The sequence below is a fragment of the Hyperolius riggenbachi genome, chromosome 9 (assembly GCF_040937935.1).
Source record: "Hyperolius riggenbachi isolate aHypRig1 chromosome 9, aHypRig1.pri, whole genome shotgun sequence".
In the NCBI taxonomy this organism is placed as follows: domain Eukaryota; kingdom Metazoa; phylum Chordata; class Amphibia; order Anura; family Hyperoliidae; genus Hyperolius; species Hyperolius riggenbachi.
The window spans coordinates 105611544-105677074 of NC_090654.1; the positions used below are offsets into that span (position 1 = coordinate 105611544).

Sequence of the window (65531 nt, forward strand, 5' to 3'; positions counted from 1 at the left end):
ATGCGTCAGCAAGCGTTGCTGAAGCTGATCTGCCTTGGGGATAAGCAGCACACAGGGGAGGAAATTTGGAGGGGAATAAAGGAACAGACGGATTTGTGGCTGGCACCGCTGGACCTGAAACCGGGCATGAAGCTAGACACCTGGCACGAACTGGCAATGTACGCAATAGAGGTGCTGGCTTGCCCGGCAGCCAGCGTTATGTCGGAACGCTGTTTCAGTGCTGCCGGAGGCATCGTCACAGATCGGTGTATCCGCCTCTCCACAGAAAATGCAGACCGTCTGACTCAAATTAAAATGAATCAATCCTGGATTGGAAACGACTACGCAACACTCCAGGACCCCAACCAAGTAACATGACCAATGAACATCTGGGATGGTTTAGCGTTTCCGGTCCCTGTTTATTGAACCTCTCATCTGTATTACATTTATGACTGCATGGCGGCAAAAAGCATTGCTGCTATATCCGCACGCTTTTTGTCCTCATGCAAGGCCTGGGTTGTTGTGTCTCAAAAAGCATGGCCTTCTTCTCTTCCTGCGCCTGCTCCTGTTCCATCACGTGTGCTGCTGCTGCTGGGTTAGCGTTGCCGCCCGGTCCCTGTTTATTGAACCTCTTATCTTTATTACATTTATGACTGCATGCATGGCGGTAAAAAGCATGCTATCCGCACGCTTTTTGTCCTCATGCAAGGCCTGGGTTGTTGTGTCTCACAAAGCGTGGCCTTCTCCTCCTGCGCCTCCTCCTGTTCCATCACGTGTGCTGCTGCTGCTGGGTTAGCGTTGCCGGTCCCTGTTTATGGAACCTCTTATCTTTATTACATTTATGACTGCATGGCGGTACAAAGGATGCTATCCGCACGCTTTTTGTCCTCATGCAAGGCCTGGGTTGTTGTGTCTCACAAAGCGTGGCCTTCTCCTCCTGCGCCTCCTCCTGTTCCATCACGTGTGCTGCTGCTGCTGCTGCTGGGTTAGCGTTTCCGGTCCCTGTTTATGGAACCTCTTATCTTTATTACATTTATGACTGCATGGCGGTACAAAGCATGCTATCCGCACGCTTCTTGTCCTCATGCAAGGCCTGGGTTGTTGTGTCTCACAAAGCGTGGCCTTCTCCTCCTGCGCCTCCTCCTGTTCCATCACGTCTGCTGCTGCTGGGTTAGCGTTGCCGCGTGGTCCCTGTTTATTGAACCACTTATCTTTATTACATTTATGACTGCATGGCGGTACAAAGCATGCTATCCGCACGCTTCTTGTCCTCATGCAAGGCCTGGGTTTTTGTGTCTCACAAAGCGTGGCCTTCTCCTCCTGCGCCTCCTCCTGTTCCATCACGTCTGCTGCTGCTGGGTTAGCGTTGCCGCGTGGTCCCTGTTTATTGAACCACTTATCTTTATTACATTTATGACTGCATGGCGGTACAAAGCATGCTATCCGCACGCTTCTTGTCCTCATGCAAGGCCTGGGTTTTTGTGTCTCACAAAGCGTGGCCTTCTCCTCCTGCGCCTCCTCCTGTTCCATCACGTCTGCTGCTGCTGGGTTAGCGTTGCCGCGTGGTCCCTGTTTATTGAACCACTTATCTTTATTACATTTATGACTGCATGGCGGTACAAAGCATGCTATCCGCACGCTTCTTGTCCTCATGCAAGGCCTGGGTTGTTGTGTCTCAAAGCGTGGCCTTCTCCTCCTGCGCCACCCTCCTCCTGTTCCATCACGTGTGCTGCTGCTGGGTTAGCGTTACCGGTCCCTTTTACTGGAACCTCTTATATGTATTACATTTATGACTGCATGCCGACAAAAAGCATGTTACCTGTGCAAAGAAAACAGACATTTCCCGCATTTAAAAGACAGTTTTCCCTTTGAAACTTTAAAATCGATTTTCTCAAAAACTATAAGCTCTTTTTGCTAAAAAAAAATTTCCTCTTGTACCCACTCCCAGGGTGCACATACCCTGTAAATTTGGGGTATGTAGCATGTAAGGAGGCTTTACAAAGCACAAAAGTTCGGGTCCCCATTGACTACCATTATGTTCGGAGTTCGGGTCGAACACCCGAACATCGCGGCCATGTTCGGCCTGTTCGGCCCGAACCCGAACATCTAGATGTTCGCCCAACACTACCCCTATACCACATCATGGGGCTAAACTTTGACCCTCTACATCACAGTCAGCAGACACATGGCAGCCAATCAGACTGCACTCCCTCCTGGACCCACGCCCCCCCCCCCCCTATAAAAACAGTGCAGCATCGGGCCAGTGTGTGTGTGTGTGTGTGTGTGTGTGTGTGTGTGTGTGGTGTGTGTGTGTGTGTGTGTGTTGCAGCTGCCCCTTGCAATTGCTAATTAATACTGTGCCAGCCAGGGCCACCACATTTACTGTATACTTCATTGACATTGGACCTGTGTGTGTTACAGACAGTGAAAGTTGCACATTGTACTGTATTGTGTAATACCATCCCACCACCAGTCCATGCATACCTGTACCTGTGTGTGACCGCAGTAATTGTATTATATATCACCACTAGCAGCAGTCACTGCATTTATTCATTTTCTCTGTACCTGCGTGTGTGTGAAAGCCGCACATTGAATTGTATAAGACCATACCACCACCAGTCAACATATTTATTTATTTATTGTATTTATAAAGCGCCAACTTATTACGCAGCGCTGACATTGTATTATATACCACAAGCAGCAGAAGTCACTACATTTATTAATTTTCTCTGTACCTGCGTGTGTGGAAAGCTGCACATTGTATTGTGTAAGACCATACCACCACCAGTCCACGCTGCATACCTGTACCTGTCTGTGTGCGACCACAGTAATTGTATTATATACCACCAGCAGCAGCAGTCACTGCATTTATTCATTTTCTCTGTACCTGCATGTGTGTGAAAGCCACACATTGAATTGTGTAAGACCATACCACCACCAGTCCACGCTGCATACCTGTACCTGTGTGTGACCGCAGTAATTGTATTATATATACCACCAGCAGCAGCAGTCACTGCATTTATTTATTTTCTCTGTACCTGCGTGTGTGTGAAAGCCGCACATTGAATTGTGTAAAACCATACCACCACCAGTCCACGCTGCATACCTGTACCTGTGTGTGACCACACTAATTGTATTATTATATATACCAGCAGTCAGTGCATCCATTTTCACTGCACCTGCGTGACTGCACATTGTTGTACCAGCAGTCACTGCACTGCATACCGTTTACTGCACCTGTGTGACAGCTGCACATTGTTATAACAGCAGTCACTGCATACCTTCTACTGCACCTGTCTGTTTGTGTAAGTGCACATTGTTCTACCAGTGATACCATTGTTATACACGTCCATGCATACCTGTTAACTGCCCCTGTGAACGCACTAATTGTATTATTATATATACCAGCAGTCAGTGCATCCATTTTCACTGCACCTGCATAACTGCACATTGTTGTACCAGCAGTCACTGCACTGCATACCGTTTACTGCACCTGTGTGACAGTTGCACATTGTTATAACAGCAGTCACTGCATACCTTTTACTGCACCTGTGTGACTGCACATTGTATTAGTCAAGTCAGTGCATACCTTTCACTTCATCCCCCCAATATAATCAACGCAACAGGCAGAGGCAGAGCCAGAGGCAGGCCACCCGGCAGGTCTGTTCGAGGTTGTGGTGATGTGATGTCGTGCGGCCCTAGACCAAAGCACAGTGCTCAGAAGAAGGCAACTCCCAAGATTGTCAGGATGTACTTGACTATTTAACACAGAACACCTCGTCTTTCGCAGCCACCAGCACTACTACTACAAGCACCACATCTGCTCCATTTGACAGTTCGCAGGACTTATTTGGTGGGGAATTAATAACGAATGCACAGCCATTATTGCTACAACAACATGAAGGCGCTAAGCAAGTTACACCTCCTCATATGTCTGATTTAGGCAGCACTAGGGATGTAAGGTGTGAGGAAGAAGATGAAGTACCTGCTGTTCTTGCAGTTTATGAGGTATCTGATACAAACAAAGCTGTGGAGGATGATGATACTGCCATGGATGCCACGTGGGATCCTAACAGACATGATGATGCCAGGGGGACAGTTCAGAGGGGAAGTCAGAGAGGAGTAGGAGGAGACGAGTTGCTGAAAAAAGCAGGGGGAGCTCATCATCAGAAACAGCTGCTGGTGGTGGCAGTGTCCGATGGCATGTATCGCCACCTGCTATGGACAGCCAGCCAGCATGCCTTTCACCGTCAGCTGCTGATGCCACCACCAAAGTGCCATCGTTACAGGGCTCAGCGGTGTGGAATTTTTTTTGTGTGTCTGCCTCATTACAGATGGCCTTGCTGTCATCTGTCTGCCAACAAAAATTGAGTCGTGGAAAGACCAAGACCCACGTAGAGACAACTGCCTTACGAAGCCACGTGATGAAGAAGCACAAACAGCAATGGGATGACCACCTGAGGAAAAGCAGCACACATTCGCAAAGCCACCCTCCGCCTCCTCTTACTCCTTCAGGTGCAGCATCTTCAGCCACTTTCTCCTTTGCACCTTCACAGCCACCCTCTTCCACTCTGCCTCTCACCTTGAGCGCTTCATGTTCCTCTGCCCACAGCAGCAGCCAGGTGTCCGTGAAGGAAATTTTTGAAAGGAAGAAGCCGATGTCTGCCAGTCACCCTCTTGCCCGGCGTCTGACAGCTGGCTTGGCGGAACTGTTACTCGCCAGCTGTTACCATACCAGCTGGTGGACTCTGAGGCCTTCCGAAAATTTGTGGCAATTGGGACACCACAGTGGAAGATACCAGACCGCAATTATTTTTCTAAAAAGGCGATACCCAAACTGTACCGTGATATGGAAAGGCAAGTGGTGTCATCTCTGGCACACAGCGTTGGGTCAAGGGTCCATCTGACCATGGATGCCTGGTCTGCTAAGCACGGTCAGGGCAGGTACATTACCTATACGGCCCATTGGTTCAACCTGGTGACCGCTGGCGGCAAGCAGGGAGTACGAGGCTGTAAACGCCATCTTTGACATGTCTTGCCTCAAAGCCGAGAGTCACACTGGAGCAGCTCTCCTGGCTGCTCTGAACAAACAGGTGGATCAGTGGCTGACCCCGCACCAACTGGAGATCGGCAACGTGGTGTGTGACAACGGCAGCAATCTCATTTCGTCTTTGAGTTTGGGAAAGTTGACACACGTACCCTGCATGGCACATGTGCTGAATCTAGTCATTCAAAGATTTGTCTCTAAATACCCAGGCTTACAGGGGGTCCTGAAACAGTCCAGGAAGGTGTGTGGGCATTTCAGGCATTCCTACATGGCCATGGAGCGCTTGGCCGATATCCAGCAGAGAAACAACTTGCCGGTGTAGCCCGACCCACTGGAATTCAACACTCCTTTTGTTCGACTGCCTATTACAACAGGAGAAAGCCGTCAATGACATATGTACAACTACGCTTAAAGGTCAAGCTCTGGGGAGCTGGGGATTTTCTGGCCGAAGAACAGGACACTGATGCGTAATACCTGCAGGCTTATGCGGCCGTTTGAGGAGGTGACAAACCTGGTGAGTCGCACTGAAGGCGCCATCAGCGATTTGATCCCATATGCTTTCTTCCTGGAGCGTGCCGTGCGTGCAGTGGTGGATCAAGCTGCACGCACGGCAGGAAGAGGAAGAGTTGTGGGGACCACAAGATGTGTCACCAACACCTGCGGCAGCACAGAGGAGGGGGGAGGAGGAGGAGGAGGAAAAGTCATCTGGGGAAGAGGAGTCAGATGAGGAAGGTGTTTGTTTTTTGAGGGGGAAGAACAATCGCAGAAGGCGTCGCAGGGGGCTTGTGCTGCTCACCTTTCCCGTGGTATTGTTTGTGGCTGGGGGGAGGAGGAGACCTTACCTGACATCACTGAGGAAGAGCAAGAGGAGATGGCTACTACGTCAGCATCCAACTTTGTGCAGATGGCATCTTTCATGCTGTCCAGCCTGTTGAGAGACCGCCGTATAAAAAACTAAAGGGGACTGACCTGTACTGGGTGGCAACGCTACTAGACCCTCGGTATAAGCACAAAGTGGAAGAGATGTTACCAACTAAACACAAGTCTGAAAGGATGCAGTACTTAAAACACTATTTGGCAAATTTGGTGATGTCACAGCACAACGGAATAAAGGTGCCACTGCCAGTAATCTTCCTCCTCCTCCCATGTCCATGCAGGCAAGAACAGGACGCTCTAGCAATCTCATGGTGATGTCGGACATGCGGACATTCTTTAGTCCAAAGCCTTGCCTTAGCTCTTCCGGATCCACTCTCCACCAACGCCTGGACTGGCAGGTAGCCGACTACCTGGCCTTAACTGCGGATGCAGACACTGTGAGCAGCGATGAACCCCTGGACTACTGGGTGCGCAGGCTTGACCTGTGGCCAGAGCTGTCCCAATTTGCCATCCAACTTCTGTCTCGCCCTCCCTCAAGCGTCCTGTCAGAGACGACCTTCAGTGCAGCTGGAGGCATTGTCAGTGAGAAGAGAAGTCGCCTAGGTCACCTTTATCAAAATGAATGAGGCATGGATCTCGGAGGGCTACTCTCCGCCCGAAGACTAAATCAGTCTCCCCACACAGCATCTCTGCCTGCCTGCCGCTTGACTACCTTCTCCGCCACCACCAATAGGGTCCAGGACTCCAGGTAGATTCCTGAATTTTTAAGGCTGTTGCTAGCAGTGGCCGCTTACAAAAAGTATAATAATGTTTCTGGTGCGTGTACATGCCTAATTTTTCTGGCTGCACTGTGGCTGTGGCTACAACACAAAAACAAAGGGCATGTACATGTGTCAAATGTCCTTCGTGATCGTTACCTTGCCGCGGTGAAGGGGCTTGCGTATCACAATGAAGCAATGACCGTCTATATGAGTGTGAGCGTCTGTTGATAAGGTCTTTGCTTCATTGTGGACAGACCAAATTCAATCAGCTGGACAGTCACTGTTGTTCTGTCATTGGGCTACCTCAGCCCGACCATATGGGATTGAAAACCCCCCCTGCACTCTCGCCATCGTGTGTACCAGTCCAGCACGGCCATCACTACACAAACAGCTGTTTGCGGTGTTTTACACAATGAGTTTGGTCTGTCAGTGTGAAGCAGTACGCTAATTACACTATCTGATTGATGTATACACTTGCAAGATGTTTTCAAGCACTTTAGGCTTCCAATTTAGCAATGCAATGTGATTTCTGCCCTTAACACCCTGCTGTGCGTCAAATCCGGATTTTTCCCTGGGACTTTGGGCATGTATCCCACTCCACCATGCCCACATCCAGGTGTTAGACCCAATGAAACAGCTTACCCACCACTTTTGTGGCCAGAACCAGTGTTTGTAGTTTTGAAAGTTCGCCTGCCCATTGAAGTCTATTGCGGTTCCCAGAGATCACAGGTTCGCGAACCCTTTGTGGAACTTCGCGAACCCGGTTCGCAAACCGAAAATATGAGGTTCGCTCCATCCCTAATCTGCACTGCAGGAGTGGCAGATAACTATAGAGACATAGCTAGGCAGGCATGTGCACAGGGGGGTGCTCTGGGTGCCCAGGCACCCCCTTTTTAAAATCTTCAAAAAAGGCCCCTCTCGCCGCGCAAAATAAGCCCTGCCCCCGACTGCACTAAGCCCTGGCCCACCCGCAGGAAGCTCCTCCCCCGCCCGGGACACTTTCAAGTGAAGAGGCCCAGACAGGAATCCTAGTGTGGCATACTGACCTCTCCCTCCACCTAGGACCCATACTGACCTCTACCTCCCCCAGCATCCATAGTGACCTCTCTCTCCACCTAGTACCCAGTGACCACTGCCTCCCCTAGCACTCACAGTGACCTCTCCCTCTACCTAGGACCCATACTGACCTCTCCCTACCCAGTACCCACAGTGACATCTCCCTTCACCTAGCACCCACAGTGACCTCTCCCTCCACCTAGCACCCACAGTGACCTCTCCCTCCACCTGAGACCCACAGTGACCTCTCCCTCCCCCAGCACCCACAGTGACCTCTCCCTCCACCTAGCACCCACCATGACCTCTCCCTCCCCCAAGCACCCACAGTGACCTCTCTCTTACTCAGCACCCACAGTGACTTCTCCCTCCCCCAGCACCCACAGTGACCTCTCCCTCCACCTAGCACCCACAGTGATCTCTCCCTCCACCTAGGACCCACAGTGACCTCTCCCTCCACCTGGGACTCACAGTGACCTCTCCCTCCCCCAGCACCCACAGTGACCTCTCCCTCCACCTAGCACCCACCGTGACCTCTCCCTCGACGGAGCACCCACAGTGACCTCTCTCTTACCCAGCACCCACAGTGACCTCTCCCTCCCCCAGCACCCACAGTGACCCTCCCTCCCCCAGCACCCACAGTGACCTCTCCCTCCCCAGCTCTAGCAGTGACCCTGCCTACCCCAGCACCCACACTGACCTATCCCTCCCCCAGCACCCACAGTGATTTTTCCCTCCCCCAGTGGCTACCCTCCTGTCCCCTGCAGCACCCACAGGGACCTCCCATCCCAAAAGCAGCACCTACAGTGACCTCTTCCATTGCCAGCGCCCACAGTGGCTTCTCCCAACACCCAGCATCCACTCCTTCCTCCAGTAACCACACTGACTTCTCCCAGCACCCACAGTGGCCTACCCTTCCCCCAGCACCCACACTGACCTCTACCTCCCTTAGCAGTAACTATGCCATTCATAGCAGCACCCATAGTGACCTCCCACCCCCTGCACCCGCAATGACCTCTACCTCCCGAGACCCACAGTGATCTCCCCCAAAGGACCCACAGTGACCTCCCTTTCCTCCAGCACCCATACTGACCTCTACTTTCCACAGCACCCACAGTTACTTTCCCCCCACAGTGACCTACCCTTCCCCCATCAACCACACTGACCTCTACCTCCCATAGCAGCAACTATGCCATTCATAGCAGTACCCACAGTGATCTCCCACCCCCTGCACCCACAGCAATCCCACCAATATTCAGCACCCACATTACACTCAACCAGTAACCCCCACTATAGCAAGCACCCAGTACTTGCACCTAGCAGGACCCAATACTCACATCCGGCCTCAATATGGCACTTAGTACTTGCATCAAACAGCCACATAACACCTAATACCTACAACCCTTCATCCTATAGCTGGCACCCAGTTCTCACACCTACATGGCACAGTACTTGCACCCAGCTCTGACATGTCACTCACTACTCACACCTGCACACAGCCTCCACATGGCACCCACTCACATAACCAGTACTAGCACCCGAAGTACCTGCACTCAGAACCCACGTGACACAAAACACCCACCCAGAGCTAGCACCCAGTGCAGGCATGGCACCAAGTAATTGCACCTATGTGATACCCAGTACCTGCACCCAACACCCACATGTTTCACCTGCAGTAGTTCCAGTTGCACTAAGTCTCCACTTGGTGCCCAGCACCCACAGCAAGCACTCACATATGACATCCAGTACGTGTGTACCCAGAACTCAAAAGGGACTGAGTACCTGCAATCAACACCTACATGATGGTTGATACACACCCATACAGCCAGAATCCACATGACACCCTGTGCCAGCACCCAGAACCCACATGGCACCCAACATCTGCCTTTAGCACCCACATGACAACAAATACCCCACTAGCCAGCACCCATCACCCATATGTCGCCATGTACTCACTCCCAGTACCCACTTGGCACTCAGGATTTGCACCTAAGACCCACATACCCCCATAATCAACAACCACATGGCACAGTACTCACGTGTCACCAAGTTCCAAAGCCATTATATGCACCTAGTACCTGTCCATGGCACCCAAATAGCACCCAGTACCCATCCTTGGTCCGAACCCATATGAGACACAGTACTCTCCCATGGCACACATCCAGACCACACATGGCACTCCCTACTCACACATGTCCAACACTCACATGGCTCCCTGTACCAATTAGCACTAACATGGCACCCACTATTGTTTATCACCATCTGCTACTCATTCAGCACCCAATACTGCATAGCACCCATTGCAAATAAACACCCAATACAAACTGGACCTTGGTACCCAAAGCAGCTTGACACAGACTTTACTTTGACATCTCGGCACCCACTGCAACTTACCACAAAGTGAACCTTTGCGTCTTACCATTACTGCATCTGGGCACCCACTGCACCTTGGCACCTACTGCAGTTTTGCATCTACTAATGCTTAGCAACCACTGCGTATTGTAACCACTTCTTTGCCTGAAAAGAGGTTTGGGTACTGATCAAGAGGGACAGAGGTCTCAGTAATGAAAGGTGAGTCTGTGCCTCCACAGTGGGCTCCACTGTGCCCACTCTAACCCACTAACAGTGGGCACCTATCACTGCTGATTTGAGGGTGGTAGCACCAAAAGAGTTGGAAGGAGACACAAAGTCTGCCTGATACTGCTATAAAGGTGTGTGTGTGTGTGTGTGTGTGTGTGTGTGGGGGGGGGGGGGGGGTTAAGACTGCCTTGTGCTTTATGGAGAGGGGGTATTACATGCACAATTTAGCACGATTTACGATTTCAAATCTGAGCACCACACCCTTGAGGATCCTCTGCATGGCCCTGCCCCTTCCTGCAGGACCCACACTAACCTCTACTTTTCCCATCAGTCACCCCTTCCCCTCATAGCTGGCACCCAGATCTCACACTCACATGACACCAAGTATCTGCACTAAGGCCTAAAATTGCACCCAGTACTCACACCTGCACACAGCTTCCACATGGCACCCACTATCTGTACCAAGTATCCACTTAACCCGTACCCGCACCCAAAGTACCCGCATTCAAACCCCATGTGATGCCCAAAGCCCACCTATAGTCAGCACCCAGTACAGGCATGGCGCCAAGTATTCGCACCCATGTCACACTCGGTACCTGCACCCAGCACCCACATGACATCCAGTACATGCGCCCAGATCTTACATGGCACTAAGTTCTTGCAATCAACACCCGCATGACACTCGATACCCAACCATAGCCAGAACCCACATGACACTCAGTACTTACACCCAAAACCCACATGGCACCCATCATCTGCATTCAGCAGCGTGACAATCAATACCCCCCTAGCCAGAAACGAGGCGGGGGGGGGGGGGGGGGGCATGCAGGGGAAGGCATTGCCAGGCCCCTTATTTAAATTTGAGCACCCCCCCACTTAAGGACCCTCTGCACGGCCCTGTAGCTAGGGTTTTTAGTGCCTGGGGACAAAGTCATTTTTCATGCTCCATTGATGACCTCCTCCACTACACTGCCTCACGGTCCCATCTAAAAAAAAGGTGACAAAATTGTGGCATTTGATTTAGAGAATCAGGAAGGGGCAGATTTTCTCCACTGCTCCCTTCTGCTCTCTACTCTGGAGAGGAGGGCTGGAAGGAGGCAGAGAATAAGTGGTGAGTGGAGAGCAGGACGGAACAGGGAGAAGATCTGCCCCTTACTGATTCTTTCACAGGTATTGCATGAACTGGTAGGCTTCAGGAGGTGGTGTAGTCTGTAACAGGGAAGCAGATATGTGTGTTGGAAAGGCAAATCAGTGCCTCAAGATGCTGTGCCTGGGTACATGTCTTGCCTTTCCCCTTCCCCAGGGATCAATCTAGTGTATGTATGAGCCTTTAGTCTTGCTTTGGTGGGGAACTTTCTACAAAATTACTAAAAAATAGAAAATTACTGAAGATTGTATGATTTTATAGGATATCTATCCCTCCAAAAACTAATCTTTTGACTAAAAATAGTATATAGCAATCCACGCCTGATGGATGGGCAGCAGCTGTAGTGGACCAGGTACTCCTCAAACACCCAAAAAATGATTCTAGTAAAGATATGTCCACAGCGCTAAAAGTTAAAGACCTTTATTAAATACAATGAGTACAATAGTATTCTGATTCTAGGCTCAGTACAAAGCACCTTCCCCTCTATGACACACTCATTCAAGACATACAGCAATCACTCTGCCTCACTGCAGTGAGATCGTCCTAAAAAATGTGTTCAAAACAGGGGATCCCAGTAAAGAATAAAAAAATAGTCCTTTTAAAAAAGGGGGAGATATGTTGAATAGATAACAATTTTTGCCTGTAAGTGCTTAGCTCATGTGTCCATATATCTGTGCAACAGTTGATATATTAAGTCCAGAAATCTTCATTATAATCCAATCCCTCAAAGGAATCTCCACATCCTGATATTTCCACAGCAGAAATGTGACACTAGCCAGTATTTATAATGTCCAGTATCTCTAAATAGACAAAACTTTAAACGGCATACATTACCACCTCGCCGTCCGTGTATGCAGCGGTCCGAGTATACAGCCTCTGACTCTCCCAATAAGCAGCGTTCTGGGTATGTAACGGAACTCCGCACTTGCCTCTATCCGTCCACTCTGGCCAGACTCAGTGGAAACGGAGAGGTCATGCAGGCGCTAGTGTATCCAATCCGGGTCTTCTCACAGAAGTTTTGTACATCCGGTACATTGGTGGATGCGCTCCACAGCGGTGGATTAGTTTGCAGTGACGTCACTGTACGTGCAAGCGTGAGATGCTGACGTTTCAAGGGGTACGCCCCTCTTCTTCAGAGCTACCCAACAGCCTCCATCCAAATATAATTGGAAGATGATGATGAGGAATATATTGTGCCAATATGGGATTGGAGAGCATGAGGAAACTTAAGAAATACAGTGCTGCCTTGTTTCCAGGATAAAGGGGCGGAACTGGGAGGAGTTGGAGGCGCTCATAAGCGGTGGATGGAGGCTGTTGGGTAGCTCTGAAGAAGAGGGGAGTACCCCTTGAAACGTCAGCATCTCACGCTTGCACGTACAGTGACGTCACTGCAAACTAATCCACCGCTGTGGAGCGCATCCACCAATGTACCGGATGTACAAAACTTCTGTGAGAAGACCCGGATTGGATACACTAGCGCCTGCACGACCTCTCCGTTTCCACTAAGTCTGGCCAGAGTGGACGGATAGAGGCAAGTACGGGGTTCCGTTACATACCTAGAACGCTGCTTATTGGGAGAGTCAGAGGCTGTATACTCGGACCGCTGCATACACGGACGGCGAGGTGGTAATGTATGCCGTTTAAAGTTTTGTCTATTTAGAGATACTGGACATTATAAATACTGGCTAGTGTCACATATCTGCTGTGGAAATATCAACTCTAAAAAAAGAAAGGTTGACTGTATAGGAATCCTAAAGGATGAGGGTGGGAACTCAATGGTGGATGACCAAGGTAAGGCAGAGTTATTAAATGCTTTCTTTGCTTCTGTCTTCACAAAGGAAACAGCACTGTTGCAAATTACAGAGGCAGAAGAGTCCCAATCTTCTAACAGTAATATTAAATACTTAACGCAGGAAGAAGTAAAGGCAAGACTAAATAAATTAAAAATAGACAAGGCACCTGGCCCGGATGGCATGCATCCTCGGGTCCTAAGAGAATTAAGTTCAGTTATAGCTAAGCCCCTTTATCTTATCTTTTGTGACTCTCTTGCAACTAGCAGAGTCCCAGTGGATTGGCGTACAGCCCACGTTTTCCCGTTATTTAAGAAGGGCAACAAATCTGATCCAGGAAATTATAGACCTGTAAGCTTAACATCAGTTGTATGCAAACTATTTGAGGGGTTACTAAGAGATACTATACATGACTTCATAGTAGAAAATAATCTTATTTCTCAGCATCAACATGGGTTTACTAAAGACAGGTCCTGTTTGACTAACATGCTCAGCTTTTATGAGGTAGTGAATGCTAATATGGATATTGGGAATGCTGTAGATGTGATATACTTGGACTTTGCAAAGGCCTTCGACACTGTTCCCCACAGAAGTCTGGTGCAAAAGTTGAGGATGCAAGGACTGGGGAAGAGTTTGTGTGCATGGATAGGGAACTGGCTAATGGACAGAAAACAAAGAGTTGTGGTCAATGGATCGTACTCAAAATGGGAGACTGTTAGCAGTGGGGTCCCACAGGGGTCTGTACTGGGTCCAGTGCTCTTCAATTTATTTATTAATGACCTAGTAGATGCAGTAGTGAGCAATGTTGCTATTTTTGCAGATGATACAAAATTGTGCAGAATCATCAACTCTCAGGAAGATAGTGTCATATTGCAACAGGATCTGGATAGGATGGCTATATGGGTACATACATGGCAGATGAAATTCAATGTTGACAAATGTAAAGTCATGCATTTTGGTCGTACCAATGGTCTAGCACCATACAAAATAAATGGGATACAGTTGGGAACATCAAACTTGGAGAAGGACTTAGGAGTACTCATCGACAACAAGTTAAATAATCATACTCAATGCCAAGCCGCTGCAGCTAAAGCGAACACAATTTTGGGATGCATTAAAAGGGAAATAAAAACTGAAGATGCTAGCATAATATTGCCCCTGTTTAACTCTCTAGTAAGGCCACATCTGGAATATGGAATTCAGTTCTGGGCACCACATTACAAAAAAGATATTGCAGTTTTAGAGCAGGTACAGAGACGAGCTACAAAATTGATACGTGGGATGGAAGGTCTCGCTTACCAAGAAAGGTTAGATAAACTGGGTTTATTTAGTCTAGAGAAAAGACGCCTTAGAGGAGATCTAATTAACATGTATAAATACATCAGAGGGCAATATAATACCTTGGCGGATGAGCTTTTTGTCCCTAGGCCTTCTCAAAGGACTAGAGGACATGAGATGCGCATGGAGGAAAAACGTTTAGCCATTTATTTAGGAAAGGGTTCTTTACAGTAAGAGTGATTAAGATGTGGAATGCATTGCCACAGGAAGTCGTTATGGCAAACTCTATACCTGCATTTAAAGGGGGCTTAGATGCTTTCCTTGCGTTGAAAGACATCCATGGCTACAATTACTAGGTTATGCCTAATGATGTTGATCCAGGGATTTTATCTGATTGCCATCTGGAGTCAGGAAGGAATTTTTCCCTTTTGGGGCTAATTGGACCATGCCTTGTGGGGTTTTTTTCGCCTTCCTCTTGGATCAATCAGGGGTATATGGGGGACGGGCTGGAGATGTACTTTGTACTGGTTGAACTCGATGGACGTATGTCTTTTTTCAACCAAAATAACTATGTAACTATGGATTGGATTATAATGAAGATTTCTGGACTTAATATATCAACTGTTGCACAGATATATGGACACATGAGCTAAGCACTTACAGGCAAAAGATTCATTTGTTATCTATTCAACATATCTCCCCCTTTTTTAAAAGGACTATTTTTTTATTCTTTACTGGGATCCCCTAATCTTTTGACTATTCTTGGGGAATAAATGTACATAGTCTCCTATGACCATAGATGAGTGTGTGGGTATAAATGTAGATTAGTATTAAATCTATATCATTACCCCAGGAGATTAATAAAGTTTAGATGAATCCCAATCAATAGAATATTGATATTGTAGCTATATGGAAGAAGGCTTTTTTCATGGCCCATCTGCCATCTATTGACTAACTCCATCCTATATGATTGGATCCAGCCACAAAGACACAGTTATATATACTTCATAATGGTTTGTCTAACCTTTGCAAAATTAGAAGGTGTTCAAGGTCATTATTACTGCTTTATCACCTTCAAATTGTGTGGCTATGGCATGGCGCAGTTTTAAATGACAAATTATTAGCAAGATTAAATGATCTCTTAGGGGCATCAAATAACATTATAACTCTGACTCAATGTGTTTGAATAGCAACAGTGGTGATATAAAATGAGAACACAGCCACAAAAGTGCCACTGTTCTTTCTTCAGATACAGTCATATATAAATGCAAAAGATTCCAGGCGTAGTTCTCTTAACACCAAGGTGATCTTGAGTAGAGATGGGTGTGCAGAAACAAATTAAATAATCTCTAAGTGTACCACGCTTATCATTTAAAGTACACTTTGTGGGCTGGTATAGCTCAGGGTGCGATCCCCACGCGTCCAGGACTTCGCATTCTGGCTATCCCAGCCTGCATGGGGGACAAGGGGTTGAAGAGGCTCGGGAGGGGAGACCCCACATAATTCCTACACTCTGAACATATAAGCGCTTTATATAAAATCGAAGCACGCAGGTAAACGCCGGAAGGGGGAAAAAAATCACTCACAAAATCGCAAAATGCTGGCCTCAGCGATTGCAATTTTAGATGTGAACAAAGCCTTAGTGACAAGACTATATACTCTGTGCAGCGCTGCGGAATATATCAAAAATAAAATGTTTTACCTGCTTCGATTTTATATAAAGCACTTTTTTAAGTGCTTTTTGCAGAGCGGTTCTGTTTGTTCACTTCTTGACATCAGTCAGTAAATGTCCCTCAGAGGAACTCACAATCTAATCCCTACCATAGTTCTATGTCTATGTATGTATTGTGTGGTGTATGTATTGTATTTGTAGTCTAGGGCCAATTTAGGGGGAAGCCAATTAACTTATCTGTATGTTTTTGGGATTTGGGCGGAAACCTGAGTGCCCGGAAGAAACCCACACAGACACAGGGAGAACATACAAACTCCTTGCAGATGTTGACCTGGCTGGAATTCGAACCAGGGACCCAGCGCTGCAAGGCAAGACTGCTATATGTGATGAAATCACAAGCCAGTATTTTGATTCCAAAGTTCAATATCACACGTTATTGTATCCCAAAAATTTGTTCAAAAAAGGTAAAAAAAATATTTGTATTTGTCAGTAAAAATTCTTAATAATACAAATGTAGAAGGTCATTCTATTTCGACAGACAGTAGACAGTATGTGCTTTGTTTGATGAAACAGTACATTTCAGGCAACAACACTAGTCTGTTTCGGGTTGTTAACCCTTCATCAGGCCTTTACAAAGCGAAAAAGTATATCTACAAATATATACACATTAAAATCAGTTAGTTGTATACTGTATGTAACAACATAATAGAGGAAGAGAACCACCACTGTCAAAATAAGTACCAATCGACCAGAGGAATTCGTGAATCAAGAATAGATGAAAAAACAGAAATAGGCAGCAGATGTACCAACCCCACGTTAGCATGCCACCTACAGGTCAGTATAAAAGAGAGAGCAACAGTGAGAAAGAAAAGTCCCATGAAACAAATAAGAAATAGAAATAGAAAAAATACACATATCAGAAATCCATAAAAATATCACAGTGACCTTTACAAGACAACATACATAATCTAGAAGACTATAAATATATATTGGGGCATCTGTTCCGACCAGACACAACCCGGCACCTGTTGGTAATAGCAAAAAAGGGAACATAGTTATAATAGCCAAAAAGGCAAGACTGCTAACCACTAGGCCACCGTGCTGTTCCCACTGTCCTCCTTGATCTTAACATACCCTGTTTCTAGCACATACGGGGGCTTTGCTATTAATTGCTAAAGTTGGCGGCCATTACTATTGTTCTCCAATAGGAACATAGACAGCAACAATGCCTATCACAAATCAAAATACAATAAATAAACAATAGAGTGTTGTAAAATAATGTTCATTTATCTTTTATGTTTTGTTTATAAAATTTAATATTTAAATTTCTAGCCACATTACAGATAATAAAAAGATTAATTAAATGAATACATGGAACTTAAAGTTCATTCTACACACCCAATACAAGTTTCTCATGACCAAGGTGTGTACTGTCTGTTACCATTTTTCACAAAGCTGAATGTCCATTTTTATGGCTTTCAAGTGGGAATAAACCAACTGAGATTACAAGGAATTAGTCCCATGTGTAAGTCCCTTCTTAATGCTGTTGTTTGTACCATGCATAAACACACTGTATATAAATATGCATCTATATTAAAATTACCAGTTATCACTGAAAGGGCGCTACATGTTACATGTTACAGAAACATTACTTTATCTATTCCATTTCAATGCTACTTTCAACCCCGAATATGGATGAGAAATCTCCAGTAAGCAAAACATGCTCAACTATCTTAAACATTTAGGATTGGTATTAGACAGGATTTTCAAGGTTGTCCCATACATCCAGTGATTGGAGTTGTCACTTCAGCAATTCATTCATTGTATGGCCAATAGTGATCTGGGGGTCTTATGTGGATATAAGCACATTTATTTTGGTATTTTTATTTTACACATTTTAATTGTTATTTCTAAAATTCCAATATCATTTTATAACACATACATATCTACATTTCAAGCTATAAATGTATTAAATATCATTAAATCATTATTTTAACTTTTACTTGCAAAGGACTAAAGGGCCATTATGGCCAAAAAATGTAAAATACAGTAGGATGCGAAAGTTTGGGCAGCGTTGTTAATCGTCATGATTTTCCTGTATAAATCGTTGGTTGTTACAATTAAAAATGTCAGTTAAATATATCATATAGGAGACACACACAGTGATATTTGAGAAGTGAAATGAAGTTTACTGCATTTACAGAAAGTGCGCAATAAGTGCTTAAACAAAAGGAGGCAGGTGCATAATTTTGGGCACCACAAAAAAGAAATGAAATCAATATTTAGTAGATCCTCCTTTTGCAGAAATTACAGCCTCTAAATGCTTCCTGTAGGTTCCAATGAGGGTCTGGATTCTGGTTGAAGGTATTTTGGACCATTCCTCTTTACAAAACATCTCTAGTTCACTGAGCTTACCAATTCAATTTGAGTTCCAATAATTAGTCCTAAAGGTTTTGGAATCAATAAAATGACAACAGTGCCCAAATGTATGCACCTGCCTAATTTAGTTTAAACAACTATTGCACACTTTCTGTAAATCCAATAAACTTCATTTTTTACCATAGCAACCAACGATTTATACAGAAAAATGATGACGAGTAACAATCTTGCCCAAACCTTTACATTCCACTGTATATAAATATAAGCTGTACATTTGTCCCAGAGTAAAATGCACTATAAATTAATTTTTACAATGCTGTTGTTACTTACAGGAGATAGTAAATTGTTTACAGACCTGACAGATTTTAGATTAGCTCATCACTTTATGGGGGATTCTTAGGATTTATTTATATTAAAAAACACTTACTGAATGACAGTTGCCTATGTATGTGTTACATATATTTTAAATGTTACAATTTGTTCATGAGAGTTGATCATTAAATGTTTAAGCAGAAATCCTTCAGACTTGGGGGAAAAAAAAGAAAATGAAACATTAACTCAGCAAAACTGCTCAGGATAATAACTAAATGAGAGACATCTGGGGCCATATGCAATTCACTTTTTCACCGAGTTTTCTCCTAGGTGATATTTTATAACTTGTTAATAAAGTGCCTTTTAAATTACCAGCAAGCAAAAAAATAAGTTGGATAGTACTTTTTCATCTACTTTGTTGTACTTTTTGCTTTGCAAAGTGCTAAATGGAAAATGAAAAATGATCTCCTTGGAGAAAACTCAGGTGAAAAAGTGAATTGCATATGGCCCTGAAATAGTCCACAAGCCCTTCTAGAAAAACAAAAAGACACAGAGAACCCAGAAGCCTAGAGATGGCACGAATCTCCGATTTTCGTTTCGCGAATCGCGAACCTCCGCAAAAGTTCGATTCTCGCAAACTTTCGCGAACCGCAATAGACTTCAATGGGGAGGCGAACTTTGAAAACTAGAAACATTTATGATGGCCACAAAAGTGATGGAAAAGATGTTTCATGGGGTCTAACACCTGGAGGGGGGCATGGCGGAATGGGATACACACCAAAAGTCCCAGGGAAAAATCCGGATTAGACGCACAGCAGGGTTATAAGGGCAGAAATCACATTACATGCTAAATTGGAGGCCTAAAGTGCTTTAAAACATCTTGCATGTGTATACATCTATCAGGGAGTGTAATTAGTGTACTGCTTCACGCTGACAGACTAAACTCACTGTGTAACGCACTGCAAACAGCTGTTTGTGTAGTGACGGCCGTGCTGGACTACTGCACACCATGGTGAGATTGCTCTTCCTCACTCAGTGATATCAGGTAATGTCTGACTGCCTTATCAACTTTCGATGGTTCTTTCTCTACCATTGTTAAAGCTTACATCTATTTTTTAAATTACTTTTTTTTTTTTACAGTACCTTCATTGAGAATGTTATGGAGGGAAAGTCTGCCATTCATTCAACTGTGTGACTGATAAAGTTTCGATATTACTTTCTCAAAACCATGGTGACCACAGGTAATGGCAAGGGAATCAGGGTTCGATTCCGGTCCGGAGTGGGAGTCTAAGAAACGGCTACCACCACCATCACACATCCAAGCAAGGCAGCTGGCACGCTGTGGGCAAAGCAACAGGAACAGCTACCACCACACATCCAAGGAAGGCAGCAGGCACGGCACGCAAGTCTCGCCTCAAGGAGGTAGTGATGAGAAATAACAATACAGGAGGACTCTTTCGAGGTCCTGCTGTATATGAGACGAATCAACTTTACCCTCTTGAGGACTGCAGTGTTAAACCCCCCGAAAGACCAGGCCATTTTATGTAAAATGGGCCACTGCAGCTTTAAGGCCAAGCTGCAGGGCCGCACAACACAGCACACAAGTGATTCAGCCTATGACAGTCGATCACCTATGATCCCCTGGAGGGGACAGCCGTGTCACACGACTGTCCCCTGTACAGCGCTGCTGCAGATCGCAGCACTGTACTATGTAATTAGACGGCGGGTGCGCCGTCTAACAGTCTTCTGAGTGGCGATCGCCATTAGGCGGTCCTGGGGCTGCCGCCACGGCCGTGCCCATCAGCGTAACGGGGTCGTCAAGCAGTTAAATCCTTTAATGACAATCTGTTAAGGAGGACAAGTCTGCCATCCATTCAAGTGAAAGGTATACACTGACTGCCAGGTATAATACAATGTGCAGTCACAGATACAGCGATAGGTATGCAGTGACTGCAAACAGCTGTTTGTGTAGTGATGGCCATGCTGGACTGGTGCGCACCATGGCGAGAGTGCAAGTGATGGCAGCTTTCCAGCCCATATTGTCAGGCTGAGGTAGCTCAATGACAGAACAAAAGTGACTGTCCAGCTGATCGAATTTGGTCTGTCCACAATGAAGCAACGACCTTATTATTTTGGGTGTGCCACCCGTACCTGCCCCCCCCCCCCCCCCGAGACACCAATATAGCCGGCGGTCATTGCTTCATTGTGATACGCACGGCGGCAAGGTAACGATCACGAAGGGGAGTTGCCATATGTACATGCCTTTTGTTTTGTTGATGCACCCACCAGAAAAATTATTATAGCGGCCTTAAAAATTCAGGAATCCGCCTGGAGTCTTGGACCCTGTTGGTGGTGGCGGAGAAGGCACACGAGCGGCCTGCAGGCAGAGATGCTGTGTGGGGAGCGACTTAGTCTTGGGGTAGGCAGTCACACGTGTGCAGGCAGAGATGCTGTGTGTGGGGACTGACTTAGTCTTCGGGCAGGCAGTAGCCCTCCGGGATCTATGCCTCATTCATTTTGATAAAGGTGAGGTAGTGAACACTTTTGTGACCTAGGCGACTTCTGTTCTTGGTGACAATGCCTCCAGCTGCGCTAAAGGTCCTTTCTGACAGGACGCTTGAGGCAGGGCAAGACAGAAGTTGGATTGCAAATTGTGACAGCTCTGGCCACAGGTCAAGCCTGCGCACCCAGTAGTCCAGGGGTTCATCGCTGCTCACAGTGTATACATCCACACTTAATGCCAGGTAGTCGACTACCTGCCTCCCGAGGCGTTGGTGGAGGGTGGATCCGGAACTGCTAAGGCTAAAGAAGGTTGAACTAAAGAATGTCCAACATCACCATGAGATCGCTAGAGCGTCCTGTCCTTGCCTGCGTGGACATGGGAGGAGGATTACTGGCAGTGGTGCCTTTATTCCATTGGGCTGTGACATCACCCTTAAATGCACTGTAAAGCATACTTGCCATCTTGTTCTGCATGTGCTGCATCCTTTCTGCCTTCAGGTGAGTTGGTAACATGTCCGCCACTTTGTGCCTATACCGAGGGTCTAGTAGCGTGGCCACCTAGTAATTGTCATTTCCTTGAGTTTTTTTATACAGGGATCCCTCCACAGGCAGGACAGCATGAAAGATGCCATCTGCACAAATTTGGACCCAGATGTACTATCCATCTCCTCTTGCTCTTCCGCAGTGATGTCAGGTAAGTTCCCCTCCTCCCCCCAGCCACAAACAATACCACGTGAAAGGTGAGCAGCACAAGCCCCCTGCGATGCATGCTGCGGTTGTTCTTCTGCCGCCTCCTCCTCAAACAAAAACAAAAAACACCTTCCTCATCACCTCACTCCTCTACCACACATGACTCTTCCTCCTCCTCCCCCCTCTGTGCTGCCGCAGGTGTTGAGGAAACATCTGGTTCTGATGAGAATTGATCCCACAACTCTTCCTCCTGTAACTGTTCTTGTTCATGCTCCTCCACAGCTTGATCCACCACTCTACGCACGGCACGCTCCAGGAAGAAAGCATACAGGATCAAGTCGCTGATGGCGCCTTCACTCCGACTCACCATGTTTGTCACCTCCTCAAACGGCCGCATGAGCCTGCAGGCATTTGACATGAGTGTCCAATTCTTCGGCCAGAACATCCCCATCTCCCCATAGTGTGTCCTTCTACTGTAGTTGTAGAGATACTGGGTGACGTCTTTCTCCTGTTGTAGCAGGCGGTCGAACATCAGGAGTGTTGAATTCCAGCGAGTCAGGCTATCGCAAATCAAGCGCCTCACCGGCAAGTTGTTTCTCCGCTGAATATCGGCCAAGCGTGCCATGGCCGTGTAAGACCGCCAGAGTCCATATTATGGGATACTATGAAATGTGTAATAAGGGGAATTTTAATCAAGATAAAATCAAGGAAGGTAAAAGAAAAACAAAAATATCTGAATAATTTGTTGTCAAAATTGAATGAGCTATAGGAAAAGCACAAAAATAATATATCAGCTGCAGATTTTAGAGAATTAATAAAAGTAAGGAATGAATTAAATTCAATGTTGAATGAAAATTGCAAAAAAGAATATGATAGGCTTAGAAACCGTTTTTCTTTTGGGGTAAATAGATCTGGTAAAATTCTGGCAGGCTTGTTGAAAAAGGAAACAGCAAGTAATTTCATCGAAAGTATTAAAAATAAAGCAGGCATTGTCTGTCTTCAGCACCCAATCGATCGGGGAGAGCTTTACAGAATATTATTATACTCTTTATAACTTGCCACATAAGGTATCAGAAGAGTATTCAAAAAAGTTACTGACAACAGCTAAATTACCTAGCATACCAGAAGAGCTGCAAATAGAGCTAGAAGCCCCGATTTCGGAAAAAGAATTTAGGGAAGAGGTATTAAGTTCTGACAAGGGCAAAAGCCCAGGGACAGATGGATATGTAATGGAATTCTATCAGGAATTCAGGGAGGAACTAGCCAATCATTTTTGCAAAATGGTTAACGCATCTAATGTACAACAGATGTTCACTGAGAACACTAACAAGGCTGTAATTACGGTAATACCAAAAGAAAGGAAATCGCTCCAAGAATGCTCTAATTATAGACCAATATCAATAATTAATTCAGATGTAAAAATATACTCTAAAATATTGGCCACTAGGCTAGAAAAATTAGCGGATATAGTGTTGGGTAAACAACAGTCGGGGTTTCGCAGGAATAAACATATTCATGATAATATTTATACTGCAATTAATTTTATCTTTAACTGTAGGAAACAAAAGCAAGAAGCTGTAGTAATTGCAGTAGACGCTGAAAAAGCCTTTGATAGGCTAGCTAGGGATTTTTTATTTCAAGCCCTTGATGGTTATGGAATTGGGGAACATTTTATAGATAGGATAAAAAAACTATATTCTAACCAGACAGCTTGTGTAAAAATAAATGGTCATATGATGAAAGGTTTTCCAGTGAAGAATGGAGTAAGACAATGCTGTCCTCTTTCCCCTATATTATATAAATTTTGTATTGAATTACTGTTAAAGAGTATACAGGATAATAAGGATATTGAGGGTCGGTAACTCCTTGAAAACAACACTTAAGATATTTGATACTTTTAGTAAATGTTCAAACGTTAAGATTAATATAAATAAAACCTCAATTCTGGACATTGGATGTTCTGAGGAAACAATTAAACGGTATCAGATTGCTGTGCTTTCCTGTGGGCTAAGAAATCAATAAAATATCTGGGCATCGAGATCGGCAAGGAGTGTGGAGAACTCTTTGATCACAACTTTAAGGAGCTTAGAGCACAATGCAAAAAATTATTACAAGACTGGGATCGTCCCTATCTTAATATAGTTGGAAGGGTGGAGATCGTCAGATGATGGTCTTGCCCCGAATTATTCCAAAGTATTCAAAGTAGGCAGTATCAAGTTATGCAATATAAATTAGTTTTAAGATGGTATTTTTATCCTGCTAAAATCAAGAGGAGCCCTCAGTGTATATCCAGAACTTGTTGGAAATGCCAGAAGGAGGAAGGCACTTACATCCACATGTGGTGGAAGTGTAAAGTGATGGAGACCTTTTGGAAAAAGATTGATTTCTTCTATATAAAAGAAGTTAATAGCAATTACAGGATAGATCCTTTCGCTGCATTGCTTGGGACTTCTAACGGTAGTAAAAAAAAAGTGACTATAAGTTAATTAAATATGGCATATTGGCAGCAAAAATGGTGATAGTAAAAAACTGGAAAAAACCTAACCTACCATCAATTTCAGAATGGATATGGGAGGTGTACAATTGTTTGGAAATTGAAGAGAGCATGCATAATGGAGAGAGGGAGATACAGCAAATTAAGGAAAGATGGGCTACTATTATTGATAAAAGAAGGGGGGAGGAAGGATGATACCTGAGGTTCCTTCACAATGTGGCGGACTAATGGCGCTTAGATGCGGGAGCGGAGCTCGTTGATAATAAATATAAGGTAGAAATCAATAAATTGTTTTTGCTGCAATTATGTTAAATGCGGCGTTAGTTGCGTTAACGGGCTTCGGAGTAAAGGAATAGGCGTTAAGGATTTTGTTACAACGAAAGAACGACGGGGTTAGATAAAGAGCCATTTATAGCTACACGAGAGGTGGAGGAACTTTAGAAAGGCTGCTATGGGAATATGGATGGATGGGTGTGAGAATGAGCGTCTGAATGAGTTAGGGTAGGATAGTTATTATTATATCTTGTTAAGGCCAATTTTGTTAAGTATTAAAGAGCTTTCTTATATACTTTTTCTTCTTCTGACTATGATGCAAATATTTCCCAACATGAGGGTATCTATGAAGCCAGCTTGATCTAAGTTGGGTAGAAAATAGGAGCTGAGTCAGAAAAAAAGCGAAAAAGAAAAAAAAAGACCACCTGAAATGCCAACACAACTTCCTGGCCTGCTTTGGGATGTCCTGTAAGCCTGGGTACTTACACACAAATCTTTGGATTACGAGCTTGACCACATGTGCCATGCAGGGTACATGTATCAACTTTCCCAAATTTAAAGCCAAAATGAGATTGCTGCCATTGTCACACATCACGTTGCTGATCTCCAGTTGGGGTCTCCAGCGGGGTCAGCCACTGATCCACCTGTTTGTTCAGAGCAGCCAGGAGAGCTGCTCCAGTGTGACTCTCCGCTTTGAGGCAAGACATGTCTAAGATGGCGTGACACCATCGTACCTGGCATGCAGCATAGGCCCTGTGGAGCTGGGGCTGTGTAGCTGGAGAGGAGATCACTGCACCAGTAGAGTTGCGCTGCCACTCAGCCAAGGAGGAGGAGGAGGAGGACAACGACGAAAGCAAAGAGGATGTAGCAGGAGGAGCAGAGGAGGTGGCAGCAGGCCTGCCCGCAAGCCGTGGAGGTGTCACAACTAAATCCGCTGCACAGCCACGTAATCCCTGCTTGCCAGGTTGACCCAATGGGCTGTGTAAGTAATGTACCTGCCCTGACCGTGCTTGGCAGACCAGGCATCCGTGGTCAGATGGACCCTTGACCCAACGCTGTGTGCCAGAGATGACACCACTTGCCTTTGTACTTCACGGTACAGTTTGGATATCGCCTTTTTTGAGAAATAATTGCGGCCTGGTATCTTCCACTGCAGTGTCCCAATGGCAACAAATTTTCGGAAGGCCTCAGAGTCCACCAGCTGGGATGGTAACAGCTGGCGGGATAACAGTTTTGCCAAGCCAGCTGTCAGATGCTGAGCAATGGGGGTGACTGGCAGAAATTGTCTTCTTCCGCTCAAAGATTTCCCTCACAAACACCTGGCTGCTGCTGTGGGCAGAGGAGCAGGAGCCGCTCAAGGCGAGAGGCAGAGTGGAGGAGGTTGGCTGTGATTGTGAAGGTGCAAGAGAGAAAGCTGCTGAAGATGATGCACCTGAAGGAGGAAGAGGAGAAGGAGGATGGCTTTGGTTTTATGTGCTGCTTTTTCTCAGGTGTTCTTCCCATTGCAGTGTGTGTCTTCTCTGCATCTGCCTTCGTAAGGCAGTTGTCCATACATGGGTGTTGGCCTTTCCATGCACAGGTAGGTATGCAGTGATTGGTATTATAAATGTGTGCAGCTGTCACACACACAGGTACCGTGAAAAGGTGCAGTGACTGGTGGTATATAATGACACTGTGTGCACTCACGTAGGTAGGTGCACTACACACAGGTAGGTATGCAGTGATTGGTATTACAAATGTGCAGCTGTCACACACACACAGGTACCGTGAACAGGTGCAGTGACTGGTGGTACTGTATATAATAACACTGCGTACGCTCACGTAGGTAAGTAGGTGCACTGCACACAGGTAGGTATGCAGTGATTGGTATTACAAATGTGCAGCTGTCACACACACAGGTAGTCACTGAATGTGCTGGGCCTGGCAGTGGCACTGTAGGAATTACCAAGGCTTTATATGCAACACAAGTGTCTGTGGGAAACACACACACACAAAAAAAAAATAGATCACAAGAACAACATTAGCTCTCAAAAGAGCTGTTGAGGATGAGGAGTGCTTTTTAAAAATAAGATCAGCCTGATTGGCTACCCTGGGTCTGCTGACTGTGATGTAGAGGGTCAAAATTGACCCTAATGATGTAGTATAGGGGGTGAATCGAACTTGCATATAGTTCGCGGTTCACCGCAAACGTGAACCAGCGAAGTTCGCGCGAAACGGTTCACCGGTGAATCAGCTCGGGCCATCTCTACAGGAGCCCTGTATAGTGTAGTAGTTGATGATACCAAGTATAAGAATAAAGAAGAGGCTCGATTGCAATTTCAGCAACCACATTATAAGGCACATCCTTTCTCAGGACCTTTGATCTTCTACGAGTCAGCTGGATAGCGTACTGGTAAAGCTCTTGCCTTTAATGTGGGATATACTGGAAGGGATTAGTGCCCCAAACATTTAAAAACCCTACAAAAAGTAAACAAGATGGATTACCTCAGTGAATGCAACTTGTGAGTGTTAAACATGTTTTTTTTTAATTAAACACCTAAACACTTAACAATAACACAAACACACATATATAAAGTTTGCCACTTACAAGGCAGCCTGTGCCAGCATCTCCCGCTCCCTACTGTGTCCACATGCGGTGTCTCCGCCTTTCATTGCAGCCTCTGTTATGGCAGTGAATACTGGCAACATAGGCTGTAACAGAAGCCCCACGCCAAAGAGGGAGAGAGCTGCTCTGTATATTTCCTCCTATATTTCCTGTAGACAGAGGTAAGAGGAGGATTCAAGGGAGCAAGGGACAGGGGGTGGAGATGGAGAAGGGTAGTACAGATACTGCCTCCCCACTGAAACTTGTGCCGTTTGTGCCTTTCTTTGAGACTTGACCAGCCAGCTTTTGTCATCTCCTGTTTTGTATGGCCAAAGTCAGGAAACATGGCTGAATGTGATTTTTTTCACACACTGGCCGAAGTACCCCAGCCACTTTGCATATTGACTGGCCAGAATCCAAAGTGGCCAGACTTAGTGTTCTGGATATAACATATGCTGTATATGATCCAATATTTTAGCCTATTACATTGTTACTGGGTGTGTTTATAGATAAGGGCAATTGGTACTGTCCATTTTTTTTATGCCTGCCAGCAGTATAGATGCTCACCTGCAGGGTCACAGTGGATAAAACAACATGAGCGAATTACATGGCGAGTATCAACAATGCAAATCTGCGTCAGGAGCTGCCTCGATATAAGCAGCACATCACGTGCCCCACCAGAAATCACAACACCCTAGATCATTGCTACACAGTTCTAAAGAACGTGTACAAAGCTGTTCAGGGAGCTGCCCTGGGGAACTCTGACCATAACCTTATCCACCTGATCCCCACCTACAGAAGGCTCCTTGAGTCCTCGAAGCCCATCACCAGGACTGTTAGGAAATGGACAGAGGGGCAAAGCTTGAGTTACAGGCATGTTTCGACTGCACTGATTGGACGACCCTGGAGGCACCCTCCCTGGAGGAGTGGACAGAGAACGTCACTTCCTATATCAGCTTCTGCGAAGAGTCATGCGTCCCAACCAAGACCTTAAAGGTCTTCCCAAACAATAAGCCTTGGTTCAACAGCAAGCTGCGCCGGCTGCGAAAACTAGAGGAGGAGGCACACAAGTACGGCTCCCCTGAGGATTTCAGGGCAGCTAGGAACTCCCTAAACCAAGAACTGAGAGCTGCAAAAAGGGCCTACTCTGACAAGCTGGGTCTTAGTCTCCAGTCCAACAACCCACGGGAGGTATGGAAAGGCTTTAGAGCGGTGACGAACTTCAAAGCCCCCACACATCATGCGACCCCAAGCACCGAACTGGCTGCAGAGCTCAACGAGTTCTACTTCAGATTTGAGCACCAATCTGTGCAGCTAGGGGTCCCTGCACCCATGCCAAGGGGAGCTCCTCCCCTCCCATCCCCACCGCCGGATCACGACCCCTCTGTGCCAGTTGTGGTCCAGGAAGTGGACGTACTGAGACTCCTCCACAGAATCAACCCCAGGAAAGCCGCCGGTCCAGATGGTGTGTCATCAACCTGCCTGAGAACCTGTGCAGATCAACTTGCTCCTGCCCTGACCCCCATCTTCAACAGGTCCCTAGTGGAAGGCAAAGTACCCTCCTGCCTCAAAAGATCTCTGATTATCCCAGTTCCCAAAAAGCCAGGGAACACAGAACTTAATAACTTCAGGCCTGTAGCCCTTACCCCTGTCATCGCAAAGATCCTCAAACGTGTTGTTCTGGCCCTCCTGAAGTGCTCCATTGACGCCCTCCTCGACCCACACTAGTTTGCATACAGAGCCAACAGGTCCATGGAGGATGCCATAAACACACAGAGCACCTTGACAAACCAGACTCCTATGCTAGGATCCTGTTCTTGGATTTTAGCTCTGCGTTCAACACCATCTGCCCTGTCATCCTGCTCAACAACCTTAGGCAGCTTGGAGTCAATCCCACCCTGTGTGCATGGGTCAACAACTTTCTCTCCAACAGAACGCAGCGGGTTAAGCTCGGAAACTGCTCCTCCCACGAAAAAAAACACCAACGTAGGGGCTCCGCAAGGGTGTGTGCTGTCCCTGCTACTTTTTTCTCTGTACACCAACAACTGCACCTCATCTGCAGACTCCGTCAAAGTCATCAAATTCGCAGACGACACCACTATTATCGGCCTCATCGACAACAGAGGTGAGCACAGTTACCGAAGCGAGATTGAGAGGATCAGCAATTGGTGCAAGGGGAACAAGTTTCGTTCTCAATGCGACAAAAACTGTTGAGCTCATTGTAGACAGAATTTATGAAAAAATATTATTGGGTAAGGTCCTTTATGTTGTGAAGGATCAAAACACAGTCCTCTTTAGGGGCAATCCACCTTGCCCACCGTGACTAGTATATTGCTTTTAGAAAAGGACTCATATAAAGATGCAATCTCAAAATTACAAAAATTTCCTTATAAAAAAGACTTTATTGACACATATACAAAAAAGTGTATCCAAAGTGTATCCAAAAATAGTAAATATATAAAAGCACAGTTCTTAAATATCAGATAGTGGGTCCTCTTAGAGCCAAAGACAAAAAAGCGATATCTGATTTAGCTTGGTAAACAGTTGCAGTTATAACGGGTATTAGTTTTCAAGGCAACGACACATGTTCGTTTCGGGCTGTGTAAATATGTATATGCCCTTCATCAGGCCAAGATACCCAATTCTGCGTGGCTCAATCAGGCGAGGAAAACCAGATAAGAATCAGAAATATACTGGGGACGCCTGAGCCTACCAGGCGTACAAAAAACTTCCCAACAGCGAAGAAGACGCTAAGACGTGGGAACCCAAATATACGAGCTCATTGTAGACTTCAGGAAGCACCCCTCCACACTCTCCCCAGTCCTCATTGATGGAGATACAGTCTCCAGGGTGTCCGACGTATGGTTCCTCGGTACAACCATAACTAAGGACCTTAGGTGGGAGAAAAACACCTCCAGGATACAGAAGAAGGCCTAGCAGAGGCTATTCTTCTTGCGTCAACTCAAGAGATTCGGTATGCCACACGAACTGCTGACCAGCTTTTACACCGCTACCACGGAATCCATACTCTGCTCCTCCGTCATTGTATGGTATGCAGGGGCATCCACCAAGGACAAGTACCAACTCCAAAGGGTAATTAACACGGCGGAGAAGATCATAGGCTCGCCCCTGCCACCACTGGACCTCCTCCAGACAGCGAGACTGGGGTCGAGGGCTTCCAAGATTTCACAGGACCCCTCTCACCCAGGGAACCGCTACTTCAAATTTATGCAAACAGGCCGACGTTACAGGACCATCTATTCCAGGACTACCTGGCGCAGGAACACGTTCTTCCCTCAAGCTGTCCTCCACCTGAACTACAAACCCTCCCTCCGTCACCGTCCGCAGCACCTAGCCCTTAGCCAATGCTCGGATCCCTGAACTCTCACCACTCTGGGCGGTACTGCCCTTCACTCTAGCTGCCAGTGCTCTCAAATGAACTGTTCCCCAGTTTCTACAATCTATGCTGCTATACCTGTCTCGCTGTATATTCCTGTCTGTTCTTGTTTTGTCTGTCATGTAAGAATGCCTATGCCATGTGTACCACAACCAATTCCAGGCACGACAACTGTCGTACTTGGCGAATAAAGTGATTCTGATTCTAATTCTGATTCGTGATCATTATCTATCTTCAATTTTTTTAACTTTGCTGTGCCTTTATTTATTTATTTATTTTTCCCTGCTACTATCTTTTGGTAAAGTTCCTCTTTAAGCTGGCAACAGATTATTATAAAAGTGAACTAGTTATGTTCATATGAACACCTCACCAGCATATTTGCATTTTCCATGCGCCATATCAAATCTATGTGGTCTCAAAGCAGGTATCAGGCAAATTGGGTGGATGTGGCTTCTGGACAAATCGGGCGCCACTATAGACTTCAGTTGAAATTATTGACAAGGCGGTGCGAAAAGGAAAATTTAGGCGCCAGGTGTGGCCCAATAATTATCATTCTGTGTGGGGTTTTTCTCAGTTTTTAACCTGAACATAGGGTAAATTCGGGCTCCATGTGGTGCCCGGTAATTATTGTTCTTTGTGCTGGGGGAGGGATAGGGATAGGCATCAAAAGGGTTTTTTTTGCAGGGGGATGATTAGGGTTAGTCATCAAGAAGGGGGTTTGTGCAGGGGGGGGGGTCATAGGGTTACGCAACATCAGGGAAGATCTTAGGGTTACGCAACATCAGGGAAGGTCTTAGGGTTAGGCACCACTGGGGGTTAAGGGTTAGGCATCAGTAGTGGAGGGGTCTGTGTGAGAGTAGAGTTAGGTTTAGCTATAGTAACATATTAGTAACAAATACTGATTTTACTAATAAAAATTAACACTTTAAATGGTTGAGTAAGTTTACTGACGTTCTACTGTCGGCACTGTTCCTTCGCCCGATTTTTCATAACACCTTGAAATTACATATGCTTTTAAGGATGCACTCTGCTCAACTTAGTAGACTTAATTGTATGTTTATCTTCATTTGGGCTGTTTTGCATTCTACCGTGGCCTACTTTAACCATTTTTACTATATTACTGTAAATGGTGTATTTTTCTATTACTCTGTATGCTAGTTGTTTTCAAAGAAAAAAAGAAACACACCTGAGTTTAGTTAAAGCAGACTGACTGTAATCAATCAGATAGTTGATGGCATTTATACACCAATAATGCAGTGAAATGTTCCTGGGATAATATTTTCCTATGTCAATAAAAAACAAGGATACTTATTTAATCTTTAATGACAAATGTGTTTGTTTAATTCATAGATATTAGAGTCATATGTACAAGTACATGTTAACCAGACCAGTGTGCAGGAATTTATTCTAGTTGCCTTTTCAAGCTTAAAAAAGTTGCAGATATTATTGTTTGTGTTTATTTTGCTCACATACATAATTTGTGTCACAGGAAATATTACCATTATCCTCTTAGTTAAAACTGAACCCTTGCTCCAAACTCCAATGTATTTTTTCATCACTACATTTGCCATTCTTGAAATCATATTTGTGACTGTCACAGTGCCTAAACTTTTAGATAATTTAATTTCAGAAAATAAGAAGATATCATTACTTGGATGTTTCACACAATTGTTTATTTTCAATGGATTAGGTGTAACAGAATGCTTTGTGTTACTGGTGATGACCTTTGATAGACATCTAGCTATTAGCAAACCATTGCACTATTCAGCAGTTATGAAGAAGGAACTTTGTATAGAACTAGCGGTGGCTCCGTGGATTGGTGGTTTTGCAATTTCTTCAGTGACTACTGGTTACACGGCTCAGATTAAATTTTGTGGTCCAAATCAGATCAATCATTTTTTCTGTGATTTGGCTCCACTTCAAAACTTGGCTTGTTCAGACCCTTTCATCAGCAAATTAGCCACAATAATAGCAGTTACTTTTGCTGTAATTTTCCCAGTCATCATTATCATTACTTTCTATGTTCACATTATGATGATCATCTCAAAAATTAAAGGTGCTGAGAGCAAGCGGAAAGTCTTCTCCACCTGTTCATCTCATCTTATAGTGTCTAGCCTGTTCTTTGGTGCAGCTCTTACTGTATACATCAGACCCACTGGTGGCCAGAATGATAAATTTATTGCCCTTATATACAATGTTCTCACTCCACTCTTAAATCCTTTTGTATATACATTGAGGAACCGAGATGTACAATCAGCAATAAAAAAATCAACAATATGGAAGAAACTAAATTTATTTTTGGCCCATAGAGCACGATGATCAATAATTTTATGGTTTTTCTTAGAAAAAGTTTAAATATATCAATTATACAAGATGTCTAGTGTCTTATAATATATGCTCTAGTTTAGCTTTGTATAGACCTCTCTTGTACGTTTTTATTTTTAGTTAAATAGGAAATGTAATTATAAAAACTAATTATGGAGGTAATCTCAAGGCAGTGGATAAACTAACTATCACGCTGGTGCGTGACGAGGTAACGTACAGACAAATATACAATGACAGAAATGTGTAGTCTTAGACTGGTCAGAACTTGTGCACAAGTATTTGTCGTAGTACAGAGTTGTAGAGCTAAATCGTAGACAAATTCGAGAAAGGTCATACACGTGTATCAGATGTCAGTCGTATTGCAAGGATCAGGCAGTAACAGAGTCAGGGACAGGCCGAGTCGGTAACGTAAATCAGATGGCAGCGGTACAGAAGGACTAGACAGGAGCGAGGTCAAAAAGCAAGCGAGAGGTCAGTACACAGAGAAATATACAATAGATAATATTCAATGCATATTACAAAATAATAAGCTTGAAAGCTACAAAATAACAAAAGACTGACTGACTTGAGTACATATATATTGTGCGTCTACACAATATATTAATGTATCTCACAGGAGCACTAGCTAGGCCAAGAACCAGCGAACTGATTAGTATCAAGGCCAGTGAGTGAGTGAAAGCACTGGCCTTATATACAGATCCAAATCCCCAGCAACCACTCCCACAGTGATGTCACATCAGTGACATCACTGCTGACCTCAGCTAGACCCTCCTCCTCAGCCTATAAGGCGTGTCAGCCATCGCGCGCTCGTTTGGTTGCACGCACGCCAAAACTCATTGCCGGAGGAAAGCTGGGGATACCGCCAGAGGAAGTCAGCTGTGAAGTCCCGCCGCTCGCCCGGACCACGCCGGGGATGCCGCGGGACCTGCCGCTGGAAGGTAAGAATGTTACAATACCCAATTTAAATATTAGTCTTTAATTAACAGTCAGATGGAGTTGACATTTTAAAAGATATCTTTGAAACATCAAAGAATGTCGTGTCTGGTTTGAAACATACATAGTCCAACACTATGCAGTGACTCTCACTCAAAGAAAACAGTAGCACCGATTCTATATTTTTGTGAAGGTTCTCATTTATTTACCATAAAAATGGAGAATCCTTTTCAAAATTGGCATGCTAACATTCAAATCTCTACATGACCTAGGCCTTGGATGCTTGAATGATTTGTTGCAACTGCACCACACCTCCCACAACCTCAGATCAACTAGATCAAATAACCTGAACACTCCCAGAGTCCAACTCAAATCTAAGGATGGTCTGAAATGCCGACTTTCAATTCCACAGAAATTCCGATTTCCACAAATGATGATTTCCATTGCTGCAGTATACCTACGGTAATGTGATTTACGAAAACATATTGGTTTTTATGAAATCCATAAAATTTAAGCAAGTTGTGATTACAAATGACAAATAATTATGATTACAGTTATAGTTAATAAAATCCTACCACAAAAATGTGTTTTTATTATTTCAAATTTTTCACTTTGAAAAAAATGTATCGGAAGTTTCAGGGAGACCTTGTATACATTAGCTGGAGTAAGGAGGGGGTGGGAGGGTGTGCTTTTTACAATTGCTCTAATTTCAAGATTTTGGATAGCCCCATAAACCATTGTCCCTTAGTACTGATCATACCACTGAGTCTGGTGATACTGAGCATAGCATCAAGGGGGAGTTTGCCTCTCCCGTGGCAAAGCATCACCACCCACTGCTGATGGACATAGAAATCAAGCTTTTTTTTAATTATTATTATTATATATATATTTTATTTTTTTTAGAAATCGATAAAAAAAACTTCCCTTTAACTCATCCCTGAGTCTGACTTTACAGCTGAAAAAACTGTAAAAAGTCATTACTTTATATAAAATTTGATAAATGAATGTAAATCTTTTCTCTTGGCTGTTAACTTTTTTTGAATTTTGAGCAGCAAAATTAAAATCAGATCATGTGCTGACTTTTCTCTACTGACTTTTTTTGCACACTATAAGCGCTGTTTTTTATTATTGATTGTTAGTAGGACAAACCAGGTGTAGCAAACCAGTTTTGTTGTGCATAAATTGAATTACTTAGCATATCATTTTCTGTTATTTATTTTAACAAGAATAGACAGAGTACACCATTTATCTTTGTATTTTATTTTTATTTGTCTAAGTATCTTTTAGTTGATCAACTAATGGTGCACAAATATAAATTCTATTAGTAAATGTGTTACATAAAATAATTTTGTGTTAAAATGTACTGCTATACTTGAACTTTAGAAACACACACAATGATGACTGAAATAATCCAATTTTGTTTTGTAAACAATTTTACAAAAATAATGTACAGCAAGGGTGTTATAAAGAGTTACTTAGTTTTAAGTGCTACCAGTATAAGTTCCAAGTTAACATAGGTTTACATTTAAAATTGTTTGGAGGTATGCATCATGGATATTATACTTAATGTAAGATCGAGACTCTGGCATAGACCGTGCAGCATATGCAGTTTGGGAGTAAATTTGTTGGACTTCAACCAGAAAGTAGGAGTTGTTGAAACATAGAAGAATTCATATAGCCAGTTGTCACTTAAGAAAACTCTGATGACAGTCATATGAGGCAAATGTACTGCAGCCATACCAAGAAAAATTTGTATGTAGGAATATCATTGCATTAGGGTGATGAAGAGTTTTAGTTTCTGCTCCTAGGACTGTTAATTAGTTAGCTAGTTCACCTATTTAGCTAGTGTAAACTAGTGGGGACCTAAAACTTATCAGAATTCTCTCATAATAAAGACTCATAAGTTGGTTCATCATATTATAAAATATCACGTATAGTGCCATATACCTTAGCACTGACTAGAGGTGTAGCGAACGGTTCCCCGCGAATGGTTCCAGGTGAACTTTGGTGGTTCGCGTTCGCCTGCACCAGGCGAACTTTTGCGGAAGTTCGATTCGCCCCATAGACTTTAATGGCTGCCGACTTTAACGGTTAATAGCAAAGTCCCCTTACATAGTAGAAACACCAAAATTGTTGGGAATGTTAAGTGGAATAGTGGGAACAAGAGGAAATTTTTTTTTTCAAAAAGACCTTATACTTTTTGAGAAAATCAATTTTAAAGTTTCAAAGTAAAATGAGCCGATTCATTAAAAAGAACCGGATGATTCAAGAACTGTTACTATAACAGAGAATGCGTCCTGAGCAGGACGTGAAGCTGCCGGCTCGCTGCTGTCTCTCCCCACCTGCCTGCACCTGTCACCCTCACCTAGCCTGGCACCCAGCGCACCCATGGGTGCCAGGCTAGGTGAGAGTGACAGGTGAGGAGGTGGGGAGAGACAGCAGGAGCCGGCAGCTATGCGTCCAAAAGGACGCATTCTCTGCTATGTGGGGGGACGTCGGAGATCTTCAATCAACTTAATTGAAGATCGCAACATAAGAGGATACAGTTCGTTGGATCGTTTACCGTGGATATTGGCGTGGGAAAACTTTTTTAAAGGTACAGGTAAGTATTTATGGTTAATTTAAAATAATAAAATACTGTTCTCGTGGTTGTGTTTTTATTTCATTTAACCCTTTGTGGAAATGGGTAAAGAGTATGTACCCCTATACTCATTTCTCCTGGGAGGGGGGTGGGCATCTGGGGTCCCCTTCTTAAAGGGGACTCCCAGATGCCACCATGAACCCCCCCCCCAGGGAGTCGTCGCCCCCACAACCTCCTGGGGCACCGGAGGTGGGGAAGAGCCCCTTGTCCATGGATTGGACAAGGGCTCCGGGGGGGAGAGGGGAAGGCTTGGCTGCCCCTCCCCCCCCGAAGCCCCCCATACCATGGACCATGCGGGCTGGTATAGCTCAGGGTGCGAAGCCCCAGTCGGCCGGGGCTCCGCATTCTGGCTATCCCAGCCTGCATGGGGGACAAGGGGTTACAGAGGCTCGGGAGGGGGGACCCCACGTCATTTTTCTTTTCATTTATTTCCCACACTCAGCATATAAAATATGTATATACACACACACACACACACACACACACACACACATATATTTTATTTTTTTTTAACCTCTTGACGACCAGCTAACGCCGATTGGCGTAAACTGGTCGTCTGCGGCCTTTCCATGTCAGTTCATGGAGGGTGTCTTCGTGAACAGCCGGAGAGCCGCCGATTGCGGCTCGCCGGCAAAATGTAAACAGGCGGGGAAGAAATCCCCGCTATTTACATCATACGGCGCTGCTGCGCAGCAACGCCGTAAGGCAGATCGGCGATCCCCGGCCTCTGATTGGCCGGGGATCGCCGGCATATGATAGGATGAAGCCTATCCTTCAATGTGCAGGACGGAAATCCGTCCTGCGCAGCTCACAGGGGCAGGGAGAGGGAGGGAGAGGGACGGAGCGCCGAAAACGCTGCGGAGAGGGGCTTTGAAGAGCCCCCCCCCCACAAAATGCAGCAAGCCGGCGGCGATCAGACCCCCCCAGCAGGACATCCCCCTAGTGGGGAAAAAAGGGGGGTAGTCTGATCACCAAGGCTCACTCCTGATCGGTGCTGCGGGCTGGAGAGCCCATGCAGCACCGATCAGTGCAGAAAGCCCTGGTCAGCAAGTGGTTAAAGGACTTACGAGGCCACAAGTATGAAAAAAGTTAAATACCATTTCATAATCCAGATCCATGGAGGACGCCATCTGCGCCCCCCGTTCATTCCGCCATGGCACCCGCAGTAATACCGACCCCTCCAAACGGGTCGGGTTCTCATTCCCCCCTCAATATGGCCGCCACAGATTGCCGCGGCTGCGCAGTCCGCAAAGATGCGATTGCGGCTGCGCAGCTCTAGGTCCTCCTCCCGATGCGTCCGATGTATGCACGCATATTGATGACGCGGCAGGAGGAGGCCCTAGAGCTGCGCAGGTGCAATCGCGTCTGTGCGGACTGCGCAGCCGCGGCAATCTGTGGCGGCCATATTGAGTGGGGAATGAGAACCCGACCTGTTCGGAGGGGTCGGACTCGGGAGTCGGGACCCGACCAGGGCCGGTATTACTGTGGGAGCCATGGGGGAATGAACGGGAGGGAGCGGATGGCGTCCTCCATGGATCTGGATTATGAAAAGTTATTTAACTTTTTTCACATTTGTGGCCTCGGAAGTCCTTTAAATATTGTTTCCTGTAACTCTGGTTTGCAGAGATGTAGGGACCCCATCTTTGGAATCCAAGTCTAACAATATGTCTTCTACCTGCATGAGACATTTCGTGAGATTCAGAAGTTGCTAACGGCCATGGCTGCGATTTATGTACGTCAGCATCACTACCATTGAAATAGCCCAAATGAACAGGTTTTTGTGACCCTAGGCTATGACCTCTGTGGCCTAGGGGCCCGAAACTCACCAGTCATGTTCCCCCTAAGGGTCCCTACAATGCTAGAAAATTTGCCACTGCTGAGCAATTGCCCTTTGAAAAGATGTGAGATTTTGGAAAGTGAAATAGGGAGGCAATGAAAGCCTATGGGGGATTTTACCAATTTTGAACCCCTGTAACTCTGGTTTGCAGAGATGTAGGGACCCCATCTTTGGATTCCAAGTCTAACAATATGTCTTCTACCTGCATGAGACATTTCGTGAAATTCAGACGTTGCTAACGGCCATGGCTGCGATTTATGTACGTCAGCATCACTACCATTGAAATTGCCCAAATAAACAGGTTTTTGTGACCCTAGGCTATGACCTCTTCAGCCTAGGGGCCCAAAACTCACCAGTTATGATCCCCCTAACAGTTCCTACAATGCTAGAAAATTTGCCACTGCTGAGCAATTGCACTTTGAAAAGATGTGAGATTTTGGAACTGTAAATAGGAGGCCCAATGAAAGCCTATGGGGGATTTTACCAAATTTGGAGCCCTGTAACTCTGGTTTGCAGAGATGTAGGGAACCCATCTTTGGAGCCCAAGTCTAACAATATGTCTTCTACCTGCATGAGACATTTCGTGAGATTCAGACGTTGCTAACGGCCATGGCTGCGATTTATGTACGTCAGCATCACTACCATTGAAATAGCCCAAATAAACAGGTTTTTGTGACCCTAGGCTATGACCTCTTTGGCCTAGGGGCCCGAAACTCACCAGTTATGATCCCCCTAACAGTTCCTACAATGCTAGAAAATTTGCCACTGCTGAGCAATTGCCCTTTGAAAAGATGTGAGATTTTGGAAAGTGAAATAGGGAGCCTAATGGAAGCCTTAGCAGAATTCAGCACTTTTGCACCCCTATAATTCTGGTTGGTTATCATCACCCGCCGACTTTAGCAGTTAATAGCAAAGGCCCCTTACATCCTAGCAACACCAAATTTGCAGGAAACAATTTTGCACCAAAGATAGCAGGAAACAATATTTAATGGACTTCCTAGGCCACAAATGTGAAAAAAGTTTAATACCTTTTCATATTCCAGATCCATGGAGGACACCATCCGCGCCCTCCCGTTCATTCCCCCATGGCTCCCGCAGTAATACCGGCCCCGGTCGGGTCCCGACTCCCGACCCCTCCGAACAGGTCGGGTTCTCATTCCCTCCTCAATATGGCCGCCACAGATTGCCGCGGCTGCGCAGTCCGCACAGACGCGATTACACCTGCGCAGCTCTAGGGCCTCCTCCTGCCGCGTCATTAATATGCGTGCATACATCGGACGCATCGGGAGGAGGACCTAGAGCTGTGCAGCCGCAATCGCATCTATGCGGACTGCGCAGCAGCGGCAATCTGTGGCGGCCATATTGAGGGGGGAATGAGAACCCGACCCGTTTGGAGGGGTCGGGACCCGACCGGGACCGGTATTACTGCAGGTGCCATGGCGGAATGAACGGAGGGGCGCAGATGGCGTCCTCTATGGATCTGGATTATGAAATGGTATTTAACTTTTTTCATACTTGTGGCCTCGTAAGTCCTAAAAATATATATATATATTTTTTTTTATTATTTTTATGTGCTGAGTGTGGGAAATAAATGAAAAGAAAAATGACGTGGGGTCCTCCCTCCCGAGCCTCTGTAACCCCTTGTCCCCCATGCAGGCTGGGATAGCCAGAATGCGGAGCCCCGGCCGACTGGGGCTTCGCACCCTGAGCTATACCAGCCCGCATGGTCCATGGTATGGGGGGCTCCAGGGGGGGGGGAGGGGCAGCCAAGCCTTCCCCTCCCCCTCCCCCGGAGCCCATGGACAAGGGGCTCTTCCCCACCTCCGGTGCCCCGGGAGGAGGTGGGGGCGACGACTACCGGGGGGGGTTCGTGGTGGCATCTGGGAGTCCCCTTTAAGAAGGGGACCCCAGATGCCCACCTCCTCCCAGGAGAAATGAGTATAGAGGTACAAAGTACCCCTACCCATTTCCACAAAGGGTTAAATGAAATAAAAACACAACCACGAAAAAGTCCTTTAATTTTCTTAATTAACCAGAAATACTTACCTGTACCTTTAAAAAAAAAAATTCCCACGGCAATATCCTCGGTAAAGGATCCAACAAACTGTATCCTCTTATGTTGCGATCTTCTATTAAGTTGATTAAAGATCTCCAAAGCCCCCCACCCACATAGCAGAGAATGCGTCCAAAAGTCCTTTTGGACGCATAGCTGCTAGCTCCCACAGTCTCTCCCCACCTGCCTGCCTGCACCTGTGAACCCCCACCTAGGCTGGCACCCAGTGCACCCATGGGTGCGCTGGTTGCCAGTCTAGGTGGGGGTTGACAGGTGCAGGCAGGTGGGGAGAGACAGCAGTGGGAGCCAGCAGCTTCACGTCCTTCCGAGGACACATTGGCCTCGATTCATCAACACTTAGCAAATTTGTTAACAACAGTTTGGTAAAATACCGAATTTGTTAACTTCATTTCAGGATTCATCAAAGTTATCTACAGCTGTTAGCAAACATTCGTTAACGATTCGGTAACAATTCGCTAAAACGGAAGAAAGTGCAATTCATGAAAAAGAAAGTGGGCGTGGTTTAGCGTTACATTTAGGATTAGTTATCTCCTTCACTGCTCTGTCGTTATTCCTGTCAGAGTGTAACGGAAAGAAAGCCCCACGCTTGCTTCATATACCCCCCCCCCATTTCACATGTGCCCTCATCACAACCCCTCATGCTTCCAACCCCCCCACCACTGCCCTCATCACCCTTAATGCAGCGTTACAAAGTGCCTCGCATGCTGCGATCCCCCTTTCTCCACGGCCACCTCTCCCACCCTGTACTCCGTCGCTTGCATCCACTGAAAAATACCGTCCATCTCTTAAGCGTCAGCCGCACAGGCTCCTCCACCACGTGCAGCACAGTCAAGGTACAGTTTCGGGGCACGGCTAAATGGAGTGCAGCGGCTAGATGGACAGTAATTTTCTATGGATGCAAGCGACGGTGAACAGGGGTAGCCGTGTAGAAGGGGATCGCAGCATGCAAGGCACTGTAACGCTGCATTAAAGGAGAGGAGGGCGGCTGATGTCAGTATAAACATATTAGTAACGCAGGGGAAAGTGGAATATCCCCAGGGTACAAATGTACATGGAGGGAGGGTGGCTTAAAACCGCGGGAGGGATAGGAGAGTTATGGCTACGCTGCTGAAAAAAAACACGCTGGCTTTCCTCCCCGTAGCCATTATAATGGTCGTCTCCTCCTCCTCCTCCTCACGTGCTGCTTTAAGCCTGCCTATATTACCCAGACTGCAACACGTTCCACCCTTCACTTCGGTAAAATATCACAGAGCACATTAAATACCGAAGAGTTAGCGAAGGGTTAGCGAACTGTTACCGAATGGCTGCGGAAAAATAACGCAGGCGGTTGTGAAGCGGAAAATGTTTGATGAATGCTTCACAAACTCGATAAACTGCGCATGCGGCAATATAACGACACTGCATAGATTAACGAACACCTGTTGATGAATTGAGGCCAATCTCTGCTATGCTAACAGCTCATGAATGAGCCGGAACTTTTTAATGAATCGGTTCTTTTTTTATGAATCAACTCTTTTTTTTTTACTTTAAAATCGATTTTCTCAAAAACTATAAGGTCTTTTTGAAAAAAAAAATGTTCCTCTTGTTCCAACTATTCTTTTTAACATTCCCAGTAATTTTGGTGTTGCTAGCTTTTAAAGGGGCTTTGCAATTAACCATTAAAGTCAGCGGGGGTTTATTTTCCCACGGTCAAAAGGAGAATTTACATTGAAACTTTAAAATTGATTTTCTCAAAAACTATAAGGTCTTTTTTGAAAAAAATGTGTTCCTCTTATTCCCACTGTTCTTCTTAACATTTTCTGCAAGTTTGGGGTTTCTAGCTTTTAAAGCGGCTTTGCTATTAACTGCTAAAGTTGGCGGGCGCTTAATTTTCCCACGGTCAGAAGGAGTTACTTTAAAATAGATTTTCTCAAAAACTATAAGGTATTTTTGAATTTTTTTCCCCCCTCTTGTAGTCACTGAAAGATCTCAGGTGTTAGACACCTTGAAACATCTTTTCCATCACTTTTCTGGCCAGCAGACATGTTTCTAGTTTTCAAAGTCCGCCTCCCCATTGAAGTCTATTGCGGTTCGCGAACTTTTATGCGAACCGAACCTTCCGTGAAGGTTCCGAAAATCGGAGGTTCGCGACATCTCTAGTGCTGACTGCAGGCAGATGCACAGAGTCTAGTATCTGTGTTGCACTTCGTGTTCACTTTATGGTGGCAACCAATTTGGCAAGAAATTGACAGCATATTGCCTCAGTCACGTTATAGTATGTTTCACAATGTAAATATTGTGGTATTAAATACCTATAAAACGCTGTTTTTGTCAATTGTGCGGTTTGTTTATTGGCAAAATATGAAACCTAGAAAAAGTAAGACACCTACCCGACTAAAATAAGTTATAGGGACATGACACCTCACTGGGCTCCCCTAATGCTTATTCCATGGATGCTTTTGGCAAGAATAGGCACACAAGCCCTGTACCAATCCATCACATAAAAGTGCACCCAGTTTATACACTACCACGATGTGAGACAATACCCACCCTTAGGATTTTAGCATTGAATGAGTTGGAAGTGCCCACAGACACAGCCTGTAATGTCATGGTTGTTCTTGCACATGCACATAATGATGAACATATTGTGAGTCAGAAGTGCTTTAGAGGACTCTTGTACATGAGAGAGGTGTGAGCACAGCCATAGTAGGAAGGAAAAATGCCCGCTAAGGTTAACAAAGCTGAGATTTAATGTAGCTAAGGTTTTAGATCAGTGGCGATCATAATGTGCAATTACAATTTCATGAAATTGTAATTGGAAAATTGTAATCATGAAAAATTATGCAAAATAATTTTGTGTATTTATGACAATGCTTCCGTAATTACTAAAATTTCAGTGTAGAACACACAATTAAAATCATGTTACCCCTAATTTCTGTAATTTTGTTTAAAACACAATTATGATTTCATGTTACCCATAATTTCCATAATTTTGTGTAAAACAAGAAATTACGATTTCTATAACTTTCATAATTCTTATAAATTCCGGAATAATTAATGAAACATGAAATTATTATTTAACACGAAATTACAAAACAAAATTCTGAATTACAAATATTCTGATCATTATGTAGTACAATTTTGCGTCATAATTATGAAAACGTGCACTGCAATAGTGTACCTTTAGTGATCCATGCACTTGATCTCAGGGGGTAGGAAGTTTCTCTGATTCATATAGGCATCGGCAAATGGAAAGGGTCAATGAGAAAAGGAAAAAGAACATTGTTCCTGGGCTACCTTGTTTTTGTGTGCCATTTGGGGAGTATTTTAGCAAACAAGGCAGATGACTTTGCATTGGGTACAGTGGAATCTGTTTTCACTTTCCATTTTTTAAAGATATAAACTTCCTTCCTTATCAGTGATGCCATAAATTGAGCCCACCTTGTTGATAAGCAGTTTGAGGGGAAACCTGGATTTGGTGATTGAGCAGGATTTTGCATGGCCTGAAAGATTGATTCTTTCACATGATAGAATGCTAGTGTCACAAGAGTGTACCTAGGACAAGAATTAGACAGATACTTTGGTATTTCATTATCTGGTAGGTGAGGATCGACAGCTTTTAATAATTTTGCCAAATGAGGCTTTAATTGATTGTTGGTAATGAGTTTGTCGGTACCTTGTATTTTGAGGTTTTGGAGCCTGCCCTGATCCTTCATATCAATTATCTTTAATCTGATTTGTTTGAAGGAAACCTGGAGTAAGGGGGCTATGGAGGCTGCCGTATTTATTTCATTTTAAGCAATATCAGATGTCTGGCTATCCTGCTGATCTTCTGCCTCTAATACATTTTAGCCATAGACCTTGAACAAGCGTGCAGCAGATCAGGTGTTTCTGACATTTTTCTCAAATCTGACAAGGTTAGCTGCATGCTTGTTTCTGGTGTGATTTAGACACTGCTGCAGCTAAAGAGATCTACAATTTTGTTATGCTCGAGTGAGGTCCTGAACTCTGTCCTCTGTGGGGCCAGTCTGTCCTCCATATTAGATATTGAGGATTGCACTGATTGAGAGAGGAAAGCAAAGTCCTCAGCTATGGATTGCTTTAAAATGAGGACCAGGAGCTTGATATAGTTCTACATTAAGGCTTGGTTCTGAGGCTTCCCACCACCTTTATTTCTCTTGCTGGTTGCCTCTAGGTGCAGAGGGGTTTTCCTCTGTCATTTTCTCAGAGGAGGAGGCTGATTTGACAATGTTTGCTGGAGCTAACATACAGAGGTTTCTAGGAAGGCATCCATGTATGCAGGTCCACTTGCCTCACCCCCATGGCTCTGCATTTCTGCAGAGCTGTTCCTACTATCTGCTCTCACTACCACGTCCCTCATCCTAACAGGCATACCCCTACATTCAAATGTGCTTTCAAAACCTAGCTTTTAAAAAGAACCCGAGGCATGTGCCGGGGGGCAGATGGGACACAGAGGCATGTTCTCTGACTCATGACATGCCTCTTTGTCCCCCCATTGCCGCTCTATAGCCCCCCAAAATTATTGACAATATTTGTCTCTCGGAGGATAAAGGGGGGAGGGATTCCCTGCTCAAAACGCCCACTAGGGGCGTTCCTGCAGGCGTTCCAGAGCTGCCATTGGGCAGCTCTCTCTCCCTGGCCACTCCCCCTGCCTCTCCCCTGCCTCCCTTCATGGTGAGAGAGAGAGATATCTCTCTACTTCCAGCATCATGACCCAGAGATCACAAAAGTGAATGTGGAGCAGTGCGGGTCTCAGGAGCGGTGGAGAGCAGCGGGGATTGCCTCTCCTGCAAGGCATGCCTCTTCCTCTTGAGATTGCTTACAAGCTACATGCTGTAAATTGGGGGGGGGGGGGGGGATGACAGCAGTGCATGGGGACGGTGCAGAGAACGGCGCATAGGGGACACAGAGGCATGTCATGAACCAGGGAACAAACCTCAGTGCCCCATCTAAAACTCCCCTCCCCCGTGCTGCCTTGTGTGCACAGCAATATACATGTACTAAATCCGCACAATCAATTATAATCTTTATTCCAGCACTTCTGGTTCAGCTAGCATCCGGGTGTGCCAATAATCCACACATTGTGTCCTACACCATGGTGGGACATGGTGGGACATCTGGGTGCATGTTGAAACCGTACCACTGGAATAATGATAATTAATAATATTCATTGATTGAAATTTGAATTCAGTCTAATCGACACCAAACCAGAGATTCTGTTTACCAGAATGTGTACAGTTACTATTTATTCTTGAAAGGGAAATTTGAATCAAGTCAATTAAAACCACCAGGGGGCAGCGCAGCACTATTTTTTTTTTAATTATGTAGCTAGCCTAGCGCTAGCTACATGACATCCCCCCACACTCTTCGTTTGCCTCCGGCGATCAAGCCCGTCTGGAAATCCCGTTCTGAACCCGTTCCCCCATGGCGACGGGCGGGATGATGTCACCGACGTCGTGACGTCAAAGGGAGTCCCGATCCACCCCTCAGCGCTGCCTGGCACTGATTGGTCAGGCAGCGCATGGGGTCTGGGGGGGGCGGTGGGCGGGTAGCAGCGAATCGGCGCGCAGCGGCGCTGATTGGGCAGTACCTGCAGCTAGCAAAGTACTAGTTGCATGTACAAAAAAAAATATTATGCAAATCGGCCCAGCAATGCCTGAGAAATCCTCCTGCACGGCATAGCCTGAGCTCAGCTCGGGCTTACCGCCAGGAAGGTTAAAAAAAATCATCTCCAAATGCAAATTGGAAGGAAAATGGAATTCATTACAAAATGGCCAGATATCATATCCTTTTTTATTTGCATTTGCATAGAGCTTTGTTTCAAGTGGGAATAAACAGTTTGCGATTATGTGAAATTGGTCCCTGTGTGTAATAATAATACGACAGGGACCTTCAGAATTTGTTTTCACATTCACAGCCTGTATCAGCATACTGTATATAAATACATCTCTTCATTTAACCACCCTGGCGTTCTGATTAAATCGCCAGGGTGGCTGCGGGAGGGTTTTTTTTAAATAAAAAAAAAACTATTTCATGCAGCCAACTGAAAGTTGGCTGCATGAAAGCCCACTAGAGGGCGCTCCGGAGGCGATCTTCCGATCGCCTCCGGCGCCCAGAATAAACAAGGAAGGCCGCAATGAGCGGCCTTCCTTGTTTTGCTTATATCGTCGCCATAGCGACGAGCGGAGTGACGTCATCGACGTCAGCCGACGTCCTGACGTCAGCCGCCTCCGATCCAGCCCTTAGCGCTGGCCGGAACTTTTTGTTCCGGCTGCGCAGGGCTCAGGCGGCTAGGGGGGCCCTCTTTCGCCGCTGCTCGCGGCGAATCGCCGCAGAGCGGCGGCGATCAGGCAGCACACGCGGCTGGCAAAGTGCCGGCTGCGTGTGCTGCTTTTTATTTCATTAAAATCGGCCCAGCAGGGCCTGAGCGGCAGCCGCTGGCGGTGTTGGACGAGCTGAGCTCGTCCAGACCGCTCAGCTGGTTAACATCCCCAGTAATCTTTATGTTATTTCACACAGAAATCTTATGTTATTTATCTTCTCACAATGCTATTTTCAGCCTGGGATATGGATGAAAATGTTCTAGTAAGTAGAAATTATCTTAGGGGGCACTATGGTGAAAATTATGCTATTCCATTATCCCCACATCAGTTGTTTAATATGGACAGCATACATTTCACCATAGAGTTCATATTAAAAAAATATTTCCTAGCAACCCTCTACTCCTCCTCTACACAGCTGAGCTGCGTAATTAGATCAGATATCCCTGATAAGAAAGTGTTGGACTGCTCTGCTAACAGACACTCTACAAAGCTAATTGATAACTCATACACTACAGAGCCCCATGCGATTGCTTTTCATAATTTCCAAGAGAAGAGACCCAGCACCGTCTTCAAATGTATTTCAAGCTCTTTATTTTTTAAAGCATATATTTTATATTATATAAAGCATATATTTAAAGTATATGCATAGACTTGCCCTTTTTAATGCTGTTGATGCTTTAAAAAATAAAGAGCTTGAAATACACTTGAAGACGGTGCTGGGTCTCTTCTCTTGGAAATTCTGCTTGCTGTTCCTGGAGGCAGAGGCACAACGACCAAAAGCACTTCGTATCTGGATGGTTGGGTGCTGCCTTCTACTACTTGTTTACTGTTGCTTTTCATATGTTAACTAGCCACTTAAATAAACAAACAGGCTGCTAAAAAGTTACTTACTTAGCAGCCTGTTTATTTATTTAGCTAGTTACATGTGAAAATAAAAGTGTGTGCCAGCTGGCCTCGTTATAATCAGCCGTTAGAGTGTCTGAAAGCAGTGCAGTCTGACACTTATGGTAGTCATACATCGCAATGATAGGCAGAGTCGAACAAGAGACATATCTCTTTCTTAATCAAATCTGATAAGAGAGAGATCTGTCAGCAGCCCATACACTGCAGGCCGATTCCCAATCAATTTCATGCTGAAATTGATCTGGAATCAGCCTTGTGATGCCGCATTCAACCGTGTCGCCGCTCTGGCGGTTTCTCCTTAATGTTAAGTTTCCTCCTGGTGCCCCGTGCATGTTATACATTACCTATCTGCAACCTCCACTTGTCCCAGCTAGCTCTGGGCGCACTCAATTATTTATACATGCGTGCCATGTGGCTGCCTAGTAACGTGGCCGTGTGTATGACCTCTGACGTCATACGCGCACCCTTACTAGGAAACCACTTGGGGCATGCATGTATGTAATGCGGAATGCACCCGGAGCTGTGGAGGACAAGCGGAGACCGCGGAAAGGTAATGTACAACATGCACAGGGCACCAGTGGGACACTTAACATTGGGGGGGTGCAGCGCCAGGGGTTTCGTTGCCTCTGTCGATCATCCCAAAATTGCGCAATGTTACCACTGCGCACCAGATCAAGCAAGTTGGCCCAACATCTTACAGCATGCGTGATCAACTATGTGACCAATTTCGGGACTGGGATTTTCATCCAATTCAATTATAATTATTGAAATGGATAGTTGATCGGCTGCCAAGTCGCCTGATGTATTGCCACCTTTAGAGCATGGAAATGATGGCAGCTCAGCTCTGTAGAAGGGCAGAATTAGTTTTAGGGGTACTTTTTAAACACAAACTCTATGGTGAAATGTACGATGTCCATATTAAATAATTGATGTGGGGATAATGGAACAGCATACGTTTTGACCATAGTGCCCCTTTAAATATTTGGGCTTTAAATGCTAATCTAAGAAGGTTTCATGCTACAAACATGTAACACATTTTTTTGGTCTACATATCATACACTAATGCCTAATGATCACTTGTCATAATCAATGGAGAAAAATGGTATCATAGCATTCATTTCCATCAGACTCTCCCACATGAATCTTGTTAAAGAGGTTCAGAAATTGATTAATTGCATAGCCAGTATTAACCCCGGGTTCTTATGTAGATATCTATATATATAATAGAGTAAGTGCCTCAACCTTCAAGCAAGAAGAAGAAGTAGCGCCCTGCCCCCAGGGCCGGTCCAAGCAAGAAGGGGCTGGTCCAAGCAAGAAGAAGTAGTGTCGTATCAAACCAAGGGCAAAGAGGGATCATTTGCATAGCAGTAGCAGTGCATTGTGGGTAACCACAAATGTTCACTTATAGCTGAATTATTGCAGATTTGCTTCTGTTTTAGGAAGGCAAATTACACCAAGCTTTGCTTTTTTTAGTAGGAGGTCTTTTTGGTCCCTTTTATCCCCCTATACATTCCGAGTGGTTTGGGTCACCCTGAGCTGCTTGGATACTCTGTTGTACTGGTCCAAGCCCAATCTCATACAGCCGTATCAATCCTTGCCATGGACTGATGAGGGCCAAAAGTCTGAAACAGGCGGTCTACATGTGGGTTTGATATGACTGTGTAAAATTTAAAGCTATATGCTTGCTATACACCAGCGGCTCTGGATGCTCGCTTGGCTTACTAAGGGGGAAAAGGAATTATTTGCATATTTAGTAGCAGTGCATTGTGGGTAGCCACAAATGTTCACTTATAGCTGAATTATTGCAGATTTCCTTCGGTTTTAAAAAGGCAAATTACACCAATACAGTGTGTGGCATCGCAGGAAGTGACGACAGTGGAACGCACGATGGAACACGGAAGAGGTGAGTCATTTCCGCCTCTTACTAATAGTGGCGGCTGCTACTGTGCTTAAACAGGAGGGGAAGCACACATGGGGGACCCAGGTGAGGGGGGGTTCCTGCTGAGCTTAAGCTGGAGGGGGAGTGCACATGGGGGACCCAGGTGAAGGGGGGGGTTCCTGCTGAGCTTAAGCAGGAGGGGGAGTGCACATGGGGGACCCAGGTGAGGGGGGGGTTCCTGCTGAGCTTAAGCTGGAGGTAAAGCACACATGGGGGACCCAGTTGAGGGGGGTCCAACCCCCCTCCCCGCCACTGTGCCCAATACCCCCTTCCTGCCCTCTACCCTCTTATGTAGGGATGCTCATTCGGATTCCGCGGAAATGCAATTTCCGAAATTCCGATCGGAAATTGCATTTCCGCATCGGAATGCGGAAATCGGTAATGTAAGTGCCGTAGGCGGATTTCCGCCGGATATCGCGGAAATTTCCGCCGGAAATCGCGGAAATTCCACCCGACTTTAACCTCGATTTTCTCAAAAACTATAAGGTCTTTTTGAAAACTTTTTTTTGCATCTTGTTCACAAGATTCGGTTTAATAAACCCTGAAAATTTGGTGTTTCTAGGACTTAAGGGGGCTTTGTTATTAACCATTAAAGTCGGTGGATTTTTACTGTAATGTAAAATGCAGAAAATCTGCATCTGCCTATTTTCTGCATTTTATATTACAGTAAAAATCTGCCGACTTTAGCAGTTAATAGCAAAGCCACCGTAAGTCCTAGAAACACCAAATTTTTAGGGTTTATTAAACAGAATCTTCTGAACAAGATGCAAAAAAAAGTTTTCAAAAAGACCTTAAAGTTTTTGAGAAAATCTATGTCAAAGTCGGGCGGAATTTCCGCGATTTCCGGCGGAAATTCCGCATTAGAATGCGGAAATTGGTAGCGGAAGGCGGAATCGGTAATCGGTACATGACGGAATGCGGATTTACCGCGGAATCGGAAATTGGCATTCCGACCATCCCTACTCTTATGCGCCGTATGCTGCGCTGCGGGTCGGCTAGTATATATATATATATATATATATATATATATATATATATATATATATATATATACATGGTAAATTTATATTGGAATTTTTATTATTAACAGTAGCATATACACCTGTTGGGCATTACATAGGCGCTCCTCGCCTTCTCTGACACTCCTTGAGTCACAGATAGATGGTTCAGTTTCCCAAACACAGTTATAAAAAGCTTTGCTTGTTAGTGTTTCTTCATTAAACCTTACGGTATGAAGCAAAAACTTCTCATTGGGCAGTATAGTAAAACACTGAAAACTTTTTATTTAAAATTCACTATCTCGGCAAGACTCCTCCCTACCAGTTTCGTCATTCCCTATGACTCATTCCTATGGAATGAGTCACGGTGAAAGAGTCATTGAATGACAAAACTGGTAGGGAGGAGTCTTGCCGAGACAGTGACGACACACCGTAACACCTAATGAGGCAACAGGATGACATGTGGGTAGAGCAGCCGGGGAAAAAACTTGCAGCACGGTGGACATAACGCGGCGGTCAGACCGGGAGACCGTGCGGGGTGGAACCCGCTGTAATATTTCCAAAAGCTGTTTAATCCTGCAATACCATGTGAGTGTGAATTTCAAATAAAAAGTTTTTAGTGTTTTAACTATACTGCGCAATGAGAGGCTTTTGCTTCATGCCTTAAAGAGGAACTCCAGCCTAAACAAACATACTGTCATTAAGTTACATTAGTTATGTTAATTAAAATAGATAGGTAATATAATCTCTTACCCACACTGTTTTAAAAGAACAGGCAAGTGTTTGATTGCATGATGGCAGCCATCTTTTTGGTTGAAAGGAGGTGACAGGGAGTCCTGTCCTGTGTCCTGAGCACCTCTCCCAGTTGCTAGGCAACGTGAATAACAACATAGGAAATCCCATCATGCTCTGCACAGCATCAGGGAAAAAAAGCCGGGGCTTTTTTTCTTTGATGGGTGGAGCTTAGCTAAAAATTCAGCTAAAAATGATGCTTTGGTAAGAAAAACAAAGTTCAGATGCTGTGAAACTGTTACAGAAACACCAAGCCTTTTCAGTGCTGCTGAGTAGATTTTTAGTCCAGAGGTTCACTTTAAGGTTTAACCTCCTTGGCGGTAACCCCGAACGTAGTTCGGGGTAAGCCGCCGGAGGGTGCCGCTCAGGCCCTGCTGGGCCGATTTGATTATTTTTTTTTTGCTGGACGCAGCTAGCACTTTGCTACCTGCGCCAGCACACTGATCGCCGCCGCCCCGCGCACGATCACCGCTATCCGTCGCGCCACACGCCCCCCCCCCCCCAGACTCCGTGCGCTGCCTGGCCAATCAGTGCCAGGCAGCGCCGAGGGGTGGCCCGGGACTCCCAATGACGTCCCGACGTCATCCCGCCCTGTCGCCATGGCGACGGGGGAAGCCCTGCAGGAAATCCCGTCCTTTGAACGGGATTTCCTGATCGGAGATTGCCGAAGGCGATCGAAGAGGGCGGGGGGATGCGGATGAGCAGCGGCTATCATGTAGCGAGCCCTGGGCTCGCTACATGATATAGGAATTTTTTTTTTTTTTAAAAAACTGCTGCGCTCCCTCCTGGTGGATTTTTTTATACCGCCAGGAGGGTTAATGAAGAAACACTAACAAGTGAAGCTTTCTATGATAACTGCATTTGGGAAACTGAACCATTTGGCCATCTATCTGGGACTCGATGAGTGCCAGAGAAGGCGAGAGGGGAGCCTATGTAATGCCCCACAGGCATATATGCTACTGTGCAACTCACCTACTTTACATGTAACGATCACTCTATGAGGGTAATTGCCTTACTGGTGGAGGAATACTATTGAGGAAGCGCTGCTGCTATCTTATTTTCCCTCATGATGTCACATTGTAATTGCAAATGTCAATACCATATTACTACTATGTCAAATTGAAGCTCATCACTAATACAGTGGAACCTTGGTTTGCTAGCATAATTTGTTCCAGAATCATGCTTGTAATCCAAAGCACTCTTAGGCCTAGTGCACACCGGAGCGTTTCCGCTGCGGTTTGCGATCTGCTTGCGGGTGCGGATCCGCTAGGGTAATGTATTTCAATGGGCTGGTGCACACCAGAGCGGGAGGCGTTTTGCAGAAACGCATACTCCCGGGCTGCTGCAGATTTTAGATTGCGGATGCGTTTCTGCCTCAATGTTAAGTATAAGAAAACCGCAAACCACTCTGAAAAACGGCACTTCAGAGCGGTTTGCCAGGCGTTTTTTGTTACAGTAGCTGTTCAGTAACAGCTTTACTGTAACAATACATGAAATCTACTACACCAAAACCGCTACACAAAACCGCAAAATGCTAGCTGAAACGCTGCAGAAAAAGAAGAAAAAAGCATTTCAAAATCTGCTAGCATTTTGCGGATCTGCTAGCGTTTTTTGGTGTGCACTAGGCCTTACTGTATATCAAAGCGAATTTCCGCATAAGAATTAATGGGAACCCATTTGATTAGTTCCACAAGCCAAAAACAGTTATAGTAAAACAGTATAAAATAAAAATGTAAACAAAACTTTCACTATAACTAACAGAATCATTGCCCTCTGCTGGCTCACCCCAACCTTTTTTGTGTGTGGCTTTAAAGAGACTCTGAAGCGAGAATAAATCTCGCTTCAGAGCTCATAGTTAGCAGGGGCATGTGTGCCCCTGCTAAAACGCCGCTATCCCGCGGCTAAACGGGGGTCCCTTACCCCCCGAAATCCCCTCCGTGCAGCCGGGGATCTCTTCCTGATTGAGGCAGGGCTAACCGCCGCAGCCCTGCCCCACGCGCATCTGTCAGCGCGTATCTCCGCCTCTCCCCCGCCCCTCTCAGCCTTCCTTCACTGAGAGGGGCGGGGGAGAGGCGACGATGCGCCACTAATAGATGGCGCTGAGAGGCAGGGCTGCAGCCGTTAGCCCTGCCTCTAGGAGCAGCAAAATCTACGACCAACTTGGTCGTTGATTTTGCGGGGGGGGGTTGGGGGTGAAGGGACCCCCGTTTAGCCGCGGGATAGCGGCGTTTTAGCAGGGGCACACGTGCCTCTGCTAACTATGAGCTCTGAAGCGAGAATTATTCTCGCTTCAGTGTCTCTTTAACAAGATACTTATCCAATGACAGTTACTTTTGGGGATTTCATGGAAATGTGACTTTGTACAGTCTCTACATTCAGATTAAGCACCAAAGGGAGAAGAACTATTGGCTCAGTTGTGATGATGTGACACATGTATACATTTTTTTTTTGCTTGCATATCAAGTCAAAATTTCCCAAAGATTTTTGCTTGAATTGCAAAGCGCTTTTAAACCAAGTTGCTCTCAATCCAAAGTTTTACTGTATTACTACTGTTATCTCTGAAATTCCTATTTCATTTAGTAACATACACATGTACAGTATATATTAAGCCATAAACGCATTAAGTCTCATAAAGCATCATTATTATAACTTTTGGTTGCATGGCATTAATAGTATAAGCAGAAATAGATCAGACTTGAAAAAAGAAAGCACTATAAATTATTTATAAATAATTTTATATTATTTATAAATAATATAAATGCAATATAAATTACTTTTGTCCTATGTTGCTTTCAGTTACAGCAAGTAGTACAAATCCGAAAGGCTTTGGACTAGTCCATCTCCTCATGGGGGGTTCTCAGTATTCCCTTTATTCTTATTTCTTACAAAACCACTTTGTGTGAAGCATCTAAACAAACATGCTGGTCAGCCTTCCTACTTGCTTGAATGCTATTTTGGCAGTTGAACTGAGTAACTGCCATTCTGTAAGTGTTTTTGAGGATAAAGAAAGCCCTGAAAATCCTCCCTCCCCGGGGAGATAGACTAGTAAAAAAATCTGTAAGGTCTGTCAACTTTTTACAACCTATTGTAAGTGACAGTGATGTAGAAAAGAATACATTAATAGTGCATCTGGAACAAATGCACATTTTATACATATGAATTTTTTTTTTCATGCTAGTGGTCCTTTAAGTTTGACCACAGTAACCTTATGTTTGTTTCCAGTGTGTTACTCAGGCACTGCTGAAGCCAAAAGATCACCAGGACAGCCAAGCAACTGACAAAGTTTTAAAGGAGATAAATATAGCAGCATTCATGTCTCACTAGTAGTGATTATTGTAATCTGCTAATTAGAATTATGCAAAATTTCCCGTAATTTTTCTCACAATTACGGTCATAGTAACATACACGTCTACATCTTAATTTCTTACAATTACAGTCATAGTAACATAACATGTACATCTTAATCACAATTACGGTCATAGTAACATACACGTCTACATCTTAATTTCTCACAATTACGGTCATAGTAACATAACATGTACATCTTAATCACAATTACGGTCATAGTAACATACACGTCTACATCTTAATTTCTCACAATTACGGTCATAGTAAGATAACATGTACATCTTAATCACAATTACGGTCATAGTAACATAATACATAATTAGCAACCAGTATTTCCCTCTGTGCATATATAAAAGATAGGCCTTTCAGCCTATTACATTGTTGGGGGTGTGGTTATAGATTATGGCAGTTGGTGCTGTCTTTTTTTTTTCATGTCTGCGAGTAGAAAATATGATTATGTGCAGGGTGATTGTGGATAAAACAATAAATTACTTGGCAAATATCAATAATTTCTTGATCTCGCTTTTATTCTTTAAAGAGGAAGCCCAGGGAAAATAGCGTAATGAAAAAAGTGACTAATTTTTACAATAATTATGTGTAAATGATTTAGTCAGTGTTTGCCCATTGTAAAATCTTTCCCCTCCCTGATTTACACTCTGAAATGTATCATACGATGACATTTGTACTGCTGGCAAGTGATGTCAGTGGAAGTAGCTGCTGCTTGCTTCTTTGGCAGTTGGAAACAATTATATTATCACAGTATAACAAGGCTCCCACAGTGTGATGCCTGCACCTTAGTGCTGTGAGGCACTGACATCACACTGTGGGCGGAGTTTCACCATACTATCAGCCATACAGAGCCCTCTGATGATCCATTTGAGAAAAGGTAAAGATTTCTTGTGGGAAAGCGGGTATCAGCTACTGATTGGGATGAAGTTAAATTTTTGGGTAGGGTTTATCTTTAATGTCTCACTTTGCAATGGATTGACTCAGTTTTTTCCCCTTTCTGCTAAAGTTCCTCTTTAAAAGGGGTTCTGTAGATACTAAAAAAAAATAACACAAAAACTGACACTTACCTGGGGCTTCTGTTGGCCCCCTGCTGCTGTCACGTCCCGCGCCGTCCTCCTATGATCCTCCATTCCCCGCCGCTGGCACAGGTCTTTTATTTGTCTAACAAGACGAATAATGCTCGCTCCCGCTTGCATCTCTGGGAGCATACTGCACAGGCTCCCGATGATGCAGCGGGAGTAAGCACGTGCCACGGCCATGCATCCGCAGTTGATCATCTGGATCAATTGTACCGGGACCGGTGGTGGGGAATAGAGGATTGTAGGAGGACAGCGCAGGACATGATAGCTGCAAAGGGGCGATAGAAGTCCCCGGTAAGTGTCAGTTTTTGTGGTTTTTTTTTCTGATCTACAGAACCCCTTTAAGTCAGTTTGATTCCCTAAACTGTTATACTTTACCTGAGATGCCCTAGGTTGAATCACAACAACAATATTGAAATAGAGTATTTTATTATCTCTATTCCTTTAATCTGATCATTTACTGTCCAAAAAGTACAATTACTTACAAAAGTAATGATTAGTATGATTACCGATTTTCTACAATTGGCTTTGCAGTTATATTTTTGTTAGGGCTGTGTCAGTGGTTCTCCCCACATCTCTTAACCTTCTTAGCAGTAACCCCGAGTCAGGCTCGGGACAGAAATCTGTAGCTCAGAGCAGTAACCCCAAGCTGGATCCATGGGAGGTGAGTAATGTGCAGGGCTGTCGCAGATCTATCTAGCGGTTTGATTTGTAGGGTCTAAAAGCTTGAGAGAAAAAATTCTGAAAGTAATCATACCACCAGGGAGGTTAACAATACCTATCTTCTTCCTAATGTCTGAGTCTATGATTCTCCAAATATTAAGTCTTCCTGATATACCATACAACAGCTCTGGGCAAACTACAGCCTATTGGCACATCCTGATGGTGTGTCACCTGATGCCTTGTTGCCATGGAGACCCAAAGCTGGAGGTGGCGATTAGTTGAGTGCTACTCACTCTTATATTGCCGCTTGCAACTCTGCAGGGAGGGAGGGAGATAAAAAAAAAGAATGCGGCACTTGGTCAGCAGCCGGCTGCCTGGGCCTCTTAAACTTTGCCTAGGCCTGCTCTACAACCACAATTGGAACCATCTTTGAGTGCCCAGCATAGGTATGCATATGCATAGCTTGTCTAACAGCATTCCACAGTCTCTAACTTTCCCCACGAAGCTATGTCTCCTTACTTCCTCCTCAGCTCAAGCACTTTACTTTACTTGTTGACAGCTCTGTGTCCACTTATATCACCCAGCACCTTATAACACGCTATCTTTTGCACACAAGCACAGCACGCTATCTTTTGCACACAAGCACAGCACGCTATCTTTTGCACACAAGCACAGCACCTTGTAATTGTTATGTTCACTACTCCTGTACTCACCTAGGCACTTCGGTAATTGTTTACTACAAGTATGTAAAAAAGTATTATTGTGTAGCAATCATTAATGTATTATTTAATTATTAATTGCGGACAATATATATTAACCACCCTGGCGTTCTGATTAAATCGCCAGGGTGGCTGCGGGAGGGTTTTTTTTAAATAAAAAAAAAACTATTTCATGCAGCCAACTGAAAGTTGGCTGCATGAAAGCCCACTAGAGGGCGCTCCGGAGGCGATCTTCCGATCGCCTCCGGCGCCCAGAATAAACAAGGAAGGCCGCAATGAGCGGCCTTCCTTGTTTTGCTTATATCGTCGCCATAGCGACGAGCGGAGTGACGTCATCGACGTCAGCCGACGTCGTGACGTCAGCCGCCTCCGATCCAGCCCTTAGCGCTGGCCGGAACTTTTTGTTCCGGCTACGCTGGGCTCAGGCGGCTGGGGGGACCCTCTTTCGCCGCTGCTCGCGGCGAATCGCCGCAGAGCGGCGGCGATCAGGCAGCACACGCGGCTGGCAAAGTGCCGGCTGCGTGTGCTGCTTTTTATTTCATTAAAATCGGCCCAGCAGGGCCTGAGCGGCAGCCGCTGGCGGTGTTGGACGAGCTGAGCTCGTCCAGACCGCTCAGCTGGTTAAGTCCTATTTATTATTGTTTTATTATTTATTCACTAGCGACGATTATATCATAAATAAGAGAAACTTCTATTGCATGTAATCCTACTGGCTGTAAGTTACCATAGTAGAATGTGCAATGTGAGAATCTATGGAGCCATTATTTTGGTTTTTCTATATATTTTTTAATACATGGTTTGAAAGGAACTGCCAATTGATAATGGCAGATAGGTATGAATAGCCTTCTGCGGCCATTATTTTGGTTGAAGTGGAAGAAAAGGTGACCATGCCCACAGTTCAGCCCCAGTCAAAACTCCTTCAACCACTTTATCCACCACTACAGTATATCTACGTCCTCTGTGACTTCATCTAAGCCACGAGTCAGTAAATCTACGTCTTGTAGCAGAAGCAGTGCTGTGCAGGATTGGGCTTGCTCCTGTGCACATTTCTGGCACTATCTGACGCAGCACTAATTGGTGAACGGGAATATATGTTTCCAGAGCTAATGAGATTGATTTTTACCATTAAAAATACTTTTATTTTCTCAGTTCATATTGAAAAATACACACTGTAGCATTATTTCAGAATCAAATATATTCACCATTAATTGTGACAGGAACATAATCTAAGTTTTGTGATAAGCGGTAAGAATAGCCAAACAAAATTTGTGTTTTCTTATCTACAGTAGCAATTTTTTATTTTTAAACTGGAATTGGTAAAACTGAGAAATAGTGTGTTTTTTCTATTTTTTTCCTTGTTTTCCCATTAAAACTCATAGAAAACAAAATTGTTCGAGGGAAAAAATGGCATACAATGAAAGCCCAGTTTGTCTTGAAAAAAAACAATATACTGTATATTTCATTTCTGTATCATAAGTAGGGATAAAGTTATTTCTGATTAAATAAAGACATAGCTAAACTGTAAAAACTTCTCTGGTCTATAAGTGGGAAACAAAGCCTGGATGTGAAGTGGTTAAAGTGCACTACTGACTCCGCCCCATCCATGCAAAATTTTGAGTGTCCAGATTTTTTGAGCCGCTTGTCTATAAAAAAAATAGAAATTAGGTGGCAACCCTGATTTTTATAATGGCAATTCCACTGCCCGAATTAAAACATGCCTCTTTTCCATGCACGCCTTTAAACCTGCGAGCAATGTGAATTACAAGAGAAAATGTATGTCTTTATGTACCTTGGAAATGTCAGTGTCACCACACTGGCGTGTCACTATAAAACACGATAATCTTTAATGAAAGTTCTTTGTATTTCATTCACAGGTATTCAAGTCATACATAAAAAGAGATGTCAACCAGACCACAGTGCAGGAATTTATTTTAGTTGCCTTTTCAAACTTAAAACAATTGCAGATATTATTGTTTGTGTTTATTTTACTAGCATACATGATTTGCACTACAGGAAATATTGCTATTATCATCTTAGTAAAAACTGAACCCTTGCTTCAAACTCCAATGTATTTTTTCATCAGCACATTTGCTGTTCTTGAAATCCTGTTTGTGACCGCCACAGTGCCTAAACTTTTATACATTTTAATTTCAGAAAATAAGAAAATATCTGTACTTGGATGTTTTACACAATTGTTTGTTTTCAATGGCTCGGGGATGACAGAATGCTATTTATTATTGGTAATGACCTTTGACAGGGATTTGGCTATCAGCAAACCTTTGCACTATTCAGCAATTATGACAAAAAGACTCTGTACAGAGCTAGCTGTGGCTCCGTGGATTGGTGGTTTTGCACTTTCTTCTGTGACTTCTAGTTACACGGCTCAGATGAAGTTCTGTGGTCCAAATCAGATCAACCATTTTCTCTGTGATGTGGCTCCACTTCAGAACTTGGCTTGTTCTGATCCTCTCATGAGTAAATTAACCACAATTCTAGCAGCTATTCTTGCAGTAATTTTTCCAGTTATCAGTATCATAACTTTTTATATTCACATTTTGGTCATCATCTCAAAAATGAAAGGGGCGGAGAGCAAGCAAAAAGTCTTCTCTACCTGCTCTTCTCATCTTATAGTGTCTAGTTTGTTCTTTGGTGCAGCTCTTACTGTGTACATAAGACCCTCTGGTGGCCAGAATGATAAATTCCTTGCTCTTGTATACTCTATTCTCACTCCACTCTTAAATCCTTTTATATACACACTGAGGAACCGAGATGTAAAAACAGCAATAAAAAAGTCAACCGTGTGGAAGGAACTTAAAGGGTACCTAAACTGACAATGTGACATGATAAGATAAACATGTATACAGTGCCAAGCATACATATAACTAGATTATGTTCTGCTTCTGTTTTGGACACTTCTGAGGGCTGGAACCCACTAGATCGCTTTTTTGGAGCGTTTAGGGAGCGGTTAAAGTAGCTAGAGCTTTCCCTAAATGCTCTGCCAATGTAAATAAATGTACAGTGGGATGCAAATGTTTGGGCAACTTTGTTAATCATCATGATTTTCCTGTATAAATCGTTGGTTGTTACGATAAAAAAAAGTCAGTTAAATATATCATATAGGAGTCACACACAGTAATATTTGAGAAGTGAAATGAAGTTTATTGGATTTACAAAAAATGCGCAATAATTGTTTAAACAAAATTAGGCAGGTGCATAAATGTGGGCACTGTTGTCATTTTATTGATTCCAACACCTTTAGAACTAATTATTGGAAATCAAATTGGCTTGGTAAGCTCAGTCAACCCTGATCTACATACACAGGTGAATCCAATTATGAGGAAGAGTATTTAAGGGAGTCAATTGTAAGTTTCCCTCCTCTTAATTTTCTCTGAAGAGTAGCAACATGGGGGTCTCAAAACAACTTCAAATGACGTGAAGACAACGATTGTTCACCACCATGGTTTAGGGCAGTGCTGTCCAACTTCATGGGCATGGAGGGCCATTTTTTTTTCAGACCCCATTGTGGAGGGCCGAAGGTTCTTGCTAGAGCCGCAGACCACCCCCCCCCCCCCCCCGAAAAAAAATGCAATTAAAAGACAATTGGATTGGCAGCACTTTTTACAAAATGCAGTTTAAAATAATGGTGAAGTTACGCGCGCCAGAAAACACGAGGGTTCCGTTGTGCGTACCAATGGGTGTGGCCATGGACCACGGGTGGAGACAAATTTACATGAACTTAGCAATGTGGGACATTAGATTAGGACAGTGGTGGTGAACCTTTTGGAGGCCGAGTGTCCAAACTGCAACCCAAAAGTCACTTATCTATCGCAAAGTGGCAACAGCAATTTAAACTACATACAAACGTTTTAACTCCTACATGAAAATTATGGAAAATCTAAGTTGAAAATAAACTGTGAAGATAAACAATTTCATCCATCCTACTCCTGAAAAATGTGGTTTTTTTTAGAACCTACCAGTTTTATTTTCCGTTTTAAAAAGCTAAAAAAGTAGGTTTAATGCTATTGTCTCATGATGACGATTCAGCTTTTCCATAGTCTCACAGTTCACAATCATGTGACCCCCAACAAGACAAATTCAGCAATTATGAGGCCCCCAACAAATCATGAGGCCCCCAACAAATCATGAGGCCACCAACAAGACAAATTTAGCAATCATGAAGCCCCCAAAAAATCATGAGGCCCCCAACAAGACAAATTCAGCAATCATGAGGCACATAAATAGACAGCATTTCACATAAATAAGCAGAATGCCCCTTTAATATGGTAGACACCTCTCACCTGGCTTCTGAATTCTCCTCTACTGGCTGCTGTGCCTAGCAATAGTGTTTTGGGCCGGATTGGGGATGATGTGTGGGCTGAAATGCCAGGTGACTGGTGTCCCCCCCAGTTGAGGTAGTGATAGATAGTGACAGGTGTCCCCCCAGCTAGATAGTGACAGGTGTCCCCCCCAGCTAGATAGTGACAGGTGTCCCCCCCAGCTAGATAGTGACAGGTGTCCCCCCAGCTAGATAGTGACAGGTGCCCCCCCCAGCTAGATAGTGACAGGTGCCCTCCCAGCTAGATAGTGACAGGTGCCCTCCCAGCTAGTGACAGGTGTCCCCCCAGCTAGATAGTGAAAGGTGCCCCCCCCCAGCTAGATAGTGACAGGTGCCCTCCCAGCTAGTGACAGGTGTCCCCCCAGCTAGATAGTGACAGGTGCCCTCCCAGCTAGTGACAGGTGTCCCCCCAGCAAGATAGTGACAGGAGCCCCCCCAGTTAGATAGTGACAGGAGCCTCCCCAGTTAGATAGTGACAGGAGCCCCCCCAGCTAGATAGTGACAGGTGCCCACCAGCTAGATAGTGACAGGTGTCCCCCAGCTAGATAGTGACAGGTGTCCCCCCAGCTAGATAGTGACAGGTGCCCCCCCAGCTAGATAGTGACAGGTGCCCCCCCAGCTAGATAGTGACAGGTGTCCCCCCAGCTAGATAGTGACAGGTGTCCCCCCCAGCTAGATAGTGACAGGTGTCCCCCCCAGCTAGATAGTGACAGGTGTGTCCCCCAGCTAGATAGTGACAGGTGTCCCCCCAGCTAGATAGTGACAGGAGCCCCCCCAGCTAGATAGTGACAGGTGCCCCCCCAGCTAGATAGTGACAGGTGTCCCCCCAGCTAGATAGACGACAGGTGCCCCCCAGCTAGATAGTGACAGGTGCCCCCCTAGTTAGATAGTGACAGGAGCCCCCCCCCCAGTTAGATAGTGACAGGAGCCCCCCCAGCTAGATAGTGACAGGTGCCCCCCAGTTAGATAGTGACAGGTGCCCCCCACTTAGATAGTGACAGGAGCCCCCCAGCTAGATAGTGACGGTTAAAAATTTCCGAAAGCCTCTCAAAAAAGCATAAGTCTGATCATAAATGAAAAGACATGAGAAGGCCACATCAAAAAGAAAACAGCCGGCACACACTGTGGAGAGCACCTAAACAAGGAAAGGGGAGAGGGGGAAGGGGAGGGGAAGACAGCCTCATCATAGATCATCAAAAAACAAAAATAAAAATAAAAACATCAGGAAAAAATAACAACCCCTGACGGCATCGCCACCAGTTTACAAAACAGAAACATGAACAATAGGCCAACATGATCAAGGCCAACAATACTGAAGCATCAAAAGCTAGTACAAAATTAAATACAAAAACTCAAATCATAATCTCGATTCAAACCCCCTCGACCCATAACCCCCAGGCATTTAATCCACCAAGCTTCTCTACGTGCTAATTCTTGTTTGCGGTTCAATTTTCCTCGCCAATCAGGGGGAACACTATCAATCACTTGGACTCTCATCTGTGAAATGTTATGTCGTGCTTCTGTAAAATGACTGGATACTGTCTGGGTAGAATCCTTGTTACGGATGGCAGTCTTGTGACCCAACATCCTTACTTTAAGAGGTTTATTCGTCATCCCAACATACCCAAGACCACATGGGCATACAATTAAGTAAACTACATAATTCGAGTCACAAGAGTACCGTCCCCTAACAACAAATCTTGTACCTTTAGAAGGGTGAGTAAAAGTACCGCCCTTAGTAATATCACTGCATAGATGACAATTAAGGCAAGGATAGGTACCTTTCCTAGCATTATCAGGAGGCCTGTCCCTTGATACCCGGTGGTGAAAAACCTTATCCCTAACAGTAGGGGCTCTCTTAAAAGACAAGAGAGGAGGGTAGCGGAACTCAGGAATACGCGGAAAAGCCCCTTGTAAAAGGTGCCAATGTTTACAAATGGCCTTGCCTATAGCTTCACTACTAGTATTAAAGGTAGACACAAATGGCATATGATGTTGTTTTGGTTGTCTCTTACCCCATCTACGTTTGTTGGATAGGATGTCAGAAGGATATCCTCTTGCTCTAAATTTAGATTTAAGGGTCTCTTGTTTTTCCTCTCGTTTGATGGGATCGGAGACAATTCTCGAAACACGGGTCATCTGGCCAGAGGGAATAGCATTCTTAATACCAATCGGATGAAAACTATTAAAATGTAAAAGTGAATTTCTATCAGTGGGTTTCACATATAGAGTTTACTCTACCTTAACCAATGAACAGGTTATCCGGGTATCAAGGAACACAGCCCCCTCCTTACTGCTATGCTCAGTGAATCTGATAGCTGGACACTTGGAATGAAGAGAAACAATAAACTCCATTAGGGTCAAATGTGGCCCCTCCCACAAACAAAAAATATCGTCTATATAACACCACCAGCACTTGGCATGCTGGCAGAAAAGTGGGTGAGTATAAACAAAACTTTCTTCATATAAACCCATAAATAAACCAGCATAGGAAGGGGCCACATTCAACCCCATGGCAGTCCCCCGTTGTTGTATATAGAAAGAACCCTGAAAGGAACAATAGTTAAATCTCAAAATAACATTCAATAATTCAATAATGAAATGACGTTATGCACTGGATAAATCTGACTGTTGCATCTGGTACCACTCTACCGCCGCTACTCCTCCATCGTGTGGGATGGAGGTGTAGAGGCTCTCTACATCAAGGGTGACAAGCAATGCTCCCCCACCAAGCTCACCAACAGAGTGAAGCCTGTCGAGGAACATGCTGGTCTCCCTGATATATGAATCCACAGAAACCACAATAGGTTGTAGGATACGATCGACATATTGTGCTAGCGGCACAAACACAGAACCCACGCCAGCCACAATGGGTCACCCCGGTGGCTGGCGTGGGTTCTTATGTATCTTAGGAAGAGTGTAAAATGAGGGAGTCTTTGGCCTGTCCTGTTGGAGAAAAGCATATAAAGCATCATCAATAAGACCATTAGTTTTAGCTTTTTCTAATATGCATTTAATACGAGACTGAATCTGACATAATGGATCCTCATCAACTCGCATATAAATATCCTGCTGGGATAACTGTGAAAGTATCTCTTGTTCGTAATACTCAGTGTCCAATACAACGACTGCCCCGCCTTTATCAGCGGGGCGGATAGTTATTTCAGTGCGTTGCCCCAATTGAAACAACGCCTGATGCTCAACTTTAGTTAGATTGAAATTAACCATTCTAGAGTCATACTGTGATTCAATGAGATTAACTTCTTCCTTAACCTCCTGAGCGGTCTGGACGAGCTCAGCTCGTCCATCACCGCCGGAGGCTGCCGCTCAGGCCCTGCTGGGACGATTTTTATCAAATAAAGTGCAGCACACGCAGCCGGCACTTTGCCAGCCGCGTGTGCTGCCTGATCGCCGCCGCTCTGCGGCGATTCGCCGCGAGCAGCGGCGAAAGAGGGCCCCCCTAGCCGCCTGAGCCCTGCGCAGCCGGAACAAAAAGTTCCGGCCAGCGCTAAGGGCTGGATCGGAGGCGGCTGACGTCAGGACGTCGGCTGACGTCGATGACGTCACTCCGCTCGTCGCTATGGCGACGATATAAGCAAAACAAGGAAGGCCGCTCATTGCGGCCTTCCTTGTTTATTCTGGGCGCCGGAGGCGATCGGAAGATCGCCTCCGGAGCGCCCTCTAGTGGGCTTTCATGCAGCCAACTTTCAGTTGGCTGCATGAAATAGTTTTTTTTTTATTTAAAAAAAACCCTCCCGCAGCCACCCTGGCGATTTAATCAGAACGCCAGGGTGGTTA

At 44.9% G+C, this 65531-nt stretch overlaps 2 protein-coding genes across 2 annotated transcripts; both read left to right on the forward strand.

The window, feature by feature from the left end:
• The first annotated feature begins 30393 nt into the window (after positions 1-30393).
• Positions 30394-33133, forward strand: LOC137533509 (olfactory receptor 6C4-like). The gene is made up of 2 exons (XM_068254885.1): positions 30394-30510; positions 32165-33133. Exons 1-2 carry the CDS (start codon positions 30394-30396, stop codon positions 33131-33133), a joined length of 1086 nt encoding a protein of 361 aa, XP_068110986.1.
• A 19294-nt stretch (positions 33134-52427) lies between these two features.
• On the forward strand, positions 52428-60228 carry LOC137533510 (olfactory receptor 10A7-like). Its single transcript, XM_068254886.1, has 3 exons — positions 52428-52495; positions 56607-56679; positions 59272-60228. Exons 1-3 carry the CDS (start codon positions 52428-52430, stop codon positions 60226-60228), a joined length of 1098 nt encoding a protein of 365 aa, XP_068110987.1.
• The last annotated feature ends 5303 nt before the right edge of the window (positions 60229-65531 follow it).

Coding starts and splice junctions, on each gene's coding strand:
- LOC137533509 (XM_068254885.1), top strand. CDS start 30,394: ATGCCACACGAACTGCTGACCAGCTTTTACACCGCTACCACGGAATCC. Junction 30,511..32,164: donor ACAAGTACCAACTCCAAAGG/GTAATTAACACG, acceptor TTTAATTCATAG/ATATTAGAGTCATATGTACA.
- LOC137533510 (XM_068254886.1), top strand. CDS start 52,428: ATGATAACTGCATTTGGGAAACTGAACCATTTGGCCATCTATCTGGGA. Junction 52,496..56,606: donor CTCGATGAGTGCCAGAGAAG/GCGAGAGGGGAG, acceptor TAACCTTCTTAG/CAGTAACCCCGAGTCAGGCT. Junction 56,680..59,271: donor CCAAGCTGGATCCATGGGAG/GTGAGTAATGTG, acceptor TTTCATTCACAG/GTATTCAAGTCATACATAAA.